Genomic DNA, 71,346 nt, shown 5'->3' on the forward strand with positions numbered 1-71,346 from the left:
CCTAGCTATGCTTGGTCTCTCTCTCGTCTTTCATTGATCCTGAAAGAAATGGAAACAATGAACTACAAATGGAAAACAGAGGGGTTGTCTCTGTTTACCTCTATGACGCTCAACATTAGAATGATTGATGTGAGAGATAAAACTTTAGGGTGTTTAGAGGCCAAAGATGAGTGAAATAACTGACTCAGAGGTTCGACAGCGTTTCATGACACAAATTCGGACTACCATGGAAATAGAGCCAAGGCCTTTATTTATAGATTGGGAGATGGGGTGGCTGAGTAGACGACCACCACCAGACCTCCTCCATTACCAGACGTTCTAAAAACCTCTCTGCGAGACCTCTGCTTCATCTTTTCCAGCACCTAGAAACCTCAACCATTGCTCTTTGACTGAAAAACCTTTGCTGCGACGTCCCATGAGACCTCCACTAAAATTCTGTCAGCCACCTTCGCCGGAGACACCAATACACCCTCAGCCTTAGTCTCTCCGGAGACGCCACCACCGGTTCTCTTAATCTCATTCTCAAATTCTCTCTCTCTCTATATATGTATATATCTCCGAATCTCTCTCATCTTGCTCTCTCTCTCTTTCTCTCGGGTCTCTCTCTGCCACTCTCGATCAACCATCTCTCTCTCTCTCTCTCTCTCTCTCATCCTCGCCACAACCTTCTGTTATACAACCTCATTTTCGTCTCTCATTTAACATCGCCTTTGCTTCGTCGGCTCCATCATCGATGCCAATCATATTAGTCATTTTCTCCTTTTAGGTTATAAAATGTTAATATGGTAATTAATTTGGTAAATTGTTTAGTTTAGTATAAAAATTTGTGTTAGTGTATTGAATAGTTGTAATATGGTAATGATATTTAAAATTTGTTAATTAGTTTGGTAAACATTTGTAATTAATATGTTAATGGATTGTAATATGGTAATCTTTAATTGAGAAATTGTCATATCTATCACCATTTCAATAATATTTTTCAATAATCCATTAAATCATAATTTTGGCCAAAAAATACTACTTGGCTTTGTGTGGAAAACCCAAAATACCCTTCACTTTAATATTCCTTACATTTTGACCAAAATCCAAAACAATTAATAGTGATCTTTATTTTGAGAAATCGGTGAGGATGAGATTTTGAATAAACTCGGTTAGGGAGAGAGAAAGAGAAATAAAATCAATTAAATGAAAAAATAATTAATAAAGATAAATATTAATTGAGTTTTGGTTTTTGATCAAAATGTAAGGAATATTAAAGTGAAGGATATTTTGGGTTTTCCACACAAAGCCAAATAGTATTTTTGACCAAAATTAGTTTTTAATGGATTATTAAAAAATGTTATTGAAATGGTAGTAGATGTGGAAATTTCTCTATTTAATTTGTGTTAGTTTGTGTAGTTAGTAATAAATAGTATCATTGTAAATGTAATTGATTTAAGTAAATAGTTTAACAAGAATTCGTAATTTTAATCAAGAAATAACTTTATTATTGTAATTATTTAGTTAATTTTTAATTGTAATTGCAAATGTAATTGATTTAGTTAACTTGAATTGAAATTTGTTTTAATTAATTTGTTTGCTTATTGATTTTAAATGTTGTGACCGAGCCACTAAGGCTTGGTTTAAGATTTAGTTGATTAATAGGATAGTCTTAGTTTGTTTTTATATGTTTTGGTATTAAATTGCAAGTTTCGGTTTATTAATAATATGCGGAAAACTCTGTCGAAATTTTGGTAGAATTGTTTTTCAGTAGTTTAGTATACAAATAATACACTACTCCACTCTTTGATCGCAATTTTTATGATCAAACTTAAAAAATAATGTACTTTCTTTCTATCTCTCTATCTGACTCCTGCTCTACTACATTTGTTCTCAGTCCTTTAGGAATAACTCTCTTTCAAAATTAATTAATAACTTAACCGTTCCGCTCGTTTTTCCCTCTTGTTCAGCGAAATGCCAAATCCAAGTAGAGATTACATTACTGAGAATGATCAGTTGAGCTTGCAGTATAAAATAGGGGTAAACGAGTTTATGCGCCTTGCAAGCAGACAACCGAACAAAAATGGTCATTATAAGTGTCCTTGCAAGTCTTGCAACAATGCGAGATGGCAGGAAATCGGGATCGTAAGGTTTCACTTCATGAACAAGGGACTTACCCTGAACTACACTAAATAGTATCACCACTTAGAGCGTCATGTCCTTACCCAAGAAGAAGATGTCATCAGAACTGATCATAGAGGATTCAGATGCACATCTCTAGCTGGCCACACGTATTGCCTCAATCTGTCGATGCTATTTTGACCAGACACCATAGCGGGTTCACTTTTGTGTGTAGAGATCCTAAGATACGTGAGGTACGCTCACCAGATTGCTATCGAGCCGAGATTGACGGTGCTATCATTCGAGATGCAAAGTGAATTTGTTGTAACGCCAAGTCAAAATTATCGAAGAAGTTTAGACTCAAATTTTGCGGCCAAAAAGATCTTGCCAAACAAGAAACGCCAAAGGGAGTGAGTCGGGATGATTAGGAGAAGGCGATAGAGTGGTTTGATACATAAGAGTTTAAGAAAATATTTTTAAAGAAATTGTTATCTTCTATGAGCTCGAATTAACTCGATTTAGGTTTCGCAGAAACAGTCTGAATGCAGCATAGAAAATCAAAAGAAGAAGAAGAAGAAGACAAAGAGTCGATGAGGGTTTATATCTTTCTTAGCTCGTCGTTGGACGCTTGTAAGTTGTTACTTCGTAAATTTTTAATTGCAATATTTAATATTTATATATTAACATGGTGCTCCTAATTTGATTAATACTCGTAGATGAAGGAAAACGAGACTTTGGGCTCCGCACTAGAGACATGGAAGCACTACCATGAAGAAGACAAAGGCAACTATACAACGGAAGCCGTGAAAGGCCTCTATGTAAATTGTAATGTTGAATTTATTTAATCATGTTAATTTCTTTTAATTATTATTTGATAATTTTTATTTTTTTTATCACATTTGTAAATGAACAAATCCATAGTCAAATGATGGATATTCAACAGCAAGTGGAGGAAGAAGGCGCGGAGCTGGACATTGATGACCTAGAGTAGGCATTGATGCGTATAGTTCTCGGCGGCGTCCAGATTAAGAAACTGGAATAGGTCCCTCAATCCCTAGGGGAGTTTTGCTCCTCGTTGCTGCTCAGGACGCGAGCTCGTCTGGCTCGTCCTCCCGCACTCAGCCGATCCAGCGGTTAGCGAGTTGCAGTCTACGGTGCAAGTTGAGCAAGCCATGATGGCACAGGTGCAGCGACAAATCTTCGAGCTCACATAGAGCATGAGACCGAGTCAACTGTCATCCATGCAGACTCAGTCATTGTCCTCGAGACTGCAGCCTCAGACTACGCCGTCACTCGCTTCTGTAGAGTTCCAACGAGAGCATCCTAGCGCGCGGCAACATCGCAGATGATCATCCACAATGGAAAAGTGGTTTCAGGTGCGAAAGAAGTAGTTGTATATTTATTGTTAGCGAACAAAACGCCAGTTTAATGTTATTTTACAAAACATCTCGAATGTAAAATATTTTCTATTACGTTTTATAATAAATTTATTTTCTAATTCGAATTTCTACTTCGATTAATAATATCTTCTTATTTCTTTAGTAAATATCAATTAAATTTTAAATATATATATATATATATGTATATATAATTGGATGTGAAAAGATCCCGCATTTTGGCGGGAAAAGCATTGGATGCGAGAAGTTGCATGAAATAGTCTAATATCCCGCCAAAGTAAATATGACGCAATAGCTGCGGATGCTATAAGGCATGGACTTTTGGATGGGACTAGTCGCATCCATTTTGACCATTGAATGTGACTATTTGACTTTTGGATGCAACATTTGTCGCATGCAAAAGTACTTTTTATCCTAGTGCTTGTGTCATCAAGTAATAATGCATGCTTAAGCACGAGTATCAAATCCGTTGAGAAACTTGTTCTATATTTTATATAAACTAACTTGAAAATATTTTTGAGTTATAAGAAAGTAAAAGATGGGGGTTTTGATGTTTTAGATTGAAAATGAAATTAAAATGCAAAAATGGAGAAAAGCAATTAATAATAAAAAGCGATAAGAAAAGCAAAGGGACGCGATTTCATTGAGTTCTTTGATTTGGTTAAGTAATTCAAATAACGCCATAGTATTGGATTGACCTAGTCTAATTCCCTCTTGAATATCCATTAATCTCTCGAAATTCAAATAACGGCTATTGTTTGGACAAATGTAGTTAGCCAAGCTAATCAATGATATTAACCATCTGAAGTTTCTTGATTACCACATATCAACCCATGTTTAAGAACAATCCCAAGAGCATCTCCAACGAAGATCCTCATTTCGAGGATCCTGAAACGTAAAAAATGAGGGTTTAAAGGCCTTCATTTTTTTTTTTATTTTGGGTGGTAAGGTATTTAATATTATGCTCTTTTTGTATTAGTTTGTGTTAATTTTAATATTAAGAGCATGTGTTCTTTTTTTTATTCATCCACATCAAATTATTAAATCAAAAGGATTTAGTTGTAATTTTTTTGTCTTTATGTATAAAAAAATAAAATATTTGTTAAAATTTTAGAAATGTGGTATATTTTAATAACTTATACAAAATAAAGAACTAAAATATAATTAGACAACAATTTTTCAGGGTGTGAACAGTTGACCCTCAAATTGGAGGGTCCACTGTTCAAACAATCAAAATGAAAGTTTAAGGACCCCCGTAGGAGTACCCAAAACCCTCAAAATAAGGGTATACGGGCCCTCATTGGAGAAGCTCCAACATAATCTACTGACCGAATGAAATCCCTTAATTTACTACATCGCACCCGTCCTAAGTGTTTAATTATTCATGATTGTAATCAAGCAAATCAATATCAAAATGAGCACAAGCATAAACACAAGGAGAAACATTCATTCAATTAGTAATCCACACTCAAATCCAATTCAACAAATCAAAAGTTTTAATCAAGATCAACTAAAGTTATCTCAAATAAACTAATTAAGATTTAAACAAGAAATTGAATGATAAACAACTAGAGTTCAAAGAAAAATAGATATAGAGAGTAAGAGATATATATATATATATATATATATATATATATATATATATATAACTAATATTTGATGTTGATGAGAAAATTGATAGGAGAGAGTGCCACAAGCTCTTCTCATTCAATGGTTTCTTATTCTCTCTCCAAGCACTCTTTACCTATAAGTTTTCTCTTCAATATGAAATCTAGACCCAAATGAACATATACCCAAAGTATATGAGTGTTTTTGAAGCCCAAATTAATGATCAAGATTAGTTCAAAAATGCTAAAATTGAAATCTGGGTCACTTCATCAACGCGTCGCGTTGCCCTCAACGTGACCGTTGCGTGAGCTTTTTTTTCAAAACATAAAACAAATTTGAATTGCCCGTAACATCTCAACCAAACTCTAATTTTGTAAAATGATTATGCATTGAGAAGATAAGAGAAAAAACTATTTATTTCTGAAAAAAAATGCATCCAAAATCGTCAACTAAGAATATCCAAATTGTGCAAAAGAGAGCGTTATGTTTTTTTTTTTCTCCAGCTTGTCCGGAAAGTCATCAATCACCACGAAGTTGATCCACTAACCTCAAAACATTTTTATCTTAATAATAACCTAACAAAACAAAGAAAACTACACAAAAATATCAAAAACCTCAAGACCGAGTCTGGATTCACTCTTGAAAATCATTGATAAGTGCGAATAACTGGCGCTCATTAGAACTAGCCTTTTGAAACCGTGCTTGAACTTTTGTTCATTACGGATCTCCTTCCTTCTCAATCTTTGAAGAACAACCACAAGATCGAGTCTACAACTCTATTAAAAGAAAACTATATATAGATCGTGTGCGGGCATACATGAATATAGCGCAAGTGATTTGAAATTGATTTTCAAAGCCACAATAAGACTACTTGGATATAAGAAAATGTCCAAGTGCCTAATGTGTGTGAGAGAGAGAGAGCAATGAAGCAAATTAAGCTTCTTCAAGTATGTTTAGTCAAGTAGTTTATATTATTATTTATAGCCTCTTCAAAATCGTGTAAATGCATCTTTAGATCCACCAATAGTGGAGTCAAAGATCACCTCATCATCTATGCTAAATGAATCCCTCTCACACATAATCACACGGCCAAGTCTTCACTCCTTGAAGCAAGGACGTGAACCATTAAGTTTAAAGCACACATTTTCACTTAGGAAAATTCTATAAAATGATGTATGTTCTTAAGCACTCTTGACTAGACTGTTTCATGCCAAAATAAAAGGGCACGTCCACTTTAATGCAGATTATTATAGCATTTAGATCTCCTTGATGAAGTGTCAGTCTACTTTAATGTTTTTGATAGATAATGTTGCACTTGACCGACGGGGTTAAACTCCAAACTTGGGATGGTAAAGTGAATTTTGTTTTCAAGGGAGATTAAGTCCTAAATTATTTGGGTAAAAATAAGAGAAAAAAAATAATTTTTTTTGTAAAAAGTGTTCAAAAAGTTTGTGATTTTTTTTCTTTTGAGTTTTTGATATCCCTGATTCCACGTGTTCAAACCACAGTAGATTTATGAAATAATAATTAAGAGATTATTTAGGCGAAAACTATATTAGTAAAAAAAGAAAGAATAGAGGAACATACGATTAAGTCTTCATAACAAACATATAGGGCTTCCATATATAGTTATACGTTAACTAAAACAGAGAAGGCGGTTACAAAGCAAATGTTTAAGCCCCCAAGATACGGTCAATGATAGGACGGACGACGGTCTTGAAGAGTAAGCTGTAGGCGTATTCGGAGGGATGTATCGAATCGAAAAATAAGTACTTGGAGGGATCTTGACACAGATATGACAATGGGTTGCACAAATATGATGCTTCGAAGTATCCGGTTCCACAACACCCTTCCAAAGTCTTCTCAAACCCTTTAGTTGAAATAAAAAGAATAAAACATGTGATATAAATATGGTTGATTAATTGTGGAAAAGCAAGATATAATCAATTGCTACGTAAAAGCTTTTGGAAAGATGTAAAAGTAGAGGCGTGATATATATACCGTATTTAGAAGGATTTTGGACAAACTCGGTAGCGATTGCGAAAGTATCAACGAAGGCAATATGCACGCCGGAACTGGCCAAGGTAGTTTGCATGGAAGCCAATTCGGTTTGGAGAAGTTTGTTGTAATTGCTGCCAACGACCGAGTATTTTTCAATGCAATGACGGGGCTTCAGTAAGTTGTGCAACGTCAACATCACCGGCAAACACCCCATTGGAGGTAGCCCCACTACTAGAATATTCCGTGCCCCTTCCGCCCATAAACTCTATCGCCACCCAAATAAAATATGGCATTTCCAAAAGAAACAAAATCAATAATGTACTTCCATTCCTAAAAACAACAATGTACATATATAGAGACTTGTCTTTCAAATGGGAGAAGAATCAAACCTGAAGGAAGTTCTTTTGATGTTGGAGCACAAGTTGCTGGTAGCTAGAGATGTTATAGGTCTGACTGCGGATTGGCAAATTGAAATAGTTGATGACGAAGTCATTTGTGCCAGCGCTCACAAAGAAAAGAGCATTCTTGATGTGCTGTTCCATTTGCTGCTGCCCAATCTTTGCGGCGATCCTTTTCTTGTACTCCTTCAAATACTCCACTTGCTTCCTCACCGGAAGTACATTCTGACATTCACATCATTATTTATTTCACATACTTGTACTCCGGTGACTTTTCCCAACCAATTATTTTGTCTTACGTCTTATTTAATTCTTTTTTGTATTTCGCTGTATACGAATTTTATTACGTATGTCAATGTGTGTATAGATAAGAGATGGAAATAATTACACCGATATGTGACGTAACAGGGTCGTAACCGGTTCCCGCGGAAGCAAAGCTCACTCCAGTCAGAATTTCATCAGTGGTAAGTCCCGGCTGAAGATACGCAGGAACAAATTCTTTTACTCCCACATAAGAAGCTGAATTCATAGAAGAAAATGTTAGGAAATTATCAATGAGATCCCACTTGTGCGTCCAAGTGTTATAAATAAATAAACTTGTTAGTTAGCTTCTTTTGAGCTAGAGGCCGAGAATTGATGCTCCACAAAATGAAATGTTGAATTATAATGTTTCCCGTGTAATTTATGCTTAAATCCACATCTAATGTAATTGATTGTGTATAATACGATGTAAAAATGAACATTAAGAAAATGGATATAAAACTTATTCCTTAGATGTCTTATATATAATTACGTGAACTTTTGTATAATGGTTCACAATGTTACCTATTTAAACGATGGAACTGAAGACAACAAAAATATTTAAAAGTAAATATTAGACAAAATCGCTTATTTCGATGAGTACCTATAAAATCGGTGACCATGCGACCATCAGTGAACCTTCCGGTTGCTTTTTTGCCGGGGAAACTTCTTCCGTACGGAGGAAAATTTGCCTTGAAAGCGGTTGCAATGTAGTTGTTGTTTCCGGGGTCCACGGTTGAGTCACCAAAGACGAGAACGGCTGAGGCTTTAGCATGCGCTTCGGATTCAGCAACAAACCACGAGAAGTGTAGAAGAACAACAAGAAATGCTAAAACTCTCTTCATGCTTTTATTTCTAATTTGTTTCGCTACAAAATAATGGAAAATTAACGTCAAGACTTTTTGCTAATTCTTCTTCTTGCTTTCTTCAAGTCTTCTATGCTTTGGTGTATTTAATCTGGTCACACGACATTTATATAGAGCTAGTATGTTATGACATCTTTAAATATTATATAGCTGGATAAGTTGAGCGATTACTGATATTTTAGAGTATTTGGTTTTAAAATGGTTTTCCAATTCTTTTGACCGTCTAATTTAGGATAAAAATTGTTTCTCATTATATTTGATGTCATTCCTTGATATGGACGAGAGTTCAACAGCAAACTGTTATATACCTGATACCCTTAGGACGGTTTCATATTGGTATCAAATCTTTCTTGGTTTTCGGTCTGTTATAGCATAAAAAATAAACAACAAAAAAAACTAATCTTGAATATAACGTACCATGTTTAGAATATCTTATGGTTTAATTACACGACATGACATTTTGTGGCGTACTATGTCTATGTGTACATACCAAAATTAGCCCGAGTTTTTTTTCTCATCATTTTCGCTAGAGATAAAATTTATCAAATGACACGATTCAATCTTATAGGACAATTATTTTTTTCGTTAATACATTTAGGGAAAGTTATCATTATATATATGTGTATATATATTATAGACAATTAAGTCAATAGTCCAATAACTTATTATCTTTTAAAAAAATAGCTAAAGTTTCATTTTATTTAAAATAGTCTATTAGACAAACGTAAATAAATTAACTGTTTTAGTTTATTTTCTTTGGCTCGATGAGCTATTTTCTTAATAAAATAAAACTTTGACTAGAATCCTAAAAAAATAAGAAATTGACTAATTGCAACAATTTTTTTTAAAAGGTCTCGTTCACTAGCACAAATATAGGCATCGGGTGCGACTTTGATGCCCAAAATGTCGCACCTGAAAGTCCGTCGTTAAAGACTTCGGGTACGACATGTCGCACCCAAAAGTGTCACGCATTAGGTGCGATACTTTTCAGTGCGATTTGTCGAACCCAAAGTCGCACCTATTTTGCTTCCAAAAAAACTAAAAACTAGCGGGTGTTTGAGTATTCGGTGCGACACGTCGCACCTAATAACCTTCTCGCCAAGGAATTAGGAGCGACATGTCGCACTTAATACCCTTCCCGCCAAGGTATCCGGTGCCACGTGTCGCACCTAATATGTTATTTTAATTAAAAAATAATTTACAAATTTATATATTAGAAATCTAAATTAGAATTCTTATATAGTTAACTAAAAAAATAAAATTTAATTTATAAAATTATAAATTAGAATAATATTCTCATATTAGAATATTCTTATATAAACGTACAAATCAAGCATAATATTAGATATTCATATCTAAACTTTCAAATCCTTTTTTTTGTCTATACAACTTATCGATAGTTGAATTTTCTCTTCCAAATAGGCCGCTTTGGGATCCGCTGCGTCCTCCTCGTGCTCGTCTGCCGCTGTCTGTTCCGCCGCTGCTTGTTCCACAGAAATTCCATAGAATCTGGCGTTTGGTGATCTATGGTTGCACCTGGTTGCGGCGTAGGCTGAGGCTGGGGAGTCGTGGGGGACTGATGAGACATCCGTGTGAGGAAGGCGATCTATTGCCGCATCTCCTGCAGCTCGGCTTGTTGGGCCTCCATCTGGGCTTGTTGGCTTGACAACGCATGCTGCATCTTGCTAAACAATGGATCGGTCCGAGATGACGAACTTGACGAGCCTTCATCTAGTGCTCAAGCCATACCCAGGGTGACCTTGTGATCGAAGGCCCTATCCCGACCTCCCAATCTCGGCCTGTCCGAAAACTTCACGCATCGCGTACTCCTCTACCGATTCTTGGATGACCACTTGGCCTTGCTCCTCTGCTTGTCGCATAATATCCGCCACTAAGGGAGTGACTTGATCCTTCACAAAAAAACCAAAAAAAATTATCAAATAAGAATGATAAGTAATTAAATATAGTAAATTAAACAAGTAACTTACAAATTGCGACTTCGCGAAGTCCGTCGTCCAGGATCCTTTAACTTCATGGTGTTTGTCCGATCATATCACTAAAGCTGAGCCCATAGTCCCATCTTCCTTCCTCTGCAATTTTACAACGTCTAAATAAGTCTATCGTATGTATTTGATATGAACCTCGATCGACTTGCTCCGAGTCCCATTATCCTAAATAGCACAGTCGCGGATCGTTCTACGAATTAGGAACGAAGGTGGGATGAAAGACGCCACGAATGGCTGCGAAAGACCGTCTGATGAGTCGGGATCGAAATCTCACAAGCACTGCTTTGCAAGGATTCGAGTAGTTCTTAGACGAACCAAAGAGAGAGAGAGTAAATTCTCACAAGTTTTTAAAAGTTTTAATCTGAGTTCCATTTCATTCAGCTTGAAAGGCTATTTAAATATGTTTACAACGCTAAATTCGTCATACGAGGCCCTTGAAAATGTAACAGGCCCATAAGACTTGTTTTAAGCTAAATAACTATCAAAATAAAAGGCTCAACCCAATACCAACACAAATGGATTCTAAACAATAAGTTTATGGCCTAAAACATAAAAAAAAAAAAAAAAACATAGTCTAAATACTCATGAATTAAAATGATGTCTTAATTAAGGCTAGCCCGAATAACATTCTTAAACGGTGTATCTTGGCTTCTTTGGATTCCTTCTTTCTCCAGCTTATCTCCAGCTTCATCTTGGAGCTTCATGATTAGGTTGTTCAGCTCTTTCTTGAATTTCTTGGCGCGAGCTCTTGTCATAGGTCCTAATGGCACGTGATACTTAGCTTGTGACTCATTGATGGTCATGTTCTCATCAGTATTGCAAATTAATATAAAGCGACTTACGCGATGACCCAAAAAACTTAGCAACCCTTGTCTCGCCTTTGTCTTCTTCTTCTTCGAATTTTCTCGGCTGCGGAGAGACTTTGCCTGTGAGACATAATTTCATTTAATTTGAAAATATAAGTAATTAAAAAAAATTCAACTCATATCTTATGCTATGGCGTGTCGAACACCTCTATTGCCTTTAACCAAGCTTCTTTGTTATAGCCCTCGGGTGTTTCATTTCTTGCAAGATCCTTACTCCCACAAAACGTCTTAAAGAATAACCGCGACAATCTCAACTTTTGGCCATGTCGCATCATCATATCATCGCGAACGATAACCATAACAATCTCATGACGAATGAGATCCGCTGACACTAGCTTGCCAGTCGCAGGATCATTGTACACGAAGCGGTACTCGTTATGGATCGAATCATCAGAGCCGCCACACTATGAGGGTCTACGTGCTTCCAGTCAGGGAGGTTGACGAGAATGCTGCTCTTGATCAGGTTTCCAACGCGGTTTTGGAAAGTACTGATCAATGGATTTTGTTCGCTGACGTCTTGAAAGAACGCGTGTGGTATCTGATCGTAGCGAACTATGTTCGCACCACGAGTCCCAACTCATGCTCTCATAAAAACGAGGTCAGTCATTGGTCCCCACTTCTTCTTCGGTTTCCCAGAACTCGGCATCTGTGGGGGATCACCGTCTCCTCCTAACGAACACTGGCCTCCACCCACTCCTGAAGAAGTTGCCATCTTGCAAAATGAAAAAAATATTAGTAGTACTCATTAAATGTCAATATTACTCATTCATCATCATCAATTATTCTATTAGTATTCAATCGTGGTTCCATGATATTACTCATTCCTCGTTGTCGCTCGATGTAATGTTAGTACCCACTTCTATATCTACATCAGCATCTTCTCACTAAAAAACGACGCATTCCTGATCTTCTTCATCATAGTCAACAATAGTAACTAGCTGGCCGCAGCAGTTTCGTGCCAATGATTAAGACGACCGATGTTTGACTATTCTATTATCAACAGGACCGAGGCTGAGGTGGTCAGATCAACTTCAGGAATGTCCCATATCCCTCGATGATTGCATTCCTAAACGATTTCCCATTCGCGACCCTTAACGAGATCTTAGATGTAAAAGACTTGTTTCGCCTGAGTCGAGAGTATGTCCGGCTCTTCTGTAAACCACTCTTTAGCGGTATACGAACTCGTCACTCTGGTTGGCTTATCAACGTCCACTATGCACCCTGTATTATACTTGTCACCATACCATATGCATTTGAATACTACGACACGACAATTCTATCTATAGTTCATCACGATGATGTCTTCCATTTGACCGTAGAAATTATACTCATTCACGGGCACACAAACACCGTTGTTCTGAGTGATTCGTAGGTTATCACGACGACGAGTGATGAACGTCACGCCATTAACAAAGCAACTGGAATACTGATGAGCGATTTGCAAGGATCCGACAGACAATGCATAAAGCTCTTCGGACACGTCGAAACCACTAACTTTCATACCATAAATCTGGATACGAAACAAAGCAAATGAAATGTCATTAGCATTTTTAGTATGTTTTCAATAAATGAATTATTTCATTTTACCTTTATTCACAAACCAAATTTTGAATTTTTTTCTATGAATTGATTCGATATCGGAATCTTCAGTGCTCACTTGAGAGTTTTTTTTGTATGAGTTTCAAATGCTCACTGTTAACGTTACTTAATTAGATGTAAATCAATGAGATAATTTATAGATTTAAATGAATCAACACTTACATCAAATACGGATCCACTTCTGGACAATTGGTATAAATGTACCACTTCTGGTAGATGAATTGCCACATGAACCATGATCGTGCAAAAAGCTGGCGGGAATATCATCTCAAGCTTACACAAGATCTCAGTGATGGAATCTTGTGCTTTTTGGAGATCTTTCACTCTCAAGGTTTTAGAACTATACAACTTGAAAAAGTTGCAAAGCCCAGAGATCGTCTCATGTAAACAACCTCTGCAAGATCACGTGACAATCATGCGACTTCAAACCTGTGAGCTTCCCCTCAGCAGTCACATTTTTCTTCAAATTTCCAGCGAGCCCGTTTGAGAATTTGATAGATTGGAGGATGGTTTTAGTAGACGATCCTGTTTCTGACTTTCATAGATGGCGTCTCGAGGTTGCACGTGGGGCACGCAAGATAACCTTGGCCACTCCATCCCGACAAATACGATCATGCCAAAAAGTCGTTTATCATCCATAGAAGCGCGGGACGCAACCGAAACACTTCATCGTTCGCCCCATCTCGAACTTGGAATCAAGTGTCCTACAATTCTTTAAGCTCTTCAACAACTGCATGTAAGAACACGTCCATATCTTTTTCAGGTGAGCTCGGCCCGGGTATCAGGACCATTAGCATCAGGTACTCTTTTGTCATGCACAATCAAGGGGGCAAGTTATACGCCGTTAGTACCACGGGCCACATGCTGTACGCTAGACTTATTTCCCCAAACGGGTTGAACCTATCAGAAGCTAGTCCAAGCTGTACATTCCGAGATTCTGCTGCAAAATCTTGGTATCTCTCATCCAAATTCTTCCACGTCGTACCATCTGCAGGGTGTTGCAAAACGCCTTCTTCCTTGATGTGATCTCTTTTGTGCCACTGCATCTAAAGCGACGTGTGTCGAGAAGCGTCAATCGCTGAAATCGATCTTTCAAGGGAAAGTGTCGCAATATTTTTTGTGATATCTTCTTGCCGGTTGGCTTCCATCTACTCTCATTGCAATCTGGGCACACTTCAGCTTTCTCGAGATCGATCATCTCCGAAACGCTTCAACTTTGCCTTTGCCTCGTAGTGTTTTTCTGGAATTCGGTTAGCAATTGGATGAGACTTCCTCAAGAGCTGCAATAATTCCGTGAATGACTTGTTTGTCCAATGGTTTGTGACTTTGATGTGCATCAACAATAACAAGAATGACAAATACGAAAACTCTTTGCATCCAGGGTACAATTCTGCTTCCAACTCAGCGAATAAGTCTTCAACTTGCTCCTCTGCACGCACCTCGCTCGGGTTTAGATCCGCATAGTCGTTGGAATCCTCGTGATCTCTGATATTATGCAGGGCATCGTGCAATCCTCCGACTCCTCTCTGATCAGTTTCGATGACATCTTTTTCACAAGTACGAACGAGACGATCACCGTGATGATACCATTCAGTGTAGCCTGGGGTAAACCCTTTGTTCAGGAGGTGATTCTTTACAACCCCGATGTTGTGACATCTCATGTTGTTGCAAGACTTACAAGGACAATGATATTGGCCATTTTCGTTCGAGAGTCTTCTTGCAAGGCAGTTAAACTCGTTAACCCCTGTTTTATACTGCAAACTCAACCGATTGTTTTGGATAATCTAATCTCTACTTAGAGACATTCCGCTGAATGAGAGGGTCAAGGACGGTTATGGTTAAGGGACGGAAAATGAATTTAATAGAATGAAAAAGAGATTATGACATTAATTAATTCGAAACTCTACCAAAATTTCAGCAGAGTTTCTGCAATAATAGTTATAAACCAAAAAGCCTACAAGCATGTTTAAAAAGATATACAAATCATCCAGAACTATCATATTAATAAATAATATGTAACATAACAACTAAAATCACTTATGTAACATAACAACTTAATCTTATACTATTTGATTAAAATTTATAATTTAATGACCAATGAATTTATCATTTAGAATTTAGTAACACAACTAGCAAACTAACGAACTATATATTACCATTAACATTTATTTACTAATTATTATATTTACTACTTACCAGCTAACATATATACAATTATTAACTAACAAAAACTAATTACTAATTTCTAATTATTAATTATACTTAAAACGAATCATATTTCATTACTTATTAAATAAATAACTAAACAAATTTTTTTTTTCTGAGATTGAGATTGGGTGACGGACTCGGGCAGCGACTGAGGTGGGGCAGCGAAGGACTCGGGCTGGACAACTGTGGCAAGGCCGAGTGGGCAGGGTGGGCCGGGCCGAGACCGAGACGGAGGCGAATCGGAGCACGGGCGTGGACGGCGAGCTCCAGACGGGTGGCGTTGGTCGCGGGCAGGCGATCTCTGGGCGGGCCGACTGCAGGGAGTGTGAGAATGGACTGGAGAGAGAGAGAGAGAAAGAGAGAGAGAGAGAGAGAGAGAGAGAGAGAGAGAGAGAGAGAGAGAGAGAGAGAGAGAGAGAGATGGAGACTTTCGTCGTGAGGAAGAAGAAAAAATGATTCAGAGTGAGGAAGAAGAAGAAGAAGGCCGGGGGTTATAAATACCATAATCTTTTCAGGTGTGACACCTTTCTGCCGTCTATCAAAGTATCACAAAAAAGAATGAGTCTCTGGATCTTCTGGTTCTGATTGAAGGACCACTCGGACGAGGACCGGCTAGCCGAGCAACCATCCTTGGAGGACTGCTCAGTCACAAACCGTCAGACTGAAGGGACGCATGTGCCAGACCGAGCGGCTGAGGACTGGCTGGTTGAAAACGTGGTCGCGGAGGACCAATCGTTAGCGAGCCATCCGACTGTGGATACGCCCGCATGGGACCGATCGGCTTTGGTCCGCCCGGTTGAAGACTCGCCCGGGCGGGGCTTATTGTTTTGAGTTGAAGTTTGACGAAAATTGGTGTAATTCTATGCCAAGAACGCGGGAATGGTTGAGTGAGTGAAAATCATGCGAGGGTTGAGAGTTTGGTTAAGATTAGAGTCGTTATTGTTATTTTCGCACGAAAATGAATAACGATTCAAAGCGTCGGGTGGTTCGACCCAAGGTCGGACCAAGTGACCGCACCCGAGCCAAGTGTGGGAACTCGAAAGTCTCAAGTTGTGGTTCCCCCAGTCGGAGGCGTTCTCTAAGGATAGCATGGGTGAATGGGGGTGATATTGCGCTTCTTATGAGTTGCCTACGTACTTGAGCACATTATGATCAAGTCTGGATGTAGTTCAACGCGTATGGACACGCTATTTGAGGTATAGAGCCTGAAGGGTGTGCTCGACAGAGGAAATCGAGCGCAGAGGAGTCCTCGGCGACGTCTCAAGACTCTATAATCAAGTAACCTGAGAGAATGTGTGTTTTCTCTTGGAGATGAAGGAGATTCTCAATCGAGAATTCCGGGCACAACCGTGTGCGGGAGATTTAGCATTCGATCAGAGGAAGTCGCGCGCAGAAAGTCTCCGGTAACGTTTCAGAACTCTGAGAGTAAGTAATCTTAAGGAGGAATTATGTGTCTCTGATCCTCTCTGGGGAAGGGTGGTCTTTATAGTTGACGTAGAGGCCTAAGAGGGTCTCTGGATGTACATCGTTGAGTGCGCCATAGATTATGGACCCGCGGCAATCCAGGAGAGCACACGGAGTGTGCGGCTGCGCACTGGGACCCTGCACCTAACATATATTGCACGGCGCACCCTGTCCCATGCACGCGCCTCCCTCATTTGAGGAGCGCGTGGAGCTCTAGAGCGGGCACGCGGGGCGTGGGTGAGCTCCGCTTCGGGTGCGAGTTTGGGCTCAGACTTTTGGACCATTTTGAGTGGGCCTTAGCCTTCGTGATCCTTGATGGAAGTTTTCGTGGCCCAGCCTGTTGGGCCTACGAATTCAAAATTCGATGCAAGTCGCATGGATTTTAATATTTCAGGATTTTCTGAGAATAACCGACATGATTAGCCTCCAAAGGTTCATCACTCGGGAGGCCCGGGTGATGAACTTTAGTCGTTTGACGCCGGGTGTTTGAGGAAAACTGATTTCCTCGAGCTTTTCTATCGTGCGTGACGTGGTCGGCCCAGACAGAACTTTTCCACTTTTCCTTGGTCTTTTTCTCCCTTCCTTGTTGGAGCAGTAGTATGATTCTTACATTTGGAATCCAATTTTCCCACCCCTCTTATGTGCATATAAATAAGAGCACAGCTTAACATATTTTTCACAACTGCATGTGCATTCTCACACTATTATGTCTCTCTCTACACGAGTGCATAATGAAAAATCAATTCCCCTTCTCAACTGCAGATCTTGATGTAGATTTCTCTCACTTGCTTCAAGACCCGGAGCATGCAGGGAGAGATCTATTTGTGAGATTGGAGAAGATTCTTGTGCACGTGGATGAGGATCCAAGTGGAGTCGAGCGGTGGCTCGAAGTGGGCGAGGTGGACATGATCGCGTCTGTCCCTCATCCTATGGAACGGGATGAGGTGTGCAAGAAACTTGTTGTGGCCCCGGCAAGGAAGTAGGTCTGTGTGGTGTGCTGGGAGAAGATGTGCAGTGCCTCGTGATCAACCTGGTTCATGGAGGGACACGTGACCCGTCAAAGTCTGGCGTGCTGTGCTAAGTGTTTCGCTTGGACACTTTGGGTGTGCCGGAGTGAGGCATTCATGCCCCTCAGGGGCTTTGTCAGAATATGTTCTCGACGAGATCAACTGGGTCGATGTCTTTGATCCGGAATCGGAGGATCCCAGCGGTGACTCTAAGACATTCCCGGGGGGTAGAAGTCCTGCCGCTGAGTGCCAGAGGAAGGTGATGGTGACTACCTCGACCGTCTTGAAGGGCGGCGGCTCTCTTGCAGGGCTAAGTCGTGTTGTGTCCGAGGTCTTAGACATGGAGTCCAACGTATTGGTGAAGTCTTTGGAAAGGACGGAGTGGTATCCCGTGGAAGGCTTTACTGCTCCGGAGGGCTTCGAGCTTGATCAACTATCAAGCATATGTCGGTCTCAAAGAGTCATACATCATTCCGACGTCCGTGGCACTTCTCCGTCCTTTGGCGAGAGATCGACTGTTTCTCCCACAACGTGGATTTTCCGCGGTGACCGTGACGAACCTCTAGTGCGGGCTGCGTTTGCCTATTCAGCCCATTATCCAGCAGCTCCTCGTGCGATTAGGGGTGCATGCCTGTCAGATGAGCCCGGCATTTTATCGCTTGGTCGCGATCTTCCATATGGAGTGGCATTGTCAAACCGAGCGGGTCATGACCGTGGATGAGTTCCGTCATCCTGTCACGGCCTTTCCGGCAAAAAGGGTAGCCGACTTTCACATGGCTCGTGATCACCACAACACTAAGCTGATCACAGATACTGAGACCCCTAGCAGGAAGGCGTATGTGTGAGTCTCAGTCGAGGCCTTTGGAGCGGCGCCACTCCAGTTTGGTCCTCTAGTTAACTTTTCTACCATTACGGGGGCAAATAGTCTCAAGTTTGTGGAGGAGATCCAAGGCACGTCAGATGCTCGGAAGGCAGACGAGCGATTTTGTTCGCTAGAGTTGATGGTGTCAACATGTTTGGTTCCCGTCTGGTCCAAACAACGTTCCACGAGTGGAGGAAGTCCATCGCGCCACATCGTCTCCTATGAGTGTCGATATACCAAGTACTTTCGCCTCTTGTCTTGTGACTTTAATTTCTTTGGGCCAGAGTCCTGACCTTCGTTGTCATTTACAATTATCTCGTTGGACGACGCTCTGCCCATGGAAGGCCCGAAGGGTCTTCCCCGTGTCAAAGCTACCCAATCAACCAACCTTCCTTCCGGTAATGACGCTACTTGTTTGCCGGCTGCTCTTTCTTCTAATGTTGACGAGGAGCATATCAACTTTGGCTCCGAGTAGTTGAGTTATATTTTCCTTGCGCCTTTGTTTAGCGCATGTTTGTCTTTCCATTATGTGCACTTGTTTAATCCTCGTGTTTGAGCCCTTCTTGATCACTATCTTCTGTTCTTTTTGCTTTCGGATTCTATTTGGGTCTACCTGTGTTTTATTTTACCTTAATCAGGTTTTCTTTTGTTGGAGTGAATCTTATTTTCTCGATTGACCAATTGGGGCCTGATTGGTTTGCACACTTTGAGCATCGTGGGGTAGTGGTGTCATGTCGAGTGACTTACCGTTGAACCCAATGAGATTCGTTGCATGTCGGTGAACTGTTGGGCGGCGAGTGAGGCCACTTTCCCGATGAGCGTGGTGCTTATCGGCGCGCATGTCATGCATTGGATTGGGCCAAGTGTAGACTTGGTTCCTAATGAGCGTGGCACCTGGCGGTGCGCGCGTTGTGTATGGGGTTTCTTTGTTGTCCTAGGACTTGATTCTTAGTCAGTGTGATGCCGATCGACGTGCGTGTCACATTTAGGGTCAAGTTGACCACTTTTTTCTCTATGCGAGTGCGTCGCGTAGAGTGTTTGTGTTTAAATTCTCGTATTTCCTTAACTTGCAGGTGTTTTATCCCTATTACCCCCCCCCCCCCCCCCCCCCCCCCCCCCCGAGTTTTTGGGTTTTTGTCAGGAGAACCTAAAAACTATAAAATAAGAGGCGAAGGATGAAACGAAAAGTTGATTTCTATTGCGGTGTTTTTGAAATTATATTATTTGGTTTTCGACCTTGTTACATGATAATTTAAAAATAAAAGAAAAAACTTGAAAATAATGAGAACACGGAGAGCTTTAGTGATAGTATTGCCTCAAGTATTCGGCGTTCCATGGGTGATTGAACACGAGGCCTTTCATATTTCGAGCTTGTATGTTCCATTGTGTAAAGCTTTGTGCACATGGTACAGACCCTCCCAGGTGGGTCTCAATTCTTCAGCTCTTTTCACCTTGGTGTTTTGAAACACCTTTCTTAGGACGAGACTTTCATCAGTGAATTTTTGCAGTATGACTTTCGAGTTGTAGTACCTCTCGACCTTTCTTTCCTGCACTGCCAGATGGGTCAAGGCATCGGCCCTCTTCTCATCAATTAGGTCTAGTTCGAGTCTTATTATTAACACGTATGTGCTAACTAATCATATCTTGTTTTGTTTTAGGGGGTGTAGGTAACGATCAATCTTGGAGAGTGCCGCCTGCCCCGAGAGTCGCAGAGGCAATTCGCGCTAGGATCGATGCCCGTGCAGGGAAGTCCTCGGTTAGGAGCCCTCGAATTTTCTTCCCACCTACCCGCGTTGGACGGGGCCTGCTCCTCGTCAAAGCGGTCAGTCTCTTTGACGACTCGTGTCAACCCCTCGTATCTGAAGCGGGTCTGAGCATCCGCCCATGAGATCGGAGGACCGCCCGGATCGATGCTCAGGGAGGAGGCGATCAAACTACAAGAGCTATGCGTACAAGGGATCCAGACTTATCTTGGAAGGACTTTAAAGAATTCTTGACGGTCACCGGTATTGAACTCCTCGAGCATGGCCGGAGCGATATTCAACGTGTAAGTTCCCCTTCTTTTCGATAATGAGCTGCCTAATCTTCGCTTTCTTTGCTCATGTGTTGTGTATCTTAGGTGTTTGGCTTCCACGAGCGCAGCAGTCGCATGAAGGTGATGTAAGATGGTGAGGTACAAACCTTCATTCAACACTCCGCTTCTATTGCCGGTGCTCGCCCCGCCGAGGAGTTTAGAAAATCGAAGCAGAACTAGCGCTGCAGGGAAGAAGCAGCCCGATTAAGCTTGTCTTTTGAAATCCTAGTAGGAGGCTTGAGAAGGCGCCGAGCATTCTTCCGACACATTTTGGAAAGAGGCGCAGCGTCTCTAAGTCTTGCTCGATGGTCAACGCGCTGAGTTAGATATCATCCAGAGGTAGCTCTCGGAGAGCGAAACTTTGTGCGTCCAAACAGACCGTGACAACGAAGGCCTTTTGAAAGAGTTAGCCACTACCAACAAGGTGAAATTTGATGCTCAGATGGAGAAGAAGAACTTGGAGGATGATTGGTAGATCGCTCTCGAAGAATCCCGTACAACGCTGCTATTCGGTGTCGTGAAGAGATCGCGAAGGAAAACTATCCCCATCAGAACACCTTTTGCTTTGTTGATGGGGTGTTTCCTCTGCCCTTTACTGTCGGCCCTAACAATGTTCCTCTTGCCACGCATGTAAGCGGGACTCCTCAACCGGCCTGCCATCACAGCGGAGGCAGCGAGGTTGGCCAATCCGACAACCCTGTCACTCGTGGCGAAAATGAGCAAATCGAATACAGCTCTGAGTAGCTCCAGATAACTTCTATCTCTGTGGGCTCGCTTATTGTGAGCACACCTTTCTTTCTTTTGATTTCGTGCCACTGTTTGGAATTTGTGTTATGTTTCAATTTGAGCGCCATTGTTTAGCGCTTGCAACTTCTTTTTGTTTTTTGTTTTGAACCTTTGGTGTTTACTCTCTTCTGTTATTTTCTCTTATGGTTTTGTTTAGACCCATTTGAGTTGCATTTCACCTCATCAAGTTTTCTTTTCTTGGTGGTTGTCTTCGATTGACCGATTGAGGCATAACCGATTTTCACAGTTTGAGCCTTGTATGGTCGTGCTATCACATCCAATGACTCGGTTTTCCGCCGACGCTGGCGAAACGAGTTGTTCATTCTGCGGGTGCAAGCCATTGAACCTAACAAGATTCGTCGCATGTCGGCTACGTGTTGGGTGGCGAGCGGGGCCACTTACCCAATGAATGTGGCGCATGTTGGCACACATATCATGCATAGGGATGGGCAAGGTGTAGACTTCGTTCCCAACGACTGTGGTACCTGGCGGTGCACGTGTCATGTATTGAGTTTCATCTATTGGAATAAGACTTGATTCCTACTGAATGCAGTACATGTCGGCGCGTGAGTCACCTTTTTGTGTCGAGCTGACCGCCTTTCCTTCTACGCGAGTACGTCGCGTAGAGTGTCCAGCATAAATTTTCGTATCTCCTTAATTTGTGGGTGTTCTATCCTTATTAGCCCCCCTAGTTTTTTGGGTAATTGTAAGAGAACCTAAAAAACTGTAAAATAAGAGGCGATGGATGATGCGCAAAAATAGTTTATATTGCTTTGATCTTGAAGTTACATTTTTTGGCTATCACCGTTGTTACATGATAAAATATAAAAGTAGAAGTCTTGAAATAATAAGGATGCAGAGAGATGCAAAGAGCTTTATTGGTAGTATTGCTTCAGGTCCTTGGCATTCCACAGATGAATGTTCCTTCCATATTTTCGAGCTCGCCAGTGCCATCGTTTATAGCTCTGAGCACACATGGTACAGAGCCTCCCAGGTGGGCCTCAAAACTCCAGCTCATTTCACCCTGGTGTATTGAAACACCCTTATGAGGATGAGGCTTCCATCGGCGAACTTTCGTAGCTTGGCCTTTGAGTTGTAGTATCTCTCGACCTTTGTTTTCTACGGGCCAAGCAGGTCAACGCGTCTGTCCTCATTTCGTCAATGAGGTCGAGCTAGAGACTCATCGCCTCATCATTACGGTCTTCCTCGAAGGTTTCTACACGAAAGGTCGGGAGTTCGGTCTCAATAGGGACCACGGCCTCGACGCAATGTGCGAGGGCGAATGGGGCTTTACCGGTCGCATTTCACACGGTCGTTCGGTACACCCATAACACGAATGGAAGCTCATTAGCCCATACTTCTTTCTTCTCCTCCAATTCTTCGTTAGATTTTCCTTGATCATCCTATTAGCCGCCTCCACTTGGCCATTGGCCTTCAGATGGCTAGGGCAGGAACGTATTACTTATCTTCAACTATTTGTAAATCTCGCGGATACGCGTGTTGTCAAATTGGTTGTGGTTATTGGTCAAGATTGACGCGGAAATCCCAAAGCGGAAAATGATGTTCTTCCATATGAAATTGGTCGTGTTTGCCTCTATAATCTTCGCGAGTGGTTCCGCCTTCACCCATGTGGTGAAGTAGTCGATCGCGACGATCGCGTGCCTATATTGTTGCTGGGCTAGTGGCAACTCGCCGATAAGGTCGATCTCCCACTTCGCAAAGGGTTGAGGCACGATGATCGAAGAGAGCGGCGCAGGTGCCTGGCACGGGACGTGGGCAAAGCTTTGGCATTTGTCGCACTTCTTGGCCCACTCTTGCGGGTTTTTCTTCAAGGTCGGCCAAAAGTACCCCAATCCCAAGTGTTTCAGAGTCAGAGATTGTCTAGCGGTGTGGTTTCCGCATAATCCTTCATGGACCTCGCGGAGTGTATTCTTTTCTTCTTGCTTATTCAGACATCAAATGAGTGGCATCAAGTATCCTCTCCTGTACAGGGTATCTGATAGGTGCGTTTATTACGCGTAAAACTCCTATTTCCCGGACTAAAAACTAACGAGTCCTCAAGTGTTTTTGATAGTTTTTGTGTGTTTATGAGTGATTTTCAGGTTTAAGAGGTCAATTGGGTCTTGAGGAGGTTATTAGCGCATCATGTGACGATTCCGAACAATTTCAAGGAGATTAATACACATTTGGACAACTTGGAGCGAAACAAGGAACGACGTCCTCTTCGGCAGGATTTTGGGATTTTTAAATGATGATTTTGGATGATGCACTTCCAGAATTGGATAGAGCTCCCTCTTAGCTTTCCAACGCATGTTTATTTGCAGAAATCGGACGTCGGAGTTAGGAGTTACGACCGTTTAAAAAACGGTGTGCAGCGAACTGGAAGCGCGCGGCGCGCGGACGAAAATTTCGCCGTTTTTGCCTCCAGAGTTGTATGCGCGAACCGCGCGAAGCTGAAAAAATGGTCTGCGTGGCGCGCAGACAAAAGTGCGCGCCGCGCGGTCCCGAAATCAGTTTTTTCCAATGTTGCGTTTCTGAGTGGATTTTGGCCATTTGATCAAAATGAAAGGTCCATATGGCTCCGAAAATGACCCCATTCAGCCTTAAAAACACAAATACAATCATACTAAGGCATGCAAGGCTTTGAAGATATCATCTTATCTAATATGAGAGAGAGATTTTCTTTGCTCTTCATGTTTTCTTAGAGTTTCTCTTGGTTTTGCTTTGGAGAAGAAGGAGATTGGAGTGTCATCTCACCGGAATTCATCCAGCCACCACCACCACAGTTTTATCCTCTTCCTCTATCTCTTGAACTTAATTTATTTATGAAGATTATGTCGGTTTCATTGTTCTTGGTTTATGTTTGCTTTGTTCTTCGTATCACCATGAACTAAGCCTCCATAAGGCTATGGTGTAGCGAGTTCTTGACGGTTATGGATTCCTAATGCTAGATTGATTTTATTGTTGTTGTTCTTGTCATGTTGCTTAGTTCAAATCCATGCTTAATGCCTTGTATGAGATTAGCTACCTTATGCATGTTTTATGTTCAATTTTAATGCTTGAGAAAGATTAGGTTGTTGTGCTTTTGATTTGGATTACTAAAATACATTCCTAGGCTAGAGATAGCTAGGCTGTTTTAGAGTCGTGTGTGTACTCTTGTTGTGAATGCTTGACGGGCTTTTTAGGAGTTGAGATCGAGAGATAAAACTCCGGCATTGGGTTTAGGTTGCTAGATGCTCGAGAGAGATTTAGTGATACGATTAGCGTGAGTACGAGTAGTAATATATGAACAACAATAATCGTGCGTAATTTCCGTGAATCCAAATCGTAGATTGAACTCGTGAAATCATAGTCTTCCGTCTTCATAATCGTAAAACCGTTCTTTAGTTTTGTTATTTATTTTATTTACTTGTTAGATAATTTTGTGACAAACCTTCTATCTTTATTTTTGGGTTCTCATTCAAACTTGTGAATCTTGAATCTTCAATTTCGCTAGTCCTCGTGGGATCGAATCGTTCTTACGATTTATTACTATTGCGACCACGTGCACTTGCGTGTGCGAGAAAATTCGCAACAGTATCTCCCCTCATCGTCTACCTCGTCGCCAAGTTTTCCCTCTTTAATATCAGGTGTGGAACCTGGATTGAGATATTCTACCAACGGAGTCATCCATGCATCAAATGCCCGGGGGCTGGCGACGGCGTTGTACTCATGAATCCCGATAGGGAAAAACTGAGGTACGCACTATGCTTCAAGTTCAAAGCCTAGAAAAACGAGGCAGAATACGAAGCTTTGATTGTGGAATTGGAGTTGACACGCAAATTTGAAGCCTAAAATTTACGCATTCACTGCGATTCATAAATTATTATGAATCGGGTGAAAGGTGACTACGCTGCATAATTCAACATGACCGCGTACCTATCAAAAATGCAAAAGTATCTTGAGGCCCTCTCATTATTCAAAATAGTGCAAGTTCCTCGCGAGGAAAATTTCAAGGCTGACGCCCTGGAAGTGCTCCTCGCATCTGGCATAGATGGGGAATGAAAAGGTAGCATTCTCATCGTAGAGTTGAAACAGCGATGACGAGAACGATAGCCGAGAGGACAGTCAAAGTGCTCTACCGAGAGAAACACCTCCTCGCCAAGCGCTCAGTGGGGACCTTAGAAAGCACCTAACTGCTCAAACGAACTTCCACGGCGATGATCTTTGACAAAGGTTGAACACCTGGGTTTGAGTGGTTTAGGAGTCATAGGCCTGGGAGCATTCAGTCCATCCGAGGTCTCTCTGAAGCCTTCCTCGCCCGATTCTCCACGCTCATGGCAATCAGGTCACAAGAGCTTGCGATTCCCAATCTGGCCTTGTCGGGCCGCTAGTTCTCTTCTTTGACTACTTGTCGTTGTAGCCTTTCTTCGAATCTTCTTTCTTTTACTTTACTTTGAATTTTTCCTTCCCTTCCTCATTGGGCCGAGATGTGGAGCGAACATCCTCTAAGCTCGGAAGCATAATAAAGCAGATTTAGTGATTTAGACTGATGATCCCAGAGAGTATGGGTGTGCTCAGATTATGAATGGCTTACGGATTGTGAGGAAAGGACTCATATTTATAGGAGTTGGAACGCACGTATTGGTTGTGAGGAGAAAGCCGGTCGAGAGCCCACGGTTTGCGTCGCGTGGGGCCTTGTCAGTCTAGGCGGGGCCTGTGCGATCGTTGGTGAGGCCTGCGGGGCCGTGGCGTGATGTTGGCGGAGCATTGGACTCCTAGGCGGGGCCTAGGGGTTCCGGGTGGACCCTCCGTGCGGGTTCGTCGGTTTGGCGTGCGAGGCCGGCCACGGGCGAACCCTTGGGGCTTTTCCCTTTCCGTCCACGGAGCCTGCTCCTTGAGAGCTGGGCTCTGCACTTCCCCTTGTCGAGGCTTCCGGGCCCCGCTCGAAGCCCACGCTGCCTGCCCTCGTGAGCTGCGACTTGCTTGAGGCTCGCGAGGTCCGCTCGGATCCGGGGTGATGCGATCTGATCATTCGGTCCTCGCTGGAAGCTCGCAAAGCCTGTCTCGTGCGGGCTGGGCTTCGTATAAGGTTCGTGAGGTCCTCCCGGTTTGCATATTGGGTTCGCCCGGACCGGAGCTAGGATTCATCGGATTTTGTCTTTTTTCGGGAGTCGATTTTGACCCTATAGCATTAAACCCTAGGGCCAGGACAACGAGGTCATGCGTGGCGACTCTCCGAGTTCAATTGACAAAGTCCTGCGTAACGAACCCTTTGGTAGGACGACGAGGTCCCACGCCCCACTTGGCGACCCCTTAGGCCGAGACGATGACAAACACGTCGCGGAGGAGTTGACAGCGAGTCTTTATCCACTCCCTTTGGAGAATCCTACGTTATCGGATAACATAGTTGAGGTAAAACCTTATCCGAGGTTTTAGAATATTATTTTGATGGTCCTGGAGTGGCTGATGTGACCTCGCCCCCTAGCTGTGAAATCCCAAATTTAAGATTAATTAAAAGGCTAAAATATTTGTACCCGCGGAGGCTGCCCAATCGACGAACTGTCCCCTTGACGGAGAGGCCACCGATTGGGTCGGGCGTCCCCCCACCCAGGATTGACGAGGAGCAAGTCGATTTTGGTTCTGAGTAGCTGGCTTCATTTTGATTTTCTGCGCACTAGTTTAGCGCTTGCTTTCTTTGATGCTTTTCTTTTGGATATTTGTCATATTTTCTTTTTTGTTGGGTTGTTTCCGTGACGTTGATCATTTTCCTTAGAACATCTTTGGTCTATTATGCATCTTATTTCCTTGATTTACTATGTCTAGCATAATCGATTCGCGCAATCCGGTTGATGCATGTCTTACAAACCTTGGTTTACTATGCCTAGTGTAACCGGTCTACACGGCTTGGCGCCATACTCAATGGCTAGGTTTTCCGTGGACGTTGGCTAGACCAATTTCGCCCGACGGGCCCAAGCCTTTGAAACCCATCGGCCACTCGCTGCCTATCGGCGCACGAGCTGGGCGGCTAGCGGACCCCTTTCCTGGTGTGTACGCTACCTGTTGGCATTCGTGTTGTGAATCAGGACGGTCTTGGAGTAGGTGTAGTTCCCAGTGAGCATGGTACCTGTCGGTACACATGTCGCGTTTTGGGTGTTGACTGCTGTCTTAGGATTAGCGTCCTGTGTGCGGACGCAACCCCTCGGCGATTCGCTACCTTCCGGCGTGCGAGACACTCATGAGTTCGGTGGACCGCCTTTTTGGAGTCGTGCGAGGGCGTTGCACGAAGGGTGTATACCTGTTAGCCCCTCGAGTTTCTTGGGTACTCGCAGAGGAGACTAGAAATTATAACAATGCGTAACCGAGTTTAAGATGAAACGTAATCCCATGGTCTTATATTGCTTGAAAGAAAATAAAATTACATCCCAAGGCCATCAACCTTGTTCAAATTTGACATTGTCACTTAACAAAATTGGAAAATGGAAAAAGCAAAAGGAGCCGAGGGCGAGCTTTACTGGTAGTACTGCCTCAGATGCTCGGCATTCCACGGGTGAGTGAACACAAGCCCTTCTAGGTTCTCGAGCTCGTAGGTGCCACCATGTATGGCTCGGCGTACACAATAGGGCCTTCCCAGGTGGGACAAAGAACTCCTGCCCCTTGCACCTTGGTGTTTTGGAACACTCTTCTGAGGACAAGGCTCCCGTTGGTGAACTTCCGAAGCTTGACCTTGGAGTTGTAGTACTTCTCGACCTTCCTTTTCTGCGTAGTGAGGCGGGTCAGTGCATCTGCCCTCTTCTCATCTATAAGGTCTAGCTCGAGCCTCATTGCTTCTCCGTTGGCGGTTTCTTCAAACTCTTCGGTGCGAAAATTCGGGAGCTTGGTTTCAACGGGGACCATGGCTTCAACGCCAAACGCGAGTGCGAACGGGGTCTCATCGGTCGCATTCCGCGCGGTCGCTCAGTATGTCCACAGGACCAAAGCTCTTCTGCCTATGCCCCATTTCTTTCTTCTAACTTCTTTTTCAGGTTATCCTTGATCGTTTTGTTGACTACTTCGACTTGGCCATTGGCCTGAGGATGCTGAGGGGAGGAGAAGGCCTTGCTGATTCCCAAATGCTTGCATATGTCACGGACGCGCGCATTATCGAATTGTTTCCCGTTGTCGGCCACGATCGAGGCGAGGATCCCGAAGTGGCACATGACGTTCTTCCATATGAAATTAGTTGTATTTGCCTCCGTGATCTTCGCCAATGGTTCCGCCTCCACCCACTTCGTAAAGTAATCGATAGCCACAATTGCGTGCTTGCATTGTCGCGGGGCCGTAGGCAGCTCGCCGATGAGGTCAATCCCCCACTTCGCGAATGGTATGGGTACGATGATCGGACATAGCCGTGTAGTGCCTGGCGCGGGACATGAGCGAACCTCTGGCACTTGTCACACTTTTTGGCCCACTCGTGGGAGTCCTTTTTCAAGGTTGGCCAAAAGTATCCGAGCCTCGGGAGTTTCTGAGTCAAAGACTGTCTGGCGGCGTGATTCCCGCATACGCCTTCGTGCATCTCTCGGAGCGCGTTCTTTGCTTCGACTTCGCTTAAGCACCGGAGGAGAGGAATCGAGTGCCCCCTCTTGAATAGGGTGTCCCTTCTCATTGTGTATTTGGGTGCCAAGCTTCTCAGCTTTCTTGCTTCTTCCTTATTCTCGGGAGTGACTCCTAGCTTGAGGTACTCTACGAGCGGCGTCATCCACGATGGGGGTGACACGTCGTCAATCACTCCTACATCACTTCTCGAGACGTAAAGTCGGGTCAGCACTTCTATCGGAACATTGTCTTCTCCCTGTTCGTCTATCCCTGATGCAAAGCGTGCCAGGGCATCGGCCTCGATGTTCGCCTCGCGAGGGACTTGGACTATGTCGAACCACGAAAGAGCTTCGAGGTTCTTCTGTGTTTTGGACAGGTATGCGATCATGCTTGTCTCCTTGGCTGCGTAGTCGCCCTTCACCTGGTTCACAATTATTTGCGAGTCACAGTGGATGCACAGGTTTCGGATTTCCAGCTTGTTAGCCAACGATCAGAGCTTCGTACTCTGGCTCGTTGTTGGAGGCCTTGAATTCGAATCGCAGAGCGTATCTCAATTTTTCCATATCGGGGTTTGTGAGTATGACGCCGGCGCCAGTCCCCCGAGCGTTTGATGCACCGTCCACGTGAAAATCCCAGACCGGCCCTATCGGGTCATTGGTCCTTTTCTTCGTTGACCCGTCGTGATCGTTCTCCTTGTCTTCCTTGTCATCATTTGATGGGGGTGTGCATGTGAATTCCGCCACAAAGTCGGCGAGGGCTTGACCTTTGATGGCGGTTCTCGGTTGAAACTCGATCCCATACTCTCCTAGCTCTTGGGACCATATGGCCATTCGTGACGAGGTCCCTTTTTGTAGAGCTTTTTCGATGAGATTTTCCGTACGCACCGTGATAGGATGTGCTTGAAAATAGGGGCGTAATTTTCTCGCGCTCATGACTAGGGCGAGGGACAATCTTTCGATGTCCAGGTATCGAGTTTCAACGTCGAGGAGCGCCTTGCTAACGTAGTACACCGGCCATTGGACCTTGTTTTCTTCGTGTATCAGGATTGCACTCACGGCCCTGTCGGAAACTGCGAGATAAACGTACAAGGTTTCATCGTCTTTAGGGTTTGCGAGGAACAGAGGGGAGCTGAAGTAGGCCTTCATTTCACGGAATGCCTTCTCGCACTCCTCCATCCACACGAATCTATTGGTCTTCTTAAACACCTTAAAGAATGGCTGGCATCTGTCGGTGGCCTTGGATATGAACCGCCTTAGGGTGGTGATCCTTCGTGTCAAGCTCTGTACCTCTTTAACCTTATGTGGCAACCTCATTTCCAAGATCGGCGGCTCACCATGTAGCCCAAGAATTTCTCGGATTCAACCCCGAAAGCGCACTTGTTGGGGTTGAGCTTCATTTTGTATCACCGCAGGATCGTAAACATCTCTGTGAGGTCTCGGACGTGGTCGTGGGACTTGAGACTTTTGACTAGCATGTCGTCCACGTAGACCTCCATTGTCTTGCCAATTTGGTTGGCGAACATTTGATTTGCCAGCCTTTAATACGTAGCACCCGCATTTTTTACGCCAAATGGAATGACCTTGTAATAGTAGAGCCCGCGGTTCGTGACAAAGGTGGTTTTGATCTAATCCGGCTCGTTCATGAGGATCTGATTGTACCCTGAATAGGCGTCCATGAAGCTTAGCAGCTCATGGCCCGCCGTGGCATCTACGAGTCGTTCGATCCTCGAGAGAGGGAAGCTATCCTTCGGGCAGGCTTAGTTGAGATCCTTGTAGTCGATGCAGATCCGACACTTCCCGTTTGGCTTCTTTACCATTACGACATTGGACACTTCCCGTATTAAGTTGGCGACGAGAAGTTTATCAACCTCTTCACCAATGGCCTGGTATCTCTCCCTGCTGAACGCCCATCTCGGTTGGACGCGTTTAATCACCATCTTGTCGTCGTTGAGGCGGTGGACCATTATTTCGGGGTCGATACCCGGCATATCGGCATGTGTCCACGCGAAGACGTCCTTGAACTCACGGAGGAAGGTCGCGAATTGGAGTCGGATCTCGGTCAGGAGCTAGGCGCCTACCTTGACTATCTGGTCTGGCATGGCGTGGTCCAGCACGATGGGAACGAGGTCATCTGGTGTCTCCACTTTCCGACGCTCGACATCATCCCTTTGGTACAACTCCCCAAAGGTGCCTCCTTCCTCGATCTTTCATGGGAATTTATCTCCAAGCTGGAAGACGGTACTCACCATCTTCCCCTTCATCTTACCATCCACCCCCTGAATGTAGCACATTCTCGCCATCGATTAGTCTCCCAACATTATGGCGATTCCCTTCTCGGTCGGGAATTTCATCATCAAATGGTAGGTGGAAGTTATGGCCTTCAGCCGGTTGAGAGTTGGGCGACCTATGATGATGTTGTAGGCAGACGGTTGATCCATAACTAGGAATGACACGATATGGGTGACCTCAATTCCCCCAGGAGTCCTGAAGGTAACCAGGAGGTCGATAGTACCCTCCGTCATCACCCTCTCCCCGGAGAAGCCGAAGAGCGGGGTCGAGATTGAGGTCAGTCTCAGCCAGGTCAGCTTCATCCTGTCCAAAGCCGATTTAAAGATGATGTCGACCGAGCTACCATTGTCGATCAGGATTCTTCGGATGATGTTGTTAGCAACTCGCGCTGAGACGACTATTGCGTCGTTGTACGAGTGTAGCACTCGCACCGTCTCTTGGTTGGTGAAGAACATGGACTCAAAGGGGGTCGGAGGTGGAACCTCGTACGTGCGGTTGATGTGATGGGCTATTTTCCCCTTAGAGACTTCCCGCACGTACTTCTTCCTCTGCGTACTTGAGTCCCCGAGCTCGGGTCCTCCCATAATCGAGCCCACAACGTGCATTTGTGAGCTTTCCGGTTCATTGTTCGCAGTTCGGTCAATAACGGTAACCGTCGTCTGACCCTTCCTTTCCTACCGCGAGCGTTCTCCGCTTGCCGCGGCCGTCCCGACTATTCTGAGGACGACTCCTTCAATTTCCCATCTTGGATGAGGGCCTCAATCTGACGCTTGAGTTGGTAGCACTTGGATGTCATGTGCCCATGGTCTTGGTGGTATTCGCAAAACTTGCTTCTATCCCGCTTCGCGGGATCCTTCGTGAGAGGAGCGAGACTTCCCAGCTTGTCGCAGTGCAAAGCCAGTATCCGCTCTTGCGGGGTGTTGAGAAGGGTGAATGTTGAGAACTTTCGAAAGCTGTCAACATGCGAGGGTCTTGGCTCGGGAATGGAGCGACCGTTAGGGGTCTAGCCTCCCATATTCCTCCTCTTTCGATGGTCGGAACGATCCCCATCCTGGTTGTCACGACGGTGACCACTTTGTCCACCAGCTTTCTGGCCGTCTCAGCCATCGAGGTAGTCCTCGATCCCCATGTAAGTGCGAGCTCTTGACATGAGCTCCGCCATGTCTCTTGGGACCTTTCCGATGATGGATTTGAGGAAGTCGCTCGTGCGTGCTCCTACAGTGATTGACGTGATGGCGTCCTTATCGTCGAATCCCTCCACTTTGTGGGACTCCTCGGTGAAGCGAGCTAGATACTACCTCAAGGTCTCGTCCCTCTCTTTCCGGATGGACAAGAGGTACGCCTTTGACTCCTTTTGTGCCACTAAAGTGGCAAATCAAGAGAGGAATGCCTCTCGCAGGGCTCGGAAGGACTGGATGCTTCCCAGTCTCAGACTTCGGAACCACTCGAACCCCGACCCGGTGAGAGTCGGGCTGAATGCCTGGCACATGATGGCATCAGACCGCCCTTGCATGGACATCCACGTCTCATAATGTTGGATGTGGAAGTTCGGTACGTCCGCCCATCGTAAGGTGGAATGGACGGTAGCTTGAAGTTTCCGATGCATGGCTACGCTAGGATTTGGGCGGGGAAGTGTGAGTAGGATTCCTCTATGCCGCTACAGGGCCTTCGGCCGCCTGACTCCCTCATTTCGATGATCTGATTCTGAAGGCTTTGAATCATCGTCACCATGTCGAGCCCGTTAGCTGGTCTGACGGCCGAAGCCACGAGAGTCACATGTCGGTGTTTGTTGGACGCTTGGTCCCCGACGTTAGCTTAAGGCCGACCTAGAGTGGCGGCGGTCAACGCGTCCCTATGGGAGTTAAGCCTTTGGCGGAAGTTCTTGCCTCGGGATTTCCTCTGAGCCGTCAAGTGCTCCCGAAGGTCCCCACTTTGTGTCTGGCGGGGCGCGGGCCCTTGATCGGGCCGTTCGGTGGACATCTTGGCTGTCGGCCCTGTCATCGTTGGGGGCGGTTCTCTCCCCGGCGAGGGGCCGTGTTCAGTCACCTCTTGAAATCGAGGGGGCAAGCCCCTGAGACTGGGAGCGCGAGCATTGGCGTGTCGTCGGGGCCGGCCTGGCCATGGTGTCCCTCGTCCTTTCGGACTGTGAGCGTACAAGGCTAGGGGTTGCCTCGTCAGTTCTTGACTCCCCCTCGTAGTCGGGATTGGAGTCGTCGTGGTTGGAACCACCCTCGACATCGTAGCCGAGGAGGTTGGCAATAAGCATGTTGTCCACGCCTGGGCGGTCTAGGAGCTCGGCGTGCCTCCGAGCCGTGTCCTCTCAGAGGACGGCTTTGGGGTCGGCTGCCGTGTCTTTGGGCTGGCTCTCGTTATCAAGAGGCTGCCCTCCTAGACGGTGCGCTAGGTTTCTGAGGTTGTACCTCGAGCCAGTCGCTCGGGTGCCTGCGGATGTGGTTGGAACTTGACTCATCTTTCGAGAGTCGTAGAAGTGTAGAAACGGAGGTTGGAAGGGAAAGCGTTGCAAAGGTCGAGAGGTCCTCTCCTTCTAGTGCCAAAATATTGTCGCTTGTTTTCGAACAACTATTTAGGAGCCTCAAGCGGTTAGACCCCAGGGCGGACCGAATGATCTCGCTTTGGCTCGAGCGTGTCAGACTTGGTATCCCAAGTCGTACCCTTAGCTGTTAATGATCCCTGGGTTCGTAGGAACACCTGAAACAAGGGAAAGAACACGTGAACTACAAAGGGAAAACAGAGGGGGTGCCTCTATTTACCTCTCCGACGTTGAACATTAGGGGGATTAAGGTGGAGTATAGAGGGTTTAGTGTTTAGAGGGTCGAAGCTTGAGAGAAACGAGTGAAGTATGAGTTCGACAGTGTTTCGGTACTCAATTTCGAATTACTTGAGTCAAGGGCTCGAGTCTCGTATTTATAGGCGACCAAGGAGCGTTTGAGGTCTCTTTGGTCATGTGAAGATGGGTCGGCCATTGGCCGGGTGAAGGAGTTGGGACGGCCAATGGCCGAGCGAAAGCTCGGTCGGCCAATGGTCGGGTGAAAGAGTTGGGCCGGTCAATGGCCGAGCAAAGGCTGGGCTGGTCATTGGTTGGACGAGAGTGTCGGGCCGGCCATTGGTCAAGTGAAACTCGGTCGGCCAATGGCCGGGCGAAAGTGGTTGGCCGGCCAATGGCCGGGCGAGAGTGTCGGGCCAGCCATTGGCCGAGTGAAACTCGGTCGGCCAATGGCCATGCGAAGGAGTTGGACCGGCCAATGGCCGAGCGAAGGCTAGGCCGGCCATTGGCTGGGCAAGAGTGCTGGGTCGGCCATTGGCCTAGTGAAGCTCGGTCGGCCAATGGCCGGGTGAACATGAAAGGCCGGCCAATGGTCGGACGAGGTGTTGGCCGGCCATTGGCCGGGCGAGGGTGCCCGATCACCCAACGTGACCGATAGCGTTGCCAGATCGCGTCGGGCCGATACCACTCATGAATATGTGATATTCATGTTGGAATTGATCTAGGGTTAAGAAAAGATTTAATGCTTCGAGTAAGCGGCGGAAAATAAAAATCTTCTTTTAAACAAGTAAAACAATTTTACTAACCTACACAAAGAGCAAGCACATGTTATTATTAAAACTATTGAAGGGCATTACTCGTTTACTAACCTTTGTGAAGCTTGAACGTTGAGAAGCCTTAGGAAGACTGAAACGTTCGTCTCCCCACGCAGCTCGTATTTCTTTGTTCTTCGGGAACTCAAGTAACCATGAAAGTTTCTATCACATAAATCACTCGAGATAAGAAGGAATTAATGTGTGGGCACTTTTACACACGACGACTCAAGAACAAGTCTAAGAGTCGAAGAGCTAAAACACTACGTCAAATGTGGACCTAGGTGCCAAAACAAAAATGAAAAGAACTAGAGAGAGAGAGAGAGGGAAAAGGGGCGGCCAAGTCTAGAGAGAGAAGCTCTCAATCTCTAAAACTTTGGGATGAGAAAACAATGAGAATGAGGGCCCTATTTATAGGAGAGGAATATCCTTCAACAAGGTAGTTTCCTCTTCTATAGAATATCACATATTCATGAGCAAATATTGCCCTTCATCCTATTAAGTCACACGGCCAACATCACCTTCTAGAAGGCCTTGGATTTGTTTCCTCTTTTGCTTTGTTTCTCTCTTGCCTTGTGTATGCCGCCCACCCTATTTCCTTATAGAGGAAATTTGTTTCCTCTTTTTCTTTTGGCAAGTATCTTCATATTGCCCTTCATCCTATTAAGTCACACGGCCAACATCACCTTCTAGAAGGCCTTGGATTTGTTTCCTCTTTTGCTTTGTTTCTCTCTTGCCTTGTGTATGCCGCCCACCCTATTTCCTTATAGAGGAAATTTGTTTCCTCTTTTTCTTTTGGCAAGTATCTTCATATATCAATGCACAAAATTGGTCTCTCTTTCTCTCTTGTTTGGACGGCCAAGGGGCTTCTAGATGTTTCTTCATTTGTTCATGACAGCATAAGAAAAGCCCACTAAGAATTTTCAAGTAAAATTCCATAAAATGAAATTAATCCTCAAGACTCAAAAATATCATCATGGCCGAGTGATATTTGTCATCATATGACAATGTCAAAACATTTATTGACATTCATTTCATCCTATGTCCAAAAAGATAAAAATACCCTTTAGACAATTTTCGTAAAACTTGTCTCGTTCTTGTGTTGACTTAGCTTCTAGTTTAACTAATCCTACTCGATATGATTTGTGACAGTGACCTCATGGATACAAATGAACAAAGCTTGACCTAACACACTTGGACTCAAAAGTTCACTAACTTTTTCCAAGTTTAGCTTAATGTCAACTGACTCCACTAAAGAGTTGAAACCGAGAATCTCTCGGTTCAAATGAATTTATTTTCTATTCAAGAATTCAAATTAATTATGATGAGTGGATCCACTGAATATTATCTATGTTTACCCTTCATGAATATCATCAGCTAGTCGGGATTTACAAAATTACCATTTTACCCTTCTAGCTGTTATTTCCTCAACTCCTTTGTCGCTTGTGAATAAGTTAGAAACAATGTATTGACCAGGAGCTAACAAGTCACATTGATTCATCCAAAAGAGTCATGACTGAATTTGGACACTGGCCAGTTCATTTATTCACATTCCAAGGAACAAAGCATGAGGTGATATACATTGCATTTCAGCAATCTTGTACATGAATTCCATATCTATGAGATCTTCACAAAGTTACTCATGACATCTTCATAGCTTAGTATTTCACCAATAGATCCTGTTCATAATCACATAGTGAATCCGAACTCTGACTTTCTCAAATGAGAATATGTAAGCTATGAAATGACATGTCTCATTTCAGGATAGAGGTAAGCATGATGCGATTCATACGTAGTGACTTCGAGACTTAAGAGGTTAAATGGTTTGTTCTTATTTTGTCTCTAGAAGTGCACTAGTCAATTCAGTACCTTCAAAAGATACCTAGAAGAACTATAGAGTCTCCATCTCTCAATGTCCTATAACCAGACATCATACTTTCTCCTAACAATCGTACTGAGATCAATAGTCCTTTGATCCTTAGATTGTGAATATGCAGTTTTAAGCAAACCATAAAGAGTTTATTCATGCAAATCTACATTTGTCTCTTCAAATGTTGTTAGGTTTGTTTAAGGACTAAAGCCTATATGCTATCATAAAGCTTCAAACAGACAAGGAAGAATGAATGAACGTTTCAACTTTTATTAATGATTTAGCATTTACAAGCAAGAGTCTTCGTGAGACTATAGTACATCAAATGTACATAAATAGAGACTACTACTCTTCTTGTGGGCACCATTGATAACAATTCAATATAAAAGACGAAACTACCTCTTCAAGGCAATCCCTCCTCCTATAAATACCACACCTCATTCACAATATTGAATACACAAGTTTTTGAGATTGAGAGCTTCTCTCTCTATCTTGGCCGCCCATCTCTCTCTCTCTCTCTCTCTCTCTCTCTCTCTCTCTCTCTCTCTCTCTCTTCTTGTTCTTTTGTTTTGGCACATTGGTCCTCATTAGACCTAGCGCTTGAGCGTCGGAGTGTCCGCCAAAGGAAAACCTTTCGGGTCTCTCTAGTTCACCTTTGTTTTCTCTCACGGGTGATGAATAGGCCCCTGAAGATCCCTAGGAGGTCTGCGATCTCAGGCGTTTGGTGACACCCAGCCTACGTGCAACCTCAGGGTCCGGCCATGTGCTGAACCGCCGACGGCTCTTTAAGTGTTGACCCGATTCCGAGTGTTACAACTCTGATCGAGCTATAACTCTCGTATATATTCTATGAAAATATCGGTGCCCTCACCTCAAGCATAGCAATCAAACCAATGTTGAGCGTCATAGCGCGCCGGAGGCACTGCCTTTGCACCGCTCTTAGCTTACTTTATCTTCTTCTTACTCCCAGGCGTCCATGACGAACAAAGAACGTTCTTGAGCTAGAGGAGCAACACTCATCACTTTTGAGTTTCTCACACTTGGTTCGGACGCGACCACTTGATCCGGTCTCGGATCGAACCGCCCGTAGTCTTAAATGGTTATCCAATTTACGGCGGCAGTAGTTACCATTCTTTGTGTAATTTACTTTACTCACTACTCTAATTTGTTCCATCAATTCGTTCGGAATCGATTGTCTGATGCATTTACTTGACTCTACATTGTGCGACATCTTGTCTCTTACTATACAAAATTTAAGTGTTCTTTCATATTTTTCCCATCTGAGCATCTCACAATAGTTGTTGGTCGTCGTCATCGCATTACTCTTTGGTATGTCTAGGCTTCATTTATTTTTGTATATAGGTCTCATTTCACTCTCTGGAACTTTCAGGTCTTTTTAAATCAAGCAAAGACAATATCTTATATTTCTTTCAATGCCTCATGCTGTTGGTCGCCTTTAGTTTCAACTTTTTATGCAACACCCTCTCGCGATATTTAGTTCGACATTCAGAAATCTGAATGGAGCATATTGCAAGAAAAAGAAAAGGAACTTCTTTTATCTCTTAATTCTCTAATTGGACTTGCGTCTTTCATCCTTTCACGCGCTCATTTGATCAGATTATATACCCATTTCTTCATCGGATTCAGTTATTTCTTTCAGAAAATATGACACATATATATCTTATGTTTTAGTGAAATGTCGATCTAATATTTAATTTTCTAAAATATTAAGTTCTTATTTTTTGTTCAAATAAAATGACAAAATGATACCGTGAAATAGATAACAGTGCTAAAAATCTTCTTTTTATTTAATTTTTATTGATTTTTCCTTGACATTAACTATAATATTTATATGTAAATACAAATTATTTTTATCCATTCACGTCATATATGTTATTTATTTAAAAACTAAAAAAATAAGTAACAGTCTCTTAATCGTGAAGAACACAGAATAATGTAAATGGGTAAAAATTGACAGTTGATAGTAAGCAAAATCACATATTCGAACAGAGAATACAAGATTCAGAGTTGCAATTCGAACACGGAATGAAGTCATCTCTTGGGAGATATGAATTTTATTATTTAATTTCAATTTAACTATTTTTTATTTCAAAATTGGGAATTTGAAAGTTAGTGTACTGGTTTGGATTTGGTTCGATTTTTTTATATAAGAGTTAATATCAATGAAATGGAGATTTGTGACATGGTTATCTATTTTATGGTATAATTTTATCATTTTAGCTAAGCAGATGGTATAAATTCTACATATTTGAAAATAAAAGTTAAACTCGACATTTCACTAAAAACAAGATGTGTATGAGCTATTTTCCCTTTATTTATCTGTAACACACTCCATTAAAAATTTGTATGGTTATTTCTAACCACAAGCGAAATTGTATCCACTACTTCTAAACAGATCTCTATTAATCACGTAGTTTTTCCTAGTAGGATAAAAATCTACGTGTAAAAAATTATAGATGATGCCCTACCCTCAGTTTCCTAAAACAGTCACCAAACAAGCACATGATCTAAATCACCCGAGTTAATTTAACAATGTAAAAAGAGGATATATTTAATTACTAATATACACATAAATATACGAACGATTAAGAGTTTCAGATATCAAATATGTTAACGCGCATGTATGCATGTGCCGAATAGAAGTTATTAAAAAAACCAAATGTACGGAATACAATAATATATTTCTCAATTTGAAATAACTAATCCTAAATATGGCCGTTGAGAATGTAGACTTATTAAATCCCCTGCAAGAGACGATCAATGACAGGGCAAACGTTCTTAAAAACGTAATAGTAGGTGGTTTCAGTAGGATGTATTGAATCAAAAAACAAGTACTTGCTCGCATCCGGACACACATACGACAACGGATTGCATAAAAACGATGCCTCCAGGTATCCAGTTCCACAGCACCCACTTAATACATCTTCAAAACCTTTCAAATAGCAAAATAAAGATAAAATATTTGTTAATAAAAAAAAAATCAGAGTTAACCTCTACGGAAAAAATAATCATAAATTTATAAATTTTTTAATTCAGCAGATATTTGTTAATAAAAATAAATTTGACTAAATTAATGACTTTATCAGTTACAATATCTTTTAACCCAAAATTCCTCCATTAGTCATAAGCAATGTCTTTTAAATTAGCTAAATGTCAAGTTTTATCTAAAATCTGAAATATCTTAAATTTACAAACATATGCAATTAGGTGTTAATAATTTTTTGACGTTGTCAATTTTATTTTAAGTGGTGAATTGCTTACATACATGATCAATATTTTCCCTATTTTTATCATTGGTATGTACAAAGTTGGACTAAAAACTAAAAATATTGGTCATTTTGTTCATCAGTTAGTATCGAATGGCTATCATGCATAGATTTTTACCAAAAATATTATATGCTAATCAGTGTAAGTAAACCCATGTATATGAATTTTTTTTTTCCAAATGATATCTCTTTTTTTTAGTTAAAATAAAATAATTTTAATGCCTATATATACTTAGTTTCGACATTTCTTCGAGCTAAATAAATTATTGTTTTCTTCAATTTTTTAAGTATATACATGATAAGTCAATGAAGAAATTTTTACACACTTTCTATGGAGAGCAGTTATAAAAGCCGTAGGATTATATGGTAAGTCAAAGTAAGAAAATATTACCAAAATTTTTGTAGCCTTGAATGAGATCCATGGCGGGATTGTAAATGTCGAAGTAGGAGATACGTGTACCGGAACTTGCAAAGCCATTTTGCAGGATATTCAATTCTTTTTGTAGAATATTATTATATTCTCTGCCCACGGAGGAGTAATTGTCAAGACATGAACGGTGCTTAATAGCTTCACCTTTGGCCGATTTAAGTGTTATCACCATTGGCAAACATCCCATCGGCGGTAACCCCACGACCAACATTCTCCGAGCCCCCTCCGCCCACAAACTCTATCAGCAAAAAAATGACATTTATGATGTAAAAAAGATATATAGGAGTTTTTTTCGGCATTTAAGTTATGCTCAATGTTCATTTATAGAAACGAAAATCCAATACAATACGGGATGCTCTAACCCTCGAGATCTACCATTTGTTCGGGAATGTTTGAGATAGGAGAGTAATGATATGATTTGTAAGAAAATAAAAGAAATGATGAAAACTTAATCTAATAAATCAGAAAAAGTAATATGGTAACAAATAATTTTATCTTCGAAATATTAAGATAAAAATCACAATTCACGCATATAATGCATTCGGATAAAATTATTATCCATTTCCATTTATCTTATGCACGTGCAATTTAAATTTTTAAAGGGTCCAGTAGCTATCTAATCATATGAAACGTTAAGAATTTCGAAATAGAAAACGTTTCGTTAATTTTATTTATCAAAATAATAAAAACCGTAGAGTAAATTTCTAGTAAATACGACTATTTACAAAATATTTACAATAATTTTTTACTATTTACGAAAAATTTACAAAACATTGGCTAAAACGTAAACGCTTATGTTTACGTGGCTTATATCGCCAAATTTTTTATTTTTAAATGTGGTCTACAACATTGGTATTGAAATAATCAACTTGTTCATTGAGATGAGAAAATGTTTAGAATAGTTAGAAAAAGTCACGTATCTTAAATGATGAAAGTATTGAAATATTTATTTCTTGTAGCAATCATCTATAAATCGATTGAATATTCTGCTACTGAGCAATTTATTCGAACCCATGCTATGTTATGGCGTGACACTAAATACACACATCCAATTGGGTTCCGTTCTTTAAAAAAAAAAAAAAAAAAAAAGGTTCCGTACACCAAAAATGACTTCTTAGAGCTTTCTTGATAAGTAGGTTAAAAATCAGTATATCAAATAGATATATATATATATATATATATATATATATATATATATATATATATATATATATATTTAATACGCTCAGCCAAAAAAGGAAAGGGATACGGAAAACTCATTAAGCTAGTTAGTTAGTTCTTAAATTGTTATAACTTATAAGAGGTCACAAGATAAATATTCATACATCTTTTACATATCTTAAAAGAAGTGATCCAATACAATTCTCAATTTTTTTTACCCGTTTTTACGAGTCACGTAAACACAAAGTTTTTATTTATCGAGGCCATGCTGAACACGACCTGAAAAACAAGACTAAAAAGTTGTCAAACGAATTCGTCCAACCAATGATCTCACTCTGGCTGGATTGACAGGGTTCTGCGATGCTGATTGAGCCCCGGATCCCGATGATAGAAAGTCAACATCAGGTATGTGTATGTTTTTTGGGAACAACCTTGTCACTTGGAAGCCAAAGAAGCAACCAACAGTGTCACGTTTGATCACCGAAGCAAAATACTGCAGCCTTGCCACTATAGTCATGAAGCTCACGTGGATAAAATCCTTACTATCAGAGCTTAGAGTTTTATTGCAAAAATCTCCAGTCATTTGGTGTGATAACCAAATCACTGTTCTCCTAACAGCTAATCCAATTCATCACCAGCGCACGAAACACATTGAACTTGACTTCTACTTTGTACGAGAGAAGGTTTAGGCAAATGAAATTGATGTTCATCACGATCCTGCCTCAGAACAGCTAGCTGACGTAATGATCAATGCGATCCCAAGCAAGCAATTTTTGGAGGGGGGACAAACTTCGAATTGAAGACTCTAGTGCATTGGATTTGAGGTATAGTATAGTGTCTAAGGATAAGCTGCTTTGCACGCAAGCCTATTTATGTGTATAGCCACGTAGGCGATTCTGTTGTTATGTTTTCTGTTAGTTAGTTCTCAGTTACAATTGAGTATATAATGTAAATGAATCATTGAATCAAAGTAATGAGAATTCTCTTCATTTAATATAATCTCTTTGTCATTCATTTTTTTCCCTGAATCTAATAGTAACGCGGTTAAACTTGGATGGTGGACCAATTCACATTTAAATTTTTAACCATTTGTTAACTTCTTTTTAGCCATGCTTTTCTTGTTTCGATTTTTTTAAATACATATGCTTCTTTAATATTTGATTATTCTTTAAAATAATTATTATTTTTTCTAATGTATGCAACGGGCAAATTATAAGAAAATATAAGATTTATTGTTTTTTTTCCTCCCATATATTAAAACAATATTTATTTATTAACATTTTTTTTTTGGCTTTTTTTCATTAGTGTTTATTGTCCTCTCATTTCTTCTCTTATTACAAACTCTATTTTCCTAATAATAAAATCAAATGTACAACTCTTAGCCAATGTTTTTATCCATATTTTATAAATATCTATATCAATATATTTTTAATCATATTTTATAGACATCTTCGGACATAATTTTTTAACCTTACAGTATATCAAATAAGCTTTAGAATATTAATTATAACCTAGCTTTTGAGTTTTAGAACATATGTCTAAACCAAGTTAGCAAATATATATATATATATATATATATATATATATATATATATATATATATATATATATATAAAGAAGCTCAGAGAGCTTTGTAACTAACTGGAGAGAGAAAGATAGAGAGAGAGAGAGAGCGAGATATTTTGTGTAACTGATTTTCTGATTGATTGATTACTTGCGTTTGTTACACTTGACTATAAATACATTTAATTAACACAATCTCAGCCATTGATCACTAACAAACTAGATCTAATGGCTGAGATCAAACATACTCTAATACACCCCCCTCAAGGTCAAACGGGTAAAGCCAGATTGAACTTGGAGCACAACTTGACAAACTGAGGAATAGCTAAGGGCTTAGTGAGAGCATCGGCAACTTGATCACCATTTGGAACATAACGAACTTCGACTAAGCCTGCAGTGACCTTTTCTCTGACAAAATGGACGTCTACTTCAACATGCTTAGTCCGTGAGTGGAAAACAGGATTGTTTGCCAGAGCTCCAACACCCAAGTTATCACACCAGATCACCACAGGCGCAGCATTGACTGAGATGCCTAGTTCAGTGAAGAGAGAACGTAGCCACATGATCTCAGTTGCTGTGGTTGCCAAGGCACGATATTCGGATTCTGTGGAACTCCGTGAGACCACAGCCTGTTTCTTGGATAGCCATGTGAGAAGATTGTCCCCAAGAAAGACACATAGCCCTGTTGTTGAACGACGGTCATCAATGTTGCTAGCATAATCTGCATCAGTAAGCGCTGACAGGGTCATGTTGGTTGCAGCAGTGAACCGAAGGCCTTGACAAGGTGATCCTGCTAGATATCTGAGCAGTCTTTTGCAAGCACTCTAGTGATTCACTGTTGGTGTTTGCATAAACTGACTTAGCTTGTTCACAGCAAAGGAGATATCTGGCCGATTCATTGTGAGGTACTGCAACGAGCCAATGACACTTCTATACAAAGAGGGGTCTTCAAAAGCCTGACTATCCTCTTTGTGTAGCTTTTGACTTTGACACATTGGCGTGGGACACGGTTTTGAGTCAGCCATCTTGGTCTTGAGTAGAAGATCACGCACATACTTCTGTTGCGTGAGGCACAAGCTATCAGAACTGCGTGTAGCTTCAAACCCCAGGAAGTAGTTTAGATGCCCAAGTGTCCTTAGAGTAAAGGATTTGTTGAGATCCGATATTGCTTTGTTGATTAGAGCCTTGTCATTACCAGTGACTAAGATGTCATCTACATAAACAAGTAGAAAGATGTAGGTATTGCCACGGCTGTAGATGAACAAGGAGGGATCTGAGCAGGAGTTCATGAAGCCCCATCTGAGTAGAGCTTGACTCAGTTCTTCATACCATGCCCTGGGGGCTTGTTTTAGACCATAGATGGCTTTGTGTAGGAGACACACATGATCTGGCTTAGAGTTGTTGATGAAGCCATCTGGTTGCATGATGTACACAGTTTCCTTGAGCTTGCCATTTAGAAAGGCATTGTTGACATCCACTTGTTGAATGTCCCACTTGTTTGTTACTGCAAGTGTAAAGATTACTCTGAGAGTGACAGGCTTGATCACTGGACTGAATGTCTCAAAGAAATCCACTCCTGCAGTTTGTTGGAACCCCTTAGCTACCAACCTTGCCTTCAGCTTGTCCAAGGAGCCATCAGCTTTGTGCTTGACCCTGTAGACCCACTTGTTTTGCACTATGTTCATTGAAGGATGGTAAGGAACAAGACTCCAAGTGCCATTTCTCTGCAGAGCTGCAAGTTCAGAATCCATAGCACTCTTCCAACCAGGGTTAGCAATAGCTTCACTAACAGTAGTAGGTTCAATCTCTATATTACATAAAGGTGACATGACATTAAACACGCGTGGTTTGGAGATTCCATTTTTGGTTCTAGTGATCATGGTGTGAGTGTTTGTGGTTGGCAGTTCTGGTATGATGTGAGGTGAGCTGGTTGGTTGTGGAGGCTGAGAATGACCTGAAGATGGGAAAGACACTTGTTGTGGGAGCATGTACCTGACATTTGATGAGTCAGAAGAATTTGGTTCTTGGGCATTTTGGCTGTGTCGTGAGTCTGATGAGCAGTTTTGATGCATAGAAGAGGTGGACTGATTAGGTTCAGTGTGGGAAAGAGTGTTTTGACAAAGGGTGATGGGATATGACCCAAGAATGGACAGGCCAGGTTGATTTGATGACACAGGAATGATTGGTGTTGAAATGTGAGATTGAGTGAAGAAACTCTTGTAGGGAGAAACTGTTTCATCAAAAAGAACAAATCTTGCAACATAAACTCTACCAGATGGACTCAAACATCTATAGCCTTTGTGAAAGGGACTATAACCAAGAAAAACACACTGAGTTGACTTGAATCTGAACTTGTTTGTGTTGTAGGGTTTGAGATGAGGATAACAAACACATCCAAAGACTTTGAAAAATTTGTAGTCAGGTTTGGTTTGAAAAAGGAGTTCAAAGGGTGACTGCATTTGAAGTGTGGCTGAGGGAATTCTATTGATGATAAAGACAGCAGAGACAAAGGCATCCCACCAGAAAATGTAAGGCAGCTCTGACTGAGCTAGAAGAGTGAGTCCTACTTCTGTGATATGTTGATGTTTTCTCTCGGCTTTACCATTTTGCTGATGAGTGTGTGGACAGGGATGTCTGAAAACTATACCAATATCACCTAGGACTTTTGCAAGAGGTCTAAATTCACCACCCCAATCTGTTTGAATGGTTTTGACTTTGACACTGAATTGCCTTTCCACATAGGCTAGAAATCTGAGGAAAACATTTTTGGTTTCAGATTTTGTTTTGAGAGGGTAGATCCATGTGAACCGTGTGAAATCATCTGCAAAGTGAATGAAGTACTTGAAACCAGTGACTGAAAGATCAGGTGAGGGACCCCAAAGATCAGAATGGATTAGCTGAAAAGGTTTTGTGGTTTTTGTCTCAGACTTTGAAAAATGAAATTGGTGCATTTTTCCAATAGCACATGATTTGCAGAAGGTGAGATGTTTAACAGACAAAGAGCAATTCAGAGATTTTAACACACAGTCAAGAATTTCTTTTGAGGGGTGACCAAGTCTTTTATGCCAAATGTTTACATCCTGAGTACTAGCATTATTAGAACTGGTATTACAAGCAAGAATGCTATGAACATTGTCAGACTTACTAGAACTGCAAGGATATGAATTGTACAACATTGACACATCTGAAACAGACCTATCACAAACTTTATTTTTGACAGAAAACATTGGACTATGTAGAGAAGACACAAAGGCTTGTATTTTTGGCTTCAAATGCTTTGAAATCTTGGACAAGTCAAGCTGATACAGTCCTCCTTTAAGTGCTGCAACCAGCAGAGTTCTCATCGTATCCTTGTCCTTGATCAAGCATTTGTCATGATAAAACTCAATTAGAATGTTGTTGTCTTTGGTAAACTGAGAAATGATGACTAGGTTTTTGGTTATTGCAGGTACATGCAGGATGTTTTTGAGTAAGAGAGAACCAGATTGAGTGTTTAAATCACTATTACCAATATGCAAGATAGGGAGTTTAGAACCATTACCAACTGTTAGTTTGTCTTTGCCTTTGTAGTCCTGATGGATGTTGAGGTTGCTGAGTTCAGCTGTGACATGATTTGTGGCTCCAGAATCCAGGTACCACTCCGAGTCAGTGCCTTGATCTTGTCCAGCTGTGATGTAAGCCTGAGCCACATTACCAGGCCTTTGACTTGAGCTTTGATTTCCAGTGCCTTGAGGAGAGGTTTGCTGTGCTGCTTGAAAGTACGGATCAAATCTGTTGAAGCATTTGAAGGCAACATGTCCAACTCTTCCACAGATTTGGCAAGTAGGCCTGTTGTTGTTGTTGTTGCGGCCACCAGACCTACCTCCACGTCCTCTACCTCGAGCATTTGAGTTTCTACCACCATTGTTGTTGAAGTTTCCTCTGCCACCTCGACTTGCAAAATGAGCCATTGGTGCTGAGACTGAATCTGAGAGATTGACAGAGTTTTGGCTTTCAATTCTCATTTCCTGAGACTGGAGAGCAAATTGTGCCTCTTGTAGTGTTGGACTGTCTGACCTACTAGTCAGATTCACCACCACAGACTCATATTCAGAGCCAAGACCTCCTAGAACATAGAGGACTAGATCGTCATCATTCACTGGTGATCCTGCAGAGCTGAGATTATCAGCGACATTCTTCATCTTCAGTATGAACTCATCAATGCTGAGATTTCCTTTCTTCATCGTCTGAAGTGAGAATCGGAGTTGAAGGACTCTTGCTTTGGACGCAGTTCCAAAGATTGACTTGAGAGTTGACCACACATCTGCAGAGTTCGTGCACCGATTGATGTGACCTAGCATCGATTCGGAGATCGACTAAAACAACCAGCTCAACAAGAACTGATCGTGCCTCACCCAAAGCACATGCTCTGAGTTCTGACTTCGAGTTGTCACACCATTTTCATTCACGGATTCGAGAAATTGAGGAGGACATCGAATCGTTCCAAGCAAGAAACCATCCAGGCCATGCGCTCTAGTGGTTGAAAGTACTTGCGAGGTCCAGAATTGAAAATTGTTGCGATCAAGTTTCAGAGAAAGAGGATTTACATTCGGAATGTAATTCTGATACACCTGAGTTCGATCTTCAGGGAGAACAGAGTGACTTCCTTGTGACGCCATTGACGCGAATGATTGAGACCGCTTGAGCTAAGAACTGAGCTCTGATACCATAAAGAAGCTCAGAGAGCTTTGTAACTAACTGGAGAGAGAAAGATAGAGAGAGAGAGAGAGAGAGAGAGCGAGATATTTTGTGTAACTGATTTTCTGATTGATTGATTACTTGCGTTCGTTACACTTGACTATAAATACATTTGATTAACACAATCTCAGCCATTGATCACTAACAAACTAGATCTAATGGCTGAGATCAAACATACTCTAATAATATATATATATATATATATATATATATATATATATATATATAGCCAAATCTTGCGTTATTATTATATAACTAGCTATTTTCATTTTACTAGGCAGTTTTTATTGGATCCTTTAGTTTATAGCTAGCTTTTTTTTTTTTTTTTTTTTTTTTAAATAATGCCAGCTTTTTTTTTTATTTTCCTTTTTAAAATTCGTTTTCTTTATTTCAGGTTTTTCCTCTTTGTTTCCATGTTGACTTTCAAACTCGTAATATGTCTTAATTACTTGAGTTTTTTTTAATTAATGTAATTACTAGTTATTAGTTTACAAAAGTTAAGTGTTTGTTTAAAAAAAAAAAAAAAAAATTCGTGTATGTTGAATTTTTTTTTTTTTTTTTTTTTTTTTTTTTTTTTTTTTTTTTTTTTTACTTAAACACTACCAAATCAGTAAGTTGATATGTTTTTTTTAAATTGTTTTCAATTTTTTTCTAAAAAAAATTGAAATCAATATGACAGTTAGTTTTAAAAAATAAAATAAAATGTTGATGAACTTCAAATAAAAATAAGCAATGACTCATAAACTTCAACATATGTTATCTTGCTTCTGTTATATTTTTTAACTATTATATATAAAACGAACTTGTTTCAATTAATGAGCTAGCTTTAGTGATTTAATATATATACTCAAATTTATTTTATTTTTATAAAGGGTAAATTTTGCATATCAATGTCAGCCAGCGTTAATTCACGGTGAGTATTTTTTAATAACGTTACAAACTACGGCTACCTTGCAAATAACCAAATTTCATATGGCTAATTTGCATCATTGTGATAATTAAAATAAAGAAGTTGATTTAGTTACTTCAATATAAACAAGGATGCTTATATAAGGAACAAATGATCATATTGTGTATTCATAAGCTTCTTTCTAATTACCGTTTAGGATGATGAAATATCCGAATTCTATTATTGTTCACGGCATCTTCAATGAACTTTGCATGTAACAAAAAAAAGGACTAAAATAGAAAAAGGATAATAAAATCATTAATTACATATACTTCCAATATACATGTTGTCTAGCCATTAAAGCATATACTATACCTCATAGCTGTCAGTCTCGCCTGTGTGCCGTTCAATTAATAAACATTTTATTTATTTATGACATTCAGTTTATATAAATTATTGTGACAGCTTGATAAAAATAACAAAAAAATTATGAAAATAAACAACTTAAACATTTGATAAAAATAACAAAAAATTAGAAAAATAATTAATTTAAACGTTTGATATTGCTAAATAGTTCACGTTTGGTAAATTTTAGGTAAATAATCATAAATGATGATGTGACTTAATATATGACAGTGACTATTTACTTAAGATTTATGTTTATAAATATATGAAAATTATTATTTACCTAATATTTATCAAACGTTGGCTATTTAGTAACATTAACCGATTAAATTGGTTATTTTTCTAATGAATCCAAAGTAATAGAAAAGAAAAAAAAAAAGATAAATAAACTTCGAGCTGAATGAAAAAAATGAGAACTTGATTTAAAGACAAACCTGTAAGAAATGTTTAGCACGTTGAATCACGAACCGCTCGTAGCTCGGAACGTTATAGACCTTTCTTCGTAATGGCAACATAAAGTAATTCACCACGAAGTCATTGGTACCAGCGCTAATGACGAAAATACCCTTTTTAATATGCTCTTCAGTTTGATGCTTTCCAATCTTAGCTTCAATCCGTTTCTTGTACTCTTTGAAGTACTCCAATTGCTTCGGCATAGTTAATACACTCTGACAGTAGACGCATTCAAAATAGTCTAAATTAAGCTTCATTTGTTTATTTTAGTTGTAAATAAGATTACATAAGTATAAAGTGAATAAAAGGACAACATGTTTTGTTAGTTAGCTTTTATATATATATATATATATATATATATATATATATATATATATATATATATAAATGTATATGAAAAATAATCAGACATTTTGAGTTACTAGAATTGCTCGAAGATTGGTTGTGGTGACAGCTTCGAATAAGTTTGCATGTAATTTTCTGGAGGCACATATACGTTCAAGCGTATACCGTTTTCGTAGCCAATAAATGGGCAAAAACCATATCTAGAAATATGAACCTCTAAAAAATATTTTTATGGCATAAAAGTGAAGTCTTGTGTACAAATCGTTATCACACTACTTTTAGCACACAAAATATTGCTTAAGCATAAACAAATGTATGGTAATTGGTAGCCTCATGAAGTCATCAATATATCGATTTTTCGTTATATATGACGAGTTGTAAGTTGTAACATTATCATGCATTACTGATGTATTTGTTTATTAATATAACTAAAGTGATTTTCAAATAATTAATTAAAATGGAAAAAAAGATCATGATGATGTCGAATTATGATTCACAACTCATTAGTGGGTTCCGAAAGAATCGCCATAGTGGGACTACAGTTACTATATTGACATAGACAAGTCTTAATTATTTTCCAGTAAGCTGTCTCTTTCTTAATGTTCAAGTGTGGTATCAGTGATACGTATGAGATATGCTTTTTTAATAACATTAAAGTCCTGGCTCTCGGCAAAGTCCTGGTTTTACCGCTGATCATATAAATTGCTATATAACATTTGGAATAATATACATAGGTATATTTGCGTAGAAATTGAACGAATCGATTCTTCGCTCGGCAATTAGAGGAGTAACCCACAAACCACCTTATAAAAAGCCTAGTATCGTAATACTCAATCGATGTCGGACTATCTTTGATAATTCTATGCTGTATGTTCTATATAGTATATTGAAAATAAAACAAATAAAGAAAGATGAACGTGTAATAAAGAGATAGAGGGAATATATTACGCCGATTTGTGCCGTCATTGGATCATAACCAGTTCCACCGGAGGCAAAGCTCACTCCACTCATTAGTTCTTCGATGGTAAGATCAGGGTCAAGATATGGTGGTACATAATCTTTCACACCCACGTAAGAAGCTGAAAGAAAAATAGATCATATATATAATTAAATCCATCAATTTCGCATTTACTGTATGCTATCGTGGATTCGTTATATAAATAGAAATAAAATAAAAAGAACTATATTATTACAGCTGACACGCGAAAGGACAAACTTCTTACTAATTTTATTTTATAAAGCATATTAGTTTTGAAAGATTTGCGAGTAATTAACGTAAACTTCTTTTTCCAGTCGATCAGGAGCAAAATCAATTTCTTTTTATTAAGAAATATTGTAGTTTTATTAGTCTGACTTATCAATTGCAATTTACTCTGCAAAAAGAAGAAAAAAAAAATAAAATTAAACCCATCATAAATAATACAAAAGTACTCGCATATTCTTCTGGATTGTTTTTTGTTTTTCCTTACTAGTTTTTCATTAGTTCATTAGCTATTCTCTCTTGATGAGTGATTCTCTGATACAAAATTAGTTTTTCTTGATTATATTGTAAATTACAGTATCAAACCCTATATGCTAAAAATGTCACGAGTAATGAAAAAATGATGCAAAATTTGAACAAAATTTGTGACCAATAAACACGCTCCAAAGCATCAAAAGACATAAAATTGGTACCTATAAAGTCGGTGGCGAGGCGGCCATTGGAGAACCTTCCGGTGGATTTTCTTCCGGAAAAGTCTCTTCCGTACGGCATAAAGTTGCCTCTGAAAATGGTGGGTATGAAGTTGTTGTTTCCGGGGTCCACCGTGGAATCACCGAACACGAAAATAGCAGAAGCTTTTCTGTGTTGATCCAGTGAATTAGATGAAATGTTTTGGTTGGTAATGGCTTGAGTTTTGGTGATAAAGCCTAAGAGGTGAAGAAGAGTAGGAAGAAGAAAGATATAAAGTAGATTGACACGTTTATTTTGGTCTTCCATGACAGAAGAATGGGAGTCTCAATAAATCCTAATTTTGTGAACACCTTTTCCTACTTGACATGAAGAGTTTGGTTGGGTTTTGGTATGCATATTTATAGCCACTAGAGTTCTTGATAATTTATCAAGAAACGTCTTTGCTTGGTTTGAGAGATGCTAAATTTGGTGCTTAAAAAGAGACGATAACTTAAACATATGTGAGAAATTTTAATAAATATATATTTCAAACCTCTCAAACCGATTAATTATTTATTTTCTTTGTTGTCAAAATTGAAAAAATATGCTTATATATTTTAACATTCTTGCACAAACACATTTGACTTTAATAAGCTTTAAATTATCTCACACTTCTACACTCCATTTTTTCTATTGCCTCTCTTTATGAGGTTTAATCACATTCAAGATCCAATTTTAACCTAATACGTGAAGTTTTTATACCAAACTTTGTTGATGTACAAATCACGACTAGTTGTATTATCTTATTCATCTATTCCTTTACATGCATTAGGATTGATCTATACAAACATATTTTATTTTAAATCCTTCTTTCTTCTACAAATTTGATGCTTTGTATGATAATTGCAACAACTTGCGAAACTCTATGACAGTATGCTATTGTCTCCGATGATTTATAGTGCGTTTTTTAACTAGGATGATTTTATAAATATTTGTTGCAACTAGTCAATCATCTATCACTTTCTAAAGATCTAATCCGAGTTTCATTTTATTAGGAAAATAGTCTATTAGACCGAAGTTAATTTAATGAAATAAATAATCAATTTAATTAAATGAGCAATTAATTTAATTAATTTCGGTCTGATATGCTTTTTTTTTAATAAAATAAAATTTGAGTTATTTTTTAAAAGAAGAATGGAATTTTGGGCTACTAGCCTAATTACCCCCATGATTTTATGTGATCATGTTTGTTACAATGGTGTGTAACTATTTAAGTGAAAGAGTGACAAAAAATTATTTATGAGGCATTATTTCGGTCCAATTTCAATTATAAGAAGACAAAAGTTCAAGAGGCAATTAGGCCAATAACCTAATAGTCCACCCTGTTTTTAAAAAATATCGAAAGTTTCATTTTATTAAAAAAATAGTTCACCAGGCCGAAGTAAATTAATTAAATTATTATATTAATTTAATTTACTTAAGAAAATAGCCATCATGCCGAAGTAAATTAAATTAATCTAAACTAAAAATAAATTTACTTTGGTCTGCTGGGTTAATTTCATAATAAAATGAAATTTTGGCTAAAAACTTAAACGAACGAATTTAAAGAATTGACTAGTTGCAACAAATTCTTCATTTGGAGTTTGCTTTTTCTAAGTATGTTTAATGAGCTTTTATTTAACGTTTTTGATGGCCAAGTGTTATGAATTGTTTGCCCGAGTTATGTACATTTTTTCCGTATTAATGCCTTATTTATAATTGTAGCTCCTAAAGTGTACATTTGCAAGATTGGTATATAATTTTTTTACTTATCACCTGAAGTCCTTGAACTTTAAATTCTAATTCACACACGTGTGGTCCTTTTCGTCTAACTTCTTTCAAATAAATATTTGGAAGGAACTTTTAACTTTGCATAAAGGAAAAAGATATTGAGAGATGAAGCGAAAGAGCAGTTAGAAATTTTAATTACACTACCACAAAAGGCTAAATAGATTACGACTAAAAGCCGTAGAATTTTATAAAAGACTAGTGTTTTTAGCATAGTCTTTCTTAAAAATATGTATAATTGAAAAAAACGAAAATCCCTAAAACTTTCAAACTTGTCAATCCCGATTCAAAGTTAACGAAATAAAATCATAACTTCTCACTTGAGCATTGGTATTGACACGTCTTAGTGTACGGAATAAGAAAAAGGGGAGAAAATCATAAGCCTAACAATATTCGACAAACAAATGGTAAACATGGGTGACCGAGTAGTAAGACGACAACGACGTAGCTGTAAGACCGCGACAATGGCGAGATGAAGAAGGATTGAGGATGCGGTGGAATTAGCAGAAGGCGGTGATGGGGACTCATATAAGGGCGACCGCGTAGATGACGACTGGAACAATAAGGCTATGGTGTGATAAAGATTGAGAAGAACAAAATTTACAAAAAATAAAATAAAATAATAACATAAGAAAGAAGAGAGACATTTTGTTTCTTTATCTCTAATATATTTCATGTGTGTTAGTTTAGTTTTACATATAAGTATTTTGATTTTTTTTAAAACAAATTATTTTGAGTTTTGAATTTTGATTGCACCCTATTCTGAAAGTACAGGCGCGCCACGCATGCAAGTATTTTGAGTTTTAAATTCTTATAATGGAGTTGAGTTTCAAGAGTTTTTCCTACAGCATATAATATACTGTAGTGTATCATACGTTAATATCTACATATTTAATATTAAATGAAGTCTTATATCTTCTTAAATTTTGATGACCGTAGTCTATTTTAAAAAAGACTACAATTTTAAGTTAAATTGTAGTCTTAAAAAAATGTTTGTAGTCTTGTTACATTTTTGTAGTAGTGTTATAGACAAATAATAAAGAGGATTAAAGTCTCTTACATATTTACATTAATAAATACTTGCTAATGTCCCTCGCGAACTCAGGATACTACAACTATAAACATCTAGAGTTTCGTAATAAAAATAATGAATGAAAGCTAAAGTGGAGCCTACGAAAATAAATCATCAATTTTTAGAACTCGACAACACATCATCCTAAAATCAACAAAAAAATATCAATGCATAACTCCAAAAAGCAATTCGAAATCTCTAATTAATTAATACAAAAACATATGTGAAATTTCAAAACTATTACAAAATCTCCAAACAAGCGACTAAAATCTCAAAAATCAACCAAACAAGAAACAATAAATGTCAATCTCTAAGACCTATACCAAATCTCAAAATAATCAATCCGAATCTCTAAAATCAACCGAACAACCAACGCGAAATCTCCAAATGATCAATGTGAATCTCCAAAATAAATCCAACAACCAATGCAAAATCTTCAAAAGCAATTCGAAGTCCAATAACCAATGCGAATCTCCCAAGTAATCACTCAAATAACAAATGCGAGATCTACAAACAACTAACGTGAATTCTCTAAACAACCACCCAAATGCCCACTTCAAAATATCCAATGAAAAAAAAATATAAAGATACCTATTGCAAAATAATCAGCAAAACACTCAAATTCCCATTGCAAAACATTCAAATATGAATTGCTAAAATACTTGAATAACTATTGCATAATACTCAAATACCAAATGAAAAATACTGATAGACCAAACACAAAAAAATCTAAATATTTAAATGTCATCGGAATGATAAGAAATAATCAAAATTCATCATAATTAATCAAAATTAATTTGAATTAACGCAACAAGGATTCTTTTTGTAGTCATTGCTGCCAAAAAGAGTCGTTGTTTATTTAATTTTGATTAATTTCGATGAAATTAAATATTTTCTTCAATAATAGAGTTTAAAATAAAATATAATAACATTTAGAAAATTAATTCGACATATGTTTGTTTGAGATTGTCGGAGAACATCGGAGTTTGTTGAAATCCGTCAAAGTTCATTGGAATTCATCAATACTTAGAGAGAGAGAGAGAGAGAGAGAGAGAGAGAGAGAGAGGAAATGAGAAAACACAAGAAAAATTAAGTATAAATGGTTTGAGGGGTATTTTTGTCGAAAATATGAGTAAAAGTCGATTTTGAGATATATGTTAAATTATTAGGTCTACTTTAAGAAATTGGACAATTAAGTCAGTAACACAATAGCTTCTCCTTCTTTTTAAAAGTAGATCAAATTTTATTTTATTAAAAAGATAATCCTCCAACCCGTAATAAATTAAATTAACTAAAAACTATTTTAATAAAATAGCTAAACTGTGGACTGATCGACTATTTTTTTTATAAAAGAAAATTTAGGCTAAAATCTTAAACGGGTTAGTATACTTATTAAGAAATTTCTCTTGTACTGAAAACGATTAACCGATGCTTTATATATTTAAAGTTAAGGCGGCACATTTTAACTGGTTTGTTTCATTTAAAAAAAAAAAACTCATTTATTGAAAATAAGCATTGACAACGCTTTCTTGAGTGCTGTTTAAATAACACACTACTACAAATGTTGGATTATACAACCCGCTTTCTACAACGCTTAACATAAGCGTTGTAGAAACTAGGGATTCTACAACGCTTAACATAAGCGTTGTAGAAACATAGTGTTTCTACAACGCTTATGGCTAAGCGTTGTAGAATCTCATATTTCTACAACGCTTATGCATAAGCGTTGTAGGATATGATAGTTTCTACAACGCTTAAAGCTAAGCGTTGTAGAAGTACATAAATTTCAGATTTTCCACAACGTTTAAACTATCCGTTGTAGAATCCTCGCCGCGGCACCACGTGATTTATGCCTCGGCGAGAACTTTCTACAACGCTTTGTAAAAGCGTTGTAGAAGGATGGGTCTCGCTGCGGCACAATTTAAACATCGCCGCGGCGACTCTTTCTACAACGCTTGTTACAAGCGTTGTAGATTCATGTCGCCGCGGCGATAACTATTTCTCGCCGCGGCGAGATAATTTCGCCGCGGCTAGAAATATCCTCCGCCGCGGCGAGGTGGATACCGTGGCCAAGCAGTTTTTTAAGAAACTGTCTCGCCGCGGCGAGGGAGGAATCTCGCCGCGGCGACCCGTTCCTACAACGGATATTATAACCGTTGTAGGAACGTCTCGCCGCGGCGAAGACATATTTTCGCCGCGGCGAGAATTTTTAGGTTTTCACTATAAAAGGCCGTTTTCAGTTTTTTTCTCATTTTTTCCAATACCCACACACGAGACAACCATTTTCGGCCGCTTCTCTCCAGTTTTTTTCTTTCAAAATCCCTCGCCACGTCCTCGCCGCCCCAAAATCTCGCCGTCGCCTTGTCCTCGCCGCCAACTCTCTCTCGCCTTGTCCTTGCCGTCACTTTTCTCTCGCCGAGTCCTTGCCGTGCTTCCTCTCGCGCCTCTCTCTCTCTCTCTCTCTTGCCGCGTCATTGTAAGGTATGATTTTAAAAGTTTTTTAAGGTGTATATTGATTTAATTTGGTGTTGTTGATATGGATTTCTTGTTGTTTACCCGAATTGCATATAGTTTGATTTTTTGAATTCACAAATTTAGGGTTTTGTTTGATTTTCTCTTATTAGAACAAGAAATTAGGGTTTGGGTTAGTGGAATTTGAATGAGTGAATTTAGGTTAGTGGAATTTGAATGAGTGAATTTGAATGAGAATTTGAGTTAAATTGAAATGTCCGGATTGTGTTTGACATATTGTTACATAGGTTAGTGGTTAAAATGGTTATGTATATTAATGTTGAGATTGAATTGTTTATGAATTGGTGATTGATCGAATTGTTCATGAATTTGTGATTGGTCGAATTGTTTATGAATTATTTGTGATTGTTGGAATTGTTTTAATTTGTCATGTCCTTAAATATATATTCTTGGAATTGATATATAATTTGTTCTATGTTAATTGTAGAATTGTTTATGATTATGTTTTGTAGGAGCTTGAAAATGCCTCGAACTAAAAACACGGCCTCCAAGGCTCCGAGCTCTTCCAGAGGTCAGAGTAAAGTAAAAAAGCAAGCGACCTCGTCAACAGTCTCCCGAAGAGGAATACAACTCGAGTATCTTTACTAGCAAGGTCGCAGAGGAACGCTACGACAAAATCTTGCCGCGTAACATTATCCATGAGAGAGGATTCAATGTAAGCAATACGTCGGATATAGGAAAGCAAATCCGCAACAGCATAGTTGGTCATGATTGGGGGAGGTATTGTGCTGTACTCGAGTTCGATTCGAACGTCAACTTCGTGTACGAATTCTACGCAAACTTGCCGGACTCCCAAGGTGATGTTGTGACGGTCCGTGGGAAACGGGTCGATATGAGTATCGAAGCTATCAACGATCTTCTTGGGACCCCAGATGTGCCTTTCGAGAACGAGGGCTATCGAGAATGGCTAAGAAGTTGCAGCCATGAGGAGATGTCACGGGTGTTGTGCATTCCGGGAGAGGATTGGGTCACTGAAAAAAGAAAAAGGGTACTCAAGCGTGACCAACTCACCAGGATCGCTAAAGCGTGGATTTACTTTGTTTGCGCTCGTCTCTATCCAATCAAGCACTTCACCACTCTCGACGAGGATCGTATCCAGGTGTTGTTCTGCATTGTTAAAGGTCTTTCCATTAACGTCGGTCGATTCATCTATAATTGGATGAAGAAACTCGACTATACTAATGAACGACACGGTTTGCCATATCCGGCGATCATTACCGGCCTTTGTACAAATGCGGGGGTACCACGCTTGAAAAGGGATACGATACACAGTTCAATGGGGCCTATTACGGATTCCATTATCGAGCGGTACAAGATTAGGGAGGATCCACAAGCGGAGGAAGAGGAAGAAGCGGAGGAAGAGGGTGAAGAGGGGGAAGCGGAGCCCCTATTGCGCTTACCAGCGCCTTCGGTAATCGACCCCGCCACCATCGACTACATTTCTCATTGCTCCAACTATCTCGTCCGCGGGTTCCAACACACGCAACAGTACATGCACCAACAAGCGGAGTATGGCGCCTCTCACATCAATCAGTTGAACGATCTCTACTCTCGGTGGGACATCAACCAAGAGAATCAGGTGTTATTTCCTCCATATCCTCAGTACTTCGACTATCCGTACGCACCACCACAGTGGCCACCGCATATGGCACCTCCTCAATATCCGGCGAACCCACCACCACCACCACCGAATGACGAGTAAATTTCAAGAACCAACAAGACCAACTCTTCCATATAAATTTCAAACTCTTTTTAAATTTAAGTTTCAGTTTAAGACTCGCTTGGTGTGTTTTATTTGTGTGTTTGAGACTCGTTTGGTTTGTTTTATTTGTGTGTTTGAGACTCGTTTGGTTTGTTTTATTTATTGTAGAAATTTTAATTGAATGATCATTTTTAGTTGGAGAATTGGTTAAATATTGCAAAAAAGTGAATGAGTACCTGGTAGAGTGCTTCTTCGCCGCGGCTAGGTAACTTTCTCGCCGCGGCGTGACTATTCTCGCCGCGGCACAGTATATTTTCCGCCGCGGCGAGTGATCTACGCCGCGGCTAAAATATCACCTCGCCGCGGCGAGAGTTTGATTTTTTTTATACCGAGAGTCTGTATTTTTTAAGAACTTGTCTCGCCGCGGCGAGTTGATATTCCCGCCGCGGCGTAATGACCTCGCCGCGGCATGGAATATACGTTGCCGCGGCGAGGTTTCTACAACGCTTTATTTAAGCGTTGTAGAAGTGTCATCGCCGCGGCAGGATTTGTATTTCGCCGCGGCGAGAAATTGATTTTTTTATACCGAGAGTCTGTGTTTTTTAAGAACTTGTCTCGCCGCGGCGAGTTGATATTCCCGCCGCGGCGTAATGACCTCGCCGCGGCATGGAATATACGTTGCCGCGGCGAGGTTTCTACAACAGTTTAGTTCGGCCAGGCGAGTCGAGCTGATGAGCTCGGCCGGGCGAGGCGAGCTGATGAGCTCGGCCGGGCGAGGCGAGCTGATGAGCTCGGCCAGACGAGGCGAGCTGGTGAGCTCGGCCGGGCGAGGCGAGCTGATGAGCTCGGCCAAGCGAGGCGAGCTGGTGAGCTCGGCCAGGCGAGGCGAGTCAAGACATTGTCTCGCCGCGGCGAGGTAATATTCCCGCCGCGGCGGGATACCCTCGCCGCGGCATGTAATATACGTTGCCGCGGTGAGGGTTCTACAACGCCTGTTTAAGCGTTGTAGAAGGGTCCTCGCCGCGGCAGGATTTATATGTCGCCGCGGCGAGATTTTCATTTTTTTATACCGAGAGTCTGTGTTTTTTAAGATCTAGTCTCGCCGCGGCGAGGTAATATTCCCGCCGCGGCGTGATATCCTCGCCGCGGCATGGAATATACGTTGCCGCGGCGAGGTTTCTACAACGCTTGTTTAAGCGTTGTAGAAGGGTCCTCGCCGCGGCAGGATTTGTATTTCGCCGCGGCGAGATGATCCTGCCACGGCGAGAGTTGTACTCAGCCGCGGCGATGTCGGAGAAATGTAATGTTAATGTAAATGACATTGTATAGAGAAATTTTGAATGGAAAATAACGTTGTCTACAGGAGAATAACATCAAATCCAAAATAAAAATACATTATCTAAATGTTCAATATTAAACAAAAATAGGATCTATATCCTTACGAAGTAGATGTGAAACATCGTCATTATCAAGATCATCCACCTCTTGATCAATTGGCGGTAATCCTGATGTGAACGGAGGAATGCTAGACATGTCTTCGTCTTCTTCTTCGTTACCGTTTCTCGCTTTCATATGAACCACTAACGATAACTCAGGATTTGCTGGATCCGAAACATAAAACACTTGACTTGCTTGCGAAGCCAAAATAAATGAATCATTCTCATAGCCAATCCGTCTAAAGTCGACAATTGTAACTCCGTCATTATCAACTTTAACGTGATTATTGTCTGCCCATTTGCACTGGAATAATGCGACTCGCAACCCGCAATAATCAAGTTCCCAAATATCTTCAATGTATCCGTAATACTTCATAAAAGCATGTTTTGGATTCTTATCTTTTGCCGACGAAACATGTAAAGCTTCCGCAAACAATGTAACACCACTATTTTGTACGGGATGCTTATTGTCTCGTTCCTTTGTGTAAAATGTAAAACCATTAACAGACCAAGCAGTGTACCTTGTAACCATTGAGGAAGGCCCGCCAGATAGTTTACTTAACGTAGATGAATGTCCTGCCTCTTTAAATATGCGTTTTCCAAGCCAGTTTTGAAACAAACGGTTGTGCTCTTCTTGCAACCATTTTTCATTTCTACCCTTCTTTGGATTATTCACTCTCAACTCATTCAAATGAATATCAACAAATGGCTTGACCTCGGAAACGTTGTGTAGCACATGGAGACTTGCTTGCTCCCATTCTTTTCGGTTGATGATCGAATAAGTACCTATAATGATACAAATACTTAAAAATAATGTTCATATATAATTTAAATAAACAAATAAAGTGTTAAAAAAATACCTTTAGATAGAGGTTTTGAATCAAAATTGGTATTCTTGGGTAACCCAATTTCGTCTGTTTTAGCTAAATACTCAGAACAAAACTCAACCGACTCTTCTGCTATGTAATTTTCAACTATGCTTCCTTCCGGCCTATTGTAGTTCTTCACGTAGCTTTTCAACACTTTCATATAACGTTCGATTGGATACATCCACCGTAAAAATACGGGCCCTCCTAATTTCACTTCACGTACCAAGTGGACGGTTAAGTGGATCATTATGTCGAAAAACGAAGGTGGAAAGATCTTTTCGAGCAAGCACAGAGTTTTCACCAATTCTGACTGCATTAAATCCAATCGAGTTGGATCGATGACCTTCGAGCAAATCGAGTTAAAGAATACACATATCTTTGATATTGCAAACCTCACATCTTTTGGCACAATTCCTCGCAAAGCAAGAGGCAACATTTGTTGTAGCAGCACATGACAGTCGTGCGTCTTCATTCCAGTAAGCCTCAAATCTTTCAAAGACACGAACCTCTTATAGTTTGACGAATGACCTTCGGGGACTTTAATAGAAGCAAACCAGTTACACAATTTCTTCTTCTCCTTTCGATCTAGAGTGTACTTTGCCGGTGGTAATTTTGTTTTTTTCCCACCCCCCTCCTCGGGATGCAAAATGCTTCTTATATTCATCTCTTTGAGATCCAATCGAGATTGTATTCCGTCTTTCGATTTATTTGGATCATCAAGAAGTGTACCAATAAGCGATTCACAAACATTTTTCTCGATCTGCATAACATCCAGACAATGCCGGACGTAGTGTGTCTTCCAATAAGGAAGGTCGTAGAAAATCGATTTCTTCTTCCAAGGATTCTCTTTGAACGATTCTTTAGTACTAGCACTCCGCTTTCTTTTCCCAAGCACTTCATTGACGTTTTTAACCATCTCATAGACATCTTCACCAGACAAAATTCTAGGAGGGGGTCGTTCTTCTGAATTTCCATCAAACGCTTGTTTCAATCTTCTATACGAGTGATCTCTTGGTAAGAATCTTCTATGACCCAGAAAAACAGTTTTCTTACCATGCTTCAAACGGATGGAAGATGTGTCTTTCATGCAAATCGGACAACCAATCGAGCATTTCACAGAGTATCCTGACAAGTTTCCATAGGCCGGAAAATCGTTAATAGTCCACATTAACATTGCCCTTAAGTTGAACGAATCTCCACGGTAAGCGTCTTTAACTTCCATCCCTTTCTCCCATAACATCTTCAAATCATCGACCAACGGTGCCAAATAGACATCAATATCATTTCCTGGTTGATTCGGTCCTGAAATCAAAAGCGTTAACATCAAGAACTTTCTCTTCATACATAGCTTTGGAGGGAGATTGTAGTTCACAAGTATAACCGGCCAAACACTGTATTTACTGCTCATCATGCTGAACGGGTTCATTCCATCAGAAGCTAAACCAAGGCGCAAATTTCGAGTATCAACACTGAAATCCTTATACTCTAAATCGAATGATTTCCACTGTGCAGCATCAGCAGGATGTCTCAACATACCATCATCGATACGCTTTTCGGAGTGCCAAACCATGTTCTTCGCGTGTTTGACACTATTAAACATTCGACGAAAGCGCGGCATTGGAGGAATGTACCATAACGACTGAAATATATTTAATGAAAATCAGTAATAAATAATGAATATGAGCTACATGTATTTCCTAATCAAGTGATGAAAATGTACGTACCTTAACTGGAACTCCTTTAACCCCGTTACATGGAATTTTACCCTTCTTCCACCGTGACTCTTTGCACGTCGGACATTCATCTAGATCTTCATACTCGTGTCTATATAAAACACAATCATTTGGGCACGCATGGAATTTCTCGTACTTCTTGCCTAATGTACCCAAAGTCTTCTTTGCTTCATACATACTTAAAGGTACTTTATTGTCTTTCGGAAATGCATCTTTCAGTGTTTCCAACAATAGAGTAAAACTAGTGTTTGTCCAACCCCCCGACGCCTTCAAATGAAATAATGTAACTAAAAATGACAACTTCGAATAGCTTGTACACCCTTCATATAATGGTGTCTCCGCATCATTCATCATGGACTCAAACAATTCCGGTCGCTCAACAAAATCGTCCTCCAAATCATTCATCATTCCGCACATATCATCAATATCATCTTCAACATCATCCTCATTTGCCGTAGAACGAAAAACCTCACCATGGTAGAACCATCTTTGATACGAGGTCATTATTCCATATGCAAACAAATGGGTCCGAACGACATCAATCGAAAAATGTCTATGATTTCCACATTTAATACAAGGACAACGAATAGATTTCAAATCTACCATGTTCTCTCTAGCAAAATCACAAAACTCATCTACACCTTTCCGATATATCTCATTCAATCTATTCTCCCACATCCACTTCCTCATATTCATAGAAAAACCCTAATTATACAAAAAATTACCAATTCTAATTAGTAAACTATCAAGAGAACAACAATTAGAAGAAGTTAAAGAAGAACTTACAAGATTTGAATGTGTAGATGAGACTAGTAAACGAGGACGCTCTAGAATGAGTAGAAAAGGTACTGGAAATATTTTTTCGAGTGAGGTTATGAGAGAGTTCAAAGTGAAAAAGACCAGAAATGAGAATTTATATCACCAGTCTCGTGTCACTCGCCGCGGCGAACTTTCTACTTCGCCGCGGCGAGACATTCTACAACGCTTACCATAAGCGTTGTAGAATGTCCTCACCGCGGCAAAAATATGCGTTCGCCGCGGCGACATATCACGCCGCGGCGAGGTACAAATCCCGCCGCGGCAGGAGTCCTGCGCCGCGGCGGGAACAAGTCGTCGCCGCGGCGAAAAACTTACCGAGAGCACCATGTTCCAGACATATACTCTCGCCGTGGCATCATACAATTCCCGCCGCGGCGAATGTATTCCTCGCCGCGGCGGGAATTAGCCTTCGCCGCGGCGAGGCTTCTACAACGCTTACTTAAGCGTTGTAGAAAGGTCTCGCCGCGACGGAAATTGTATATTGCCGCGGCGAGGACATCTAGGGTTACCTCGCCGCGGCGATGCCACATTTTCGCCGCGACGAGACGTTTCTGGGTAACTCTCGCCGCAGCGAGAATTTGGTTTCGCCGCGGCGAGGATCCTACAACGCTTATTCTAAGTGTTGTAGAATCATCTCGCCGCGGAGAGAAATACACTTCGCCGCGGCGAGATCCTACAACGCTTAGAATAAGCGTTGTAGGAGCGTTAAAAAATCTGAAATTTTCAAATTTTTTTTAACTACCCGCGCCCATTCATATCTATACTTAGGGTTTTTTTTCCCTCTCATTTCTCATTCTCATTTCTTCTCATCTCCACTACTATCTCTCTCGTCCTTCTCTCTCTCCGCCCGTCCCTCTCTCTCTCCGCCACTCTCTTGCCGCCCGTCCCTCTCTCTCTCCGCCACACTCTCTCTCTCGGCCCCTCTCTCTCTCTCCGTCCCTCACTTCGCTGAACTACCGCGCCCTCCCGCGCGTTCTCTCCGACCCTCAACTCCCTCTCCTCGCCGTGCGCCGCGCCCACGCCGCCCTCTCTCACCTCGCCGTGCGCCCACGCGGCCCTCCCTCGCCGCGCGCCCTCACCTTGCTCGTGCCCACCCTCGCCGCGCGCCCTCACCTCGCCTCACCACCTTCTCTTCGCCGCCCTTGTGCTCGTCCAACTCCGGGTAATGTTTTTGAACATTTTTACATGAACTTATTTAGTGTGAATTCGATATTGATTTGAAATTAGGAGATATTGTATTGGATTTGAGTTTATTGAATTGAAGTTTGATATTGATTTGATTTGAGAAATATATTTGATAGTAGATTGAATTGGGATTGAAATTGTGTTTTTGTTTAGAATCGGATTGGATTTGAGTTTATATTGTGATTGGAGTTGAGTTTATATTTGATTTTTGTTACATTTGAGTTGAAATTTTGATAACATTTGAGTTGAAAATTGAAATTATGATTTGAATTTTGTTTATTAGATTCAATGTCGTCCACTACTACTACTTCTAGCGGTAGTGGTAAAAGAAAAATTAGAAGACAACTAGCGCTTAACTCCGATGAACAAGGAAAACGAAGAAACACTCTTATGGGTCGGGTTAATAAGGCTAAAACACTTGGTAAAAAAATCCCGGTACAATTTGATGATAAAGGGCAACCAATCGGTAAAGAGGGTGATGAGTTGTCGAGTTACTTTGGCGTGTTAGCAAGAGAACACGTTCCACTTTCGATGCGTGATTGGAGATGTAAAGACAACGCCCAAATTAAAGAACGGATTTGGAACGAAATGCAAGAAGGATTTACGATTCCTATCGAACAAAAACACGATTGCCTTATGAGAGTCGGAGAAGCCGCAAGGTTATTTCGTCATGAGATATACAACGATCTACTCAAAGACATAATCAACGAACCAATCGCCTTAAAGAGACCGGCTTGTATTTTGAAATACTATACAAGTATCACCGAAGAAGATTGGATAGCATTTGTTGAGTATAGGCGAACCGAAATGTTCAAACAAACATCGGAACATGGGAAATCAAATATCGGAAAAAGTGTGTACAAATCTCGAACGGGCCGAAATGGATATCGAAAGCTTGATCAAGAAAAGATTAGATTCATTTTTTTCTTTTAGTTATTTCAAATGTTGCAATTATTTTTTAATTTATTATATAATTACTTCTTACTAGCATGACGAAACGGGGGAATGGCCTACGAAAGAGGAACTTTGGATTGACTCGCGAATGAAAGACGTAGATAACTACAAGGATGAGAAAGAAAAATTGATGGGAGAAAAAAGCGTAAGTTCTTTACCTTTGTTATAACAATTAACCTTGTAATTTTATTTTCAAATAATTTTATGTGTAGAAAACGTTATCCCAACAAGCATCGCAAGGGACATGGTTGCCGGAATCGGGAAAGAGTGTTTTGCAAGAAGCTTTGGGAACGTCGTGAGTTTGCGGTCAATCCAAACACACGTCGCGTTTTAAGTATTTTGTTCCTCCAACGCCCAACGAAGAAGTAATGAAGATGCGTCGGGAAATTAGCGAGTTAAAGTCTTTGGTGATGAAGGCCTTCGGTGGAAATGGTAGCATTAATGTCGAGTCGCCTAGTGTCGAGCAAGTGGAAGGGAATCTCAACGCGAAGGTTGTTGATGATAAAGAGATGGCAAATGTTGAAGAACACGTCAATGAAGCGGTCTCTTTAGGTATGTTTAATTTTTTTTATCTATTTATTAAAGATAAATGTTTTGGTATTAAGTTATTGATAAAATTCTTGATTCGCTTAGAACACGACGATGTTGATGATCGTCCGAAGATCGATCCTATCATTGTTGATGATCGTCCGAAGATCGATCCTATTGTTGTGGAAAAACCCAATAGTGTTCGTGCTAGTTGCTCTTTGAATCCAACCACGCCGGTGACACCGAGTTCGGATGAAAGCGTCGAGTGTCTTCTTTTCATTGATGACACCGAGTTTGGAGGCACAATTCATGTTGCAAATGGGCGAGCGTACATGAATGGAGGCGTAGTTCATTTCTCACCTTTGGAGGAAGGAAATTTACGCGTGGCCGTTTTGGGGGTTTTGATTAAAAAAGCAAAATTGCCAATTCCCACCGAAGAAGCTCAAACCGTTGAAGATGCTATAGGCGGGTTTGTCTCGTGGCCAAAGAGACTCATGGAAATGGACTCGGGAATAGAGAGTCGCGGTCCGGTTGTCAAACAACTCTCAAAGCTCGGTTTTGAGAGTGAAGCTAGCATCGATGATGCTAAGAAGATTCCGTACAAGGTGATTAATCCCAAGTATCGATTGCTCGCTCAACATGCCAACAAAGTAATGTTACCGGAAGGGGATGTGATTATGGTCGATGTTAGTCCAAGTCTCGCGGCTATCCCGATTCCTGTGTCATTTGAATAATCCCCTTCCTACAACGCATGATAATCCGTTGTAGAATAATCTCGCCGCGGCTAAGATTTGACGTCGTCGCGGCGAATTTCTCGCCGCGGCGAAGTGTATTATTCGCCGCGGCGAGTTGATTCTACAACGGATTATTATCCGTTGTAGAATGTTCTCGCCGCGGAAAATAACTCGCCGCGGCGACGTATATTTCGAGCCGCGGCGACGTGCTTCTACAACGGATTGAAGATCCGTTGTAGAATAAGTCGCCGCGGCGCGAATTATACGTCGCCGCGGCGAGATGTTTGAAAATGTTTAAAAATTACACAATGGATTCAACCCGTTGTAGAAGCTTCTACAACGCTTAAGAATCCGTTGTAGAAGCTTAGTTTCTACAACGGATAATTAAGCGTTGTAGAAAGCTGTTGGATTCTACAACGGATTTTTAAGCGTTGTAGAAGCTTCTACAACGCAGGATTCTACAACGCTTAAGAAGCGTTGTAGAATCATTCTACAACTGTTTTTAAGCGTTGTAGAATCCTATTTTTATAGTAGTGACACTCTTACAAATTTCAGGTAGTATTATTCTAAATAAAAAACTAGTATCAAATTTTCAGAGATAAAGATTACCGTTGCCATAGTAAAGAATATGAAAATAACAATTAGATCTATAAATAATAGGGACAAGAAATACAAAGAAGAGTTTTTTTTATTCTATGGAAAATTATAATATTAAATCAAAGTTAACTGAATAAAACACTCTTATTTGTATTTGTTGTAAACTTAAAATACTAATTAAAGTAATCTTAAATTTTACACTTAAAATACAATATCTTGACTCTTTAGTTAATTGAAGTAAACTTGAAACTTACATGCTAATAGATGTACGCGTTTTATTGTTTTTCTTCGGTTGGTTGAAGTGGTTTGGAAACCAACGTTAATTAATCAAATCCAAGTTTGATCAAATGAACTCAACTACATGTATCGCACGCAAACAAAAACAAGTAGTGATTTATTTAAAAAAAAAAAAAAAAAAAAAAAAAAAAAAAAAGTAGTGATTTGACAGGTGTTGCTCAATGTTTCGATTGGAATAGAGGCGCGAAAATGCTTGATGGCGTGTTTTTCAGCTCAACATATTTTATTTTAATTGAGTACACACTTGCACCGGCTCGTATAATAAGTTTTAGAATTAATGATATTTTTGGCCCCTCGTCTTGGACCTCTTTAACACCTTGGTCCCTGATTAAAAAACCCTGCAGTCTTGGCCCATTATGATAGTCATTTTTTCACTTTCAGTCATTCTGTTAAAAAAACCGTCAAAACAGATGAAAAATGGATCATGTGCGTATCACGTGCCTTTTAAACGAGGACAAAATCGTAATTTAATAATAAATTAAAAAATAAATCATATTACAATTAAAATTAATAAAATAAAAAATAATAGTTAAAAAAATAAAAATATCTTCTTCTTCTTCTTCTCTCTCTCGCGTTGCTTCTGCGTTGCTTCTCCGTCGACGCAGACCATGATCATCGAGAACTAGGCTGGCTAAATCGAGCTTCGTCGGCCTTTGACTTTGATTGGAAAGGCTCGAAGAGCCCCGAAGAGCCGGTCTTCTTTTCATTTTTGCAAAATTGTAATGAAAGTACAACTGCTTAAAGGGAGACATACAAAAACAACGGAGTATGAAATCATGTCAATCATGTTAATCTTCAACAATGAACTTTATTTCATCACAAAGTGCTTTTTCACTGTGTTGGGAATTCTTACACGACTTAATTGTTGGACAAGAGAAGGGAAACACAAAATCCTTGCAGCGCTAAACAAAAGCAAGGAGATTTTTTTTATCTGAAAAACCAAGAAAAACCCAGACAATGGTTAGCGATTCTCATCAACAAAAAGCATACGAGTTAAATCAGAATATTACGCAGGAGCGAAGTCAATCATTATTGGGCATCTTTCTCAAGCTTCTCGGCTTGTTCGCGGTTCTTCCTCTCTGCCTCTTGGATTTCTCTTTCGGCGTCCTCTTCTTCTTCGATTTGGTCGAGCTCGTCGAATTCTTTAGCTCGGAAATTAGGCCACCGCCGACCTTGTACTCATCTTCGTCTCCGATGAGAAATAGTCTCTGGTCTGGTCCCGATGCCATTGGGATGTCAACTGCTAGTAGTCGCTCTGAACCTCATCGATTCGGCTCTGACTCTGTGTCCGAAGCTCGAACAAGCCTTAGAGCTTAAAGCTAGGTCGTCGCTCTGGACCTCTCTCCGCCGCCGCGGACCGGCCCAACGTCGATCGCCGCCAGATCCTCCGTCGAGACCTCCAACACCTCCTCCGGCGAAGCGCCGTCGAGAATCGACACAAGGCAGTAACAGAACCCTCTCGTGATCTCCGAATCGCACCCGTCTCCCCATGGCCGGTTCGAATCGACCCAGTCCGAATCCTCCATGGCCGGAAGTAAGCGCGCGTAGTGAAGAAGCCTCCGGACTCGGTCGGCGGGCTCGGAGACGGCGGCGAACTCGGCGGCGACGCGGCGGAGCTTGGCGATGGGTGAAGCGAGGTCGGAAATTTGCGTCGGAGATGAGGTCGCCGGGGCGGCGGAGCAGGAGAAAGGCGTGGGGTTGGGGTTGGGGTTGGGGTTGGGGTTATGGTTAGGATTGTGGATGCATTTGAGTGTTCTGAGGAGCGGAGTTTTGTGGGCGTTGTTGGTTCGGAGGTGGAAGAGAGAAGAGTTGGGGTTTGTGTGAGGGAATGAAGAGAAGGAGGTTGTGATTGTGGTGGCTTTGACGGCCATGGTTGCAGAGGAAGCTTCCATTGGAGAGAGAGAGAGAGAAAATATGGCAAAACGATTTGGGGTTATTTGATTTGGGGTTATTTTCATTAATTTATAATTTATATATTCATATACAAACAAGGGCAAAACGATAATTACCCTCCTTGTATCGCAGGCGTGACTTGCACGTGACCATTATCCGGCAATTTGGACAGAAAAGTTAACAGAAGTACCAAATATGAAAATTGTCTGGTCATAATGGGCCAAGACTGCAGACTTTTTTCATCAGGGACCAAGGTGTTAAAGTGGTCAAAGACGAGGGGCCAAAAATGTCATTAATTCTAAGTTTTAATATTGTCCTGTTTCACCAACCCCCAAAATCACTCTAGTTTCTCTTTAATAGATATAAAGTGGAAAATAACTTATGAGACAGTTATATTGTGTATTTGTGACACCACGTCAGTGGTAAATATTCCTGATTAACTACAGAATAATTAAACGTACACAAAAATAAAAAAAAATCTGCATGTGGTTGTTTTTCCACCAAAGAAAAGCGACACTCTTAAAAAAAAACATACCTATCAGTCATTTTAAAAAATAAACGATAAATAAAAACTCTCTTGTCACTCTAGTTTTCTGATGGCCTTTCTCGTTTCACCGTGAGGAAAGTATTGGTTGTCCACCAAATTCGGTGGCAGGCGAGCTCAGCCTTCTAGCTAGTATGTTCGCGTGACATCTGCTTCTCTGATCGTGTCAAGAGTTTCAGCGTTTTTGAGCTCTTTCCCTATTCGATGAGACCATGGAAGACTTGTGCAACCAATGGATGACTACGGGTATCACGGACAAGGAGACACTATTACAAAATTGAAATTTTATAACGGTACACAACTGTTGTAAAATGCTTCTCTACAACAATTATGTACCGTTGTAGAAGCTAGTGTTGTAGAAGCTGAACTTTTTACAACACTTATTTGTACCGTTGTAGAAGGTGGATTTTTTACAACACTTGTTTGTACCGTTGTAGAAATTCTGTTGTGTAATCCACAGTTTGTATTAGTGAAAATATCGTTCTCTCTATCGGAGAGGAGGCACATTGGATACCTCCTTGCTCAACAAACTTTTGAGAGATAGAGACTACAACAATAAAGCTCTGGAGACTATTATGGGCAACCTTTCGAACCCGAAGGGAGGCATTGAGATTACTGATATAGAGGAGGAGTAGGAGAAGGTGAAAGACAATGGGCCATGGCTTTTCGATAAAGCCTTACTGGTCTTGAGTGACTCGATCGACGACTAGGCTGTCTCAGATCAATTCAGATACTTTGATTTTTTGATCCAACTCCATGGGCTCCCGTTGCTTAGTCGCACTGCTACGAAGGTTATTAATGTGGATAAGGATAAAGAGGGTTGTTGTCGAGATAACCTTTTGTTCGTGTTCT

At 40.7% G+C, this 71,346-nt stretch overlaps 5 protein-coding genes and 1 long non-coding RNA gene across 6 annotated transcripts; 1 reads left to right on the forward strand and 5 right to left on the reverse strand.

Moving 5' to 3' along the window:
- Positions 1 to 6,778: 6,778 nt before the first annotated feature.
- LOC149384687 (GDSL esterase/lipase At5g45960-like) lies at positions 6,779 to 8,649 on the reverse strand. The gene is made up of 5 exons (XM_089626127.1): positions 8,409 to 8,649; positions 7,893 to 8,023; positions 7,496 to 7,729; positions 7,107 to 7,371; positions 6,779 to 6,975 (listed from the first exon to the last, which is right to left on the reverse strand). Exons 1-5 carry the CDS (start codon positions 8,647 to 8,649, stop codon positions 6,779 to 6,781), a joined length of 1,068 nt encoding a protein of 355 aa, XP_089482253.1.
- Positions 8,650 to 23,014: 14,365 nt separating this feature from the next.
- Positions 23,015 to 30,409, reverse strand: LOC149384688 (uncharacterized). Its single transcript, XM_089626128.1, has 7 exons — positions 30,119 to 30,409; positions 29,585 to 29,797; positions 29,065 to 29,517; positions 28,585 to 28,789; positions 28,185 to 28,420; positions 25,140 to 25,274; positions 23,015 to 23,485 (listed from the first exon to the last, which is right to left on the reverse strand). The coding sequence occupies exons 1-7, from the start codon at positions 30,407 to 30,409 to the stop codon at positions 23,015 to 23,017; spliced, it is 2,004 nt and encodes a 667-aa protein (XP_089482254.1).
- A 752-nt stretch (positions 30,410 to 31,161) lies between these two features.
- On the reverse strand, positions 31,162 to 31,989 carry LOC149384689 (uncharacterized). Its single transcript, XM_089626129.1, has 2 exons — positions 31,561 to 31,989; positions 31,162 to 31,299 (listed from the first exon to the last, which is right to left on the reverse strand). The coding sequence occupies exons 1-2, from the start codon at positions 31,987 to 31,989 to the stop codon at positions 31,162 to 31,164; spliced, it is 567 nt and encodes a 188-aa protein (XP_089482255.1).
- A 7,507-nt stretch (positions 31,990 to 39,496) lies between these two features.
- Positions 39,497 to 52,187, reverse strand: LOC149384690 (GDSL esterase/lipase At5g45960-like). The gene is made up of 5 exons (XM_089626112.1): positions 51,796 to 52,187; positions 51,070 to 51,200; positions 49,758 to 49,991; positions 40,530 to 40,806; positions 39,497 to 39,804 (listed from the first exon to the last, which is right to left on the reverse strand). Exons 1-5 carry the CDS (start codon positions 52,097 to 52,099, stop codon positions 39,608 to 39,610), a joined length of 1,143 nt encoding a protein of 380 aa, XP_089482238.1. The 5' UTR covers positions 52,100 to 52,187; the 3' UTR covers positions 39,497 to 39,607.
- A 14,088-nt stretch (positions 52,188 to 66,275) lies between these two features.
- Positions 66,276 to 68,254, forward strand: LOC149384691 (uncharacterized). The gene is made up of 3 exons (XM_089626130.1): positions 66,276 to 66,453; positions 66,535 to 67,034; positions 68,237 to 68,254. Exons 1-3 carry the CDS (start codon positions 66,276 to 66,278, stop codon positions 68,252 to 68,254), a joined length of 696 nt encoding a protein of 231 aa, XP_089482256.1.
- A 591-nt stretch (positions 68,255 to 68,845) lies between these two features.
- Positions 68,846 to 69,209, reverse strand: LOC149384692 (uncharacterized). The gene is made up of 2 exons (XR_016301426.1): positions 69,068 to 69,209; positions 68,846 to 68,988 (listed from the first exon to the last, which is right to left on the reverse strand). It is a non-coding gene; the product is annotated as an uncharacterized LOC149384692 (long non-coding RNA).
- Positions 69,210 to 71,346: the final 2,137 nt, after the last annotated feature.

This window comes from Urtica dioica, chromosome 9, assembly GCF_054948205.1.
Source record: "Urtica dioica subsp. dioica isolate 48M chromosome 9, U.dioica_male_clone48M_v1_H2, whole genome shotgun sequence".
NCBI classification, from domain to species: domain Eukaryota; kingdom Viridiplantae; phylum Streptophyta; class Magnoliopsida; order Rosales; family Urticaceae; genus Urtica; species Urtica dioica.

Coding starts and splice junctions, on each gene's coding strand:
- LOC149384691 (XM_089626130.1), top strand. CDS start 66,276: ATGCGTCGGGAAATTAGCGAGTTAAAGTCTTTGGTGATGAAGGCCTTC. Junction 66,454..66,534: donor CAATGAAGCGGTCTCTTTAG/GTATGTTTAATT, acceptor TGATTCGCTTAG/AACACGACGATGTTGATGAT.
- LOC149384687 (XM_089626127.1), bottom strand. CDS start 8,649: ATGAAGAGAGTTTTAGCATTTCTTGTTGTTCTTCTACACTTCTCGTGG. Junction 8,024..8,408: donor CATGGTCACCGATTTTATAG/GTACTCATCGAA, acceptor CTATGAATTCAG/CTTCTTATGTGGGAGTAAAA. Junction 7,730..7,892: donor CTGTTACGTCACATATCGGT/GTAATTATTTCC, acceptor TGTGAATGTCAG/AATGTACTTCCGGTGAGGAA.
- LOC149384688 (XM_089626128.1), bottom strand. CDS start 30,409: ATGAGGTTGCCACATAAGGTTAAAGAGGTACAGAGCTTGACACGAAGG. Junction 29,518..29,584: donor CAGAGTACGAAGCTCTGATC/GTTGGCTAACAA, acceptor ATTGTGAACCAG/GTGAAGGGCGACTACGCAGC. Junction 23,486..25,139: donor AGGGAAAACTTGGCGACGAG/GTAGACGATGAG, acceptor TGTCTGAATAAG/CAAGAAGAAAAGAATACACT.
- LOC149384689 (XM_089626129.1), bottom strand. CDS start 31,989: ATGCACGTTGTGGGCTCGATTATGGGAGGACCCGAGCTCGGGGACTCA. Junction 31,300..31,560: donor GGACTCCTGGGGGAATTGAG/GTCACCCATATC, acceptor TTCCCATGAAAG/ATCGAGGAAGGAGGCACCTT.
- LOC149384690 (XM_089626112.1), bottom strand. CDS start 52,099: ATGGAAGACCAAAATAAACGTGTCAATCTACTTTATATCTTTCTTCTT. Junction 51,201..51,795: donor CCTCGCCACCGACTTTATAG/GTACCAATTTTA, acceptor TTTTTCTTTCAG/CTTCTTACGTGGGTGTGAAA. Junction 40,807..49,757: donor GTGCTAAACATTTCTTACAG/GTTTGTCTTTAA, acceptor TTTTGCTGATAG/AGTTTGTGGGCGGAGGGGGC.